General features: G+C 39.8%; 1 protein-coding gene across 1 annotated transcript; it reads left to right on the plus strand.

Moving 5' to 3' along the window:
• Positions 1-16,243: 16,243 nt before the first annotated feature.
• On the plus strand, positions 16,244-57,153 carry IPO5 (importin 5). The gene is made up of 26 exons (XM_062514860.1): positions 16,244-16,333; positions 21,380-21,460; positions 26,679-26,871; positions 27,365-27,467; positions 27,693-27,789; positions 28,805-28,909; positions 32,116-32,238; positions 32,325-32,445; positions 34,460-34,547; positions 37,675-37,781; positions 40,132-40,256; positions 40,346-40,435; positions 40,523-40,696; positions 40,905-41,123; positions 41,567-41,650; positions 42,369-42,501; positions 42,595-42,716; positions 43,235-43,331; positions 43,810-43,982; positions 44,414-44,525; positions 45,116-45,171; positions 48,326-48,448; positions 49,050-49,269; positions 52,539-52,767; positions 54,264-54,405; positions 57,006-57,153. Exons 1-26 carry the CDS (start codon positions 16,250-16,252, stop codon positions 57,090-57,092), a joined length of 3,288 nt encoding a protein of 1,095 aa, XP_062370844.1. The 5' UTR covers positions 16,244-16,249; the 3' UTR covers positions 57,093-57,153.
• The last annotated feature ends 14,936 nt before the right edge of the window (positions 57,154-72,089 follow it).

Below are 72,089 nucleotides of genomic sequence, written 5' to 3' on the forward strand. Positions count from 1 at the left end.
CATCTTTCTTCCTTTCTAGTAACTTACATCAAAAACTACTGTCCTGCAGGGAGAATCAGTCAGCATTTAATCTGGTTATTTCAATAGAGTTAACTTTACCAGACCACTTCACAAACTGATGTCCAAACAGGCTTCTCTGCAGCATTTCATACCAAGACAAGCACCAGACATGGGCTCTCTGTACTCTGCGTGGAGTCTGTGCATTGATTCCTGCAGCACTCCACTTGCAGGATCCATTGATTCCTGCCATCCCTCTGCAGATTTCTGAAATTTCTAGCACAGAGACAAAGGTATGTGACTTCAGTCAGCAAATTCTCCAAGTGCCTAGCCAAAGGTTCTGCCAAATCCCTCACACTCAGTTTCTCAGTCCACCAACTTTTCAATACCATTGGTAGAATCAGCAAACAGGGAGGAAAGCAGTACTCCTTCTCGCAGCTCCCATGCAATGTGACAAAGGATCTAGAACCATCCTACCTAAATGGCATAATTACACTGGAAATCCCATCATCCTAGGCTCTGACAACAGAAGGAAGAGAGGAACATCCTGAAATAATCCCAGAGCCAAGTGGACTGAACTGCCCTTGGGTGGCAGCTACTGCTCATCTTTAAATAGATAGGAAGCCTGCAGTAACTAAACACCAAAGAGATACCTTATGGGGATATCTGCCATGGTAAGTACAGAAAGGGATTAAAAAGGAAGGAAAACAACACGGGCATTTCAGGACTCAGATATTTGAGGGTTCTTGAGTACATTCAGGATAGGGCAGCAAAGCTGGTGAAAGGGCTGGAAGCCATGTCCTGTGAGGAGCAGCTGAGGCCTTTGGGCTTGTCTAGTTTGGAGAAAAGGAGGTTAAGGAGTGCTCTTTTCACCTTCCTTTGGAGGGGAAGTGGAGAGGGAGATGATGATCTCTTCACCCTGGGATACAGGAGTAGGATGTGTGGAAATCATTCAAAACTGTCAACAAAAGGTTTAGACTGGATATTAGGGAGCACTTCTCTACAGAGGGAGTGGTGAAACCCTGAAAGAGACTTCCTAGAGAGGTGGTTGATGCCCCAAGCCTGGCAGTGTTTATGAGACATTTGGACATACCCTTAAAAAACATGTTTTAACTTCTGGTCAGCCCTAAAGTGTCAGGTAGTTGGACTAGATGATCAACACAAGTCCCTTCCAACTAAAACTTTTCTATTCTTTTTCTACCATTACACCTGCCTGAATTGACTTGTACTTTGATTTTTCAGATAGCATTTTGATAGTTAAGATGGCTGATTTTCTTTTTGTAAAGAATTGGCCATCTCCAGTTCATTGATATTAAATTTGTATTAGTGTAAATGGATGGGTTTAATTACACTGTTTATCTAACCCCTGCTTGTTGTCCACTTAACTGGGAAGAAATAAGAAGTGGTAGTTATACTCTAAGTTTTTTAAAGTATAATGAAACAGCAAGCAACTCACACAAGCCAGTAAAACCATGCCCACTAAAACTTATCACAGAATCACAGAATATCAAGTTTGAAGAGACCTTCAAGGTCATCTAGTCCAATCATCAACCTAGCCCAAATATTAAGGAATGTTGCTGAATAGAGAGATTTACACATTATATCTGGCAAATAAAATTGATACTTCATTTGGCAAAAAAATCAACCACCAGACAATGCAAATAAAGTGAATTTGGCAGGTGATGTTCATATCCTCACCCCAGGAAATTAAAGCACTTGCCACACCATCAGTTACGCATCACCACCAACTCCCAAGAGACCCTCACACATATTTCATGCTGTTTAATCTCAAAGCAGCACATACAATGGTAATTGCTGAGTGTAATTTGTACATGTGGCATGGATATGTGCACAGATTACAGTGTTTTACTGTAGTGATTTCCACTGGTGCAAATTCATTTTTTGTGGTTCATTCTGTAGGAGGAAAAAAAAAAACAAAACAGTATAAAAAAACCAAAAAAACTTCTGTCATCAGAGAGGTTTCCTTAAAAATTCTGGCTGAGCTCAAAAGCTGTCTTTCCTGTAAAGAGTCTTTTTCATCAGGGAATAATTAACAGAGAAAATTATTTACCCATGTTTGTTCATAATTTAGAAGCCAAATTAAGTAACCCCATAACTGTCTCACTTCTTAAAGACCCTTTTATTGATTCATGCCCAAACTTATTTGTGCTGTTTCTCTCTTCTAGGAGGCTTAGTTAAGTGAGGAAGTGAACCTTGCTTAAGCATCCTGAGTATCCACTCAGCCCGGTGCTCCTGGGCAATCTTTCTCTGCTCCTTTAAGAGTGTCTCTGCTGTGCTGCCTGGCTGACACTTTCCATGAAGTGCCAGTGGTCTGATTCAGATGTGGCTCCATTTGCCTGGTACGAGGCTGCCTCACTGAAGGCTTATTTTTCTAGAATCTTGATGCTGCATCATTCTCCTCCTAGCAGGAAAGTTGTTCCTTCCTATCATGAAGCCCCCCTAACCCTAACATGTGCTGGCAGCTCTACCTGTGCAATGTACAGCATTCCCCACAGATAACATGGACCCTCTGTTGGCAAAGGCACCTTCAGAATGATGCACAATTTCTCTGTGTGAGTTCCCAACCCTGAAAGAGGCCAGTTGTCATCAGACCTGCCATGTACTACAAACAAGTGAGTAGACTGCTGACAATCACAGGCATGTGAGGAAACTGGTGACATTGCTGGAGGGAAGAGCAAGCCAGCAGTACGGACTCTGAGTGGCTTTGGCATGGTAATAAATCTTACACAGCATAAGAGTTCTAAAAACAGAGATGAACCAAGGCATAGCATGAAGCTGCTCCTGCTGCAAATGCTGCATGTGTGAGAGAGGCAATGCTGACAGCCCTCAGAGCCTGATTATTTGAATCCAGATGCTTGGTTGTCCCAGAGGCTGTGCACATTTCTTAAAATCAGCTAACCCTCAAGATAATCACAGCCAAGCATTTCCTTGCCTAAAACATCAAGATGTGCTCTTAGTTAAAGCAACCACACCTTGACTGCCATGTCTACGAAGTTACTTCCTGCTATCACAAATTAGACTGTGTTTTACCTGAGAAACTGAATTATTACCTGCCATGAGACTCTTCTAGTCTTTGATGTAGCAGGAAAATAAGTATCTCTTCACTGCACCCTCACACTTATCTAGATCTAAGCATTGAAAAAGTTCTTGAAACATACAATTCACAAGCAGATGCTTTCATCAGACAACTCACTTGCTCTGCAGCAGATAAGTCACTTTTGAGAGATGTGGGAATGCTGCTCAGTATAACTAAGGCAGAGCTGCTGGTTGCTTGAACAATGCTACCTACTATGTAAGATGCTGTTGCATCAGTGGGCTGGTTTCTTTCCTAACACTGAGGAGAAGCAGTTTCACTTCATAATCTGTTTTGGGGAAGGAGTGTTTCCTCCTGAGAAAGAGCTTTGGGATACCCTCCAGTTGCTATATTCTGTAATTGATAGACAACCAACTCATCATATTAACAGTTTTCCATTAAGACCAAGATTTGCCATACCGGGTCCAGCTTGAAATCTTTTTAACCTGGCACCCTCTCTGGAATTGAAAGCACATCCAGACATTTCATGGGAAATCAGAAAGTTGGAAGGAACTCTCAAGCTTGTGTTTTTAATGGTCCTAATGCCTCCAGTTTAATATCTCAGACGTTTTGTCATCTTCCATTCATAGATATCCCAGATGGGAATGTGGCAGGTGCTTAATATTAAAGGATGATGTGTCCAGGGATAGGACATGTGTCTTATTGCATTAGGAGCAAAGCATGCAGGCAAGATTGCAGAAGTGAGAACCTGTGTATTCACAGAGAGAACCCTAATGCAAGTTTTCAACTGCCACTTCTATCACTGAATATTGCCAGGAGTATTTAATTGCTGTATTTTTATTCTGGATCTTTGTTCGTATTTTCCAAAACAGAATTATATCCTCCCAAGGAAACACATTTATTTATGACTGTGGTGCCAAAGGAGACCAAATATAGCAAAAGTTGTGAAGATGGTTCTCTTCCTGTCCCTATTTCCAAACAACCTACTTTCCAAGCTAGGCATGGCTTGCCTAGGAAGACTTCTACAATTATAACACATCCAGGATCTGGAACTTGGGCTATAGCAGACAAAAACAGTGGCTGAAATATGCCCAGCATCCAAATAACAAGCACATAAAACACAGAGATAAAACATCACACATCCACTTTTTCCATAGATTTTCTCTTTATATTGCACTATATGCCTAAAGGAAAAATCTGGGGTGGAGTTTTTTGCTGATCCAGCATGTCATTGATTTCCTTTGAGAATTTTTAAGAACAACAGAATGCGTCTGTCTCTGTATATTTTTGAAGCAATTGTATCAGCAAGTTGAAAAAAATACATATCTGAGGAAAACAGAAAACAAGGGAAAACCCTGAAGGGTATTTTTCTACAAATTTATAATGTTTTCCTGCAGATTTGTTTTTATTCTGTTTTCTTACATTAATCTTAAAATACCTAACACATGTTAATCAATTTTTTTCCAACCATTTTATTAGACCATTGCCATGGCTAGACTTTAGAACAATAGAAATGCTGTGAAGAAACAAAAAATCAATGGGACCTTATTTACCAAAACTATCAGAATTTAAATACCTTATCCTACAAAAAGCTTTCATTAGATAAATGTGATCTTCTCTGAAAGGTCTTAATTCATCTATACTGAGATTCTGTCAATATCAAGCAAATATTGTTCTGTTAAGTCTAATCAGAGGTGTGGTGATTTCTAAACCTTTTGTTTAGATGGCTGTTACTGTTTGCCAGTATTTATTACCTGCAATAGAGCTCACTTGAAAGAGATAAACCATCCATCAATAGGACATGCCCCTTCAGCACTTGTTTTATCAACTGCTTCAAGTATCATTCTTTTTCATTAAGTGTTTCATCAAACATCTGTCTGTCTTTCATCTTTTTACAAAAAAACTGCCACAGCAAACTACCATTGACATGTCACCCCTTGCAATGATGATATTATGTTTTCTTTGGTTTACATCACACTTTTCAATTTCCCCCACAGAAAGAAGGCAAACAAAGGATAGTACGTTTTATTGAATCATACAAAAAAAAACCCAGACCAGCAGGCATTTTCAGACATCCAGCCCTTCAACACACTGGTTGAAAAAGAGTGAAGTCCTTTTATTATTTACACTTATTTACATATTATATTAAAATATGTAAATGTTAGAACAATAAAACAAGAATACTACTAAAAGTGTACTCCTGTTGCTGTAGAAACTGAGCTTGATTTTTTTTCTGCTACACCAGTGAGAAGTAATTGAATGCAAACCAATAATTTTGGCACCTTGACATTCTAGGATAATTAAGGTACAAGGTACAACAAAGATACTTGAAATACTTTTGTTTAAAAAATACATTAAAAATGTAGAGCTGGAGGTAGAGAAGCTGCTATAAAGGACAGAAACAACCATTAGAATCAGAGAATCAGTAAAGGCTTGAAAAGACCTCCAAGATCATCAAGACCAACTTTGGGCTGAATACCACTTAGTCAGCCAAACCAACACACTAAGTGACATTTCCAGGGATGAGGACTCCACCATCTGCCTGGGCAGGCCATTTCAATGCTTGACCACCCTTTTAGTGAAGAAAATCTATCTGATGCCCAACCTGATCCTCCCCTGGCACAGGCATATGAGGACATATCCTCTTGTCCTCTCACTGGGTGCCCAGGGAGAACAGACAGATTCCCGCCTGGCTACTCTCTCCTTTCAGGCAGTTGAAGAGGGGGATCAGGTCTCCCCTGAGCCTCCTTTTCTGCAGTCTAAACATCCCCAGCTCCATCAGCTGCTCCTCATAAGATTTCCTCTTGGGACCCCTCCCCAGCTCTATTGCCCATCTCTGGACACACTCCAGCACCTCAATGTCCTTGTAGTGAGGGCACAGAGCTGGACACAGTGCCCAAGGTGTGGCTGAGTACAGAGGGACAGTCACTGTCCTGGTCCTGCTGGCCACACCAGTTCTGATACAAACCAGGATGCCACTGGCCTTCCTAAGCACATGCTGGCTCCTGTTCAGAGGCTGCTGAGCAGCACACCCAGGTCCTTTCCCACCTGGCAGTTTTCCAGCCACTCTGTCCCTGCCTTTAGAAGTGCATGGGGGTGTTGCGACCCAAGTATAGAGCCCAGCACTTTGCCTTATTGAACCTCATACCTCTGACCTCAGCCCATCAATTTAGTCAGTCCAGATGCCTCTGCAGAATTCCCATCTTCCTGCAGATAGGCATTCCTGCCTGACTCGAACTCACTGAGGATATACTCCATCCCCTCATAAGTTCATCAATAAAGATATTAAGTATCTTTTTGGGCCCACACTGAACCCTGGGGATCTCCAGCAGTGACCACCTACCAGTTGGATCTAATTCCATTCACCACCACTCCCTGTTCCCAGCCATCCAGCCAGTTCTTAACCCAGTAAAAAGTGCTCCTGTCCAAGCCATGGGCTGCCAGCTTTTCCAGGAGTGTGCTGTGGGAGACAGTGTCAGAGGCTTTGCTGAATTCCAGGTAGGCAGTATCCACAGCCTTTCCCTCTTCTACTAGGCAGGTCACCATGGTCCTCTCACCATGAGAGGAGACCAGGTTGGTCAGGCAGGACCTGCCTTTCCTTAACCCATTCTGGCTGGGCCTGACCTCCAGTCGTCCTGTCCATGCTGTGTGATTGCACTCAAAACATCTGCTCCATTACCTTCCCCAGCACCAAGGTCAGGTTGACAGGTCTGTAGTTGCCCAAATCCACCTTCTGACCTTCCTGTAAATGAGTGTCACTTTGGCCAACCTCCAGTTATCTGGGGCCACCTCGGTTAACCAGGACTGATGACAAATGGGTGAGAGTGGCTTGGTGAGCTCTTCCAGCAGCTCCCTCAGCACCCTTGGACGGGTCCCACCAGCCCCACGGAGTTGTGAGTGTCCCAGTGGCACAGCAGGTCACTGACTGCTTCCTCCTGGATTGCAGGGGCTCTGTTCCTGCTCCCTGTCCCTGACTACCAGCTCAAGGGCTGGCTGTCCTGAAGAAAACCAGTCCTTCTGTTACAGACTGAGGCAAAGAAGCTATTAAGTACATCAGCCTTTTCCTCTTCCTTGGTTACAATGTTCCTCTCAGCATCCAATAAAGAAGGGAGATTTTCCTTGGCCCAATTAGAATACATTTGTTCTCAAATACCATACATGATCTAACAATACATTGTTCAAATTTTGATACAGAACGTAGAATCATAGAATGTTAAGGGGTTGAAATGGACTTTAAAAACCACCTAGTTCCAGCCTCCCCTGCCATGGGCAGGCACACCTCCCACTAGACCAGGATTCTCAAGGCTTTATCCAGCCTGCTCTGAATATCTCAAGGGTTGGGACATTCAAAACCTTCCTGGGCAGCCTGCTCCAGCATCTCACCATCTTGACAGTAAACAAATTCTTTCTAAAATAAAACCTAAATTTCCTCTCTTTCAATTTGCAGCCATTACTCCTTATCCTATCCCTCAATTCCTGACAAAGAGACCCTCTTGGACTTCCCTGCAGGTCCCCTTCAGAGACTGGAAGGCTGCTATGAGGTCTCCACACAACCTTCTCTTCTCCAGGCTGGACAGCCCCGACTCCCTCAGCCTGTTTTCAGTAGGGGAGATGCTCCAGTCCTCTTATCCACTCCATGGCCCTTCTCTGGACTTGCTCCACCAGTTCCATGTCCTTCCTGTGCTGGTGGTACCAGCACTGGATGCAGTGCTCCGGGAGGAGTCTCACAAGAGCAGAGCAGAGGGGGAGAATCACCTCCTTCCACCCACTGGCCACGCTGCTTTTGATGCAGCCCAGGATTTAATTGGCTTTCTGGGCTGTGGGCTCACAATCCTGTCTTATGGTGACCTTTTCATCAACCACCACCCCCAAGTCTTTCTCTGCAGGGCTGCTTTCAACCACCTCTCCACCTTATCTGTGGCATAGAAAAGAATCACAGGCTCCATTCAGTGAGAGCACAAAGATCAGAGATACCTGAATTACAGATAGCTTATGTAAGATTTATTTGATGAAAGACAGCTAGAGAAATGTAATGTTAAAGAGAAAAACAAAGCGCTTCCTAGAATTCTGAGATAAGTTTGGTATTCAGGGCAATTAAAACTAAATTAAGCTAGATTAAACTGAAACTCTTTGGAGCTCAATATGTCTTGCAGACTGTTCTCAGTCTCCATCCCTATTTAAAAAAAAAAAATCTTCTTTTAATTAAACAATTTGATCTTCATTCTTCTTAGGGAACAACTTGCGGTTTCCACAGGATAATGAAAAACAAGTGAGTGGAACCAATGCCACTTTATACTCTGTATCTAACAGACCCCAGGAGCTACAGTCAAGAATGCAATTTAATAGCTGGAAGATGTCACAATTATTTGAGATGAGAGAACTACATAACATATAAATAAGAAGGTAATTAAAGCATGATACAAACTCAGCTGGTATTCCAGCTACTGTTTAAATATTACTGAACTCTACAAACTGGACTAAAACTTGCCATATTTGTATAAAACTCTTTTAGTTTGATCTTATGCAGAGCCATTAGGCATTTCCAAGAATGGAACTAAAGGACAGTATTTTTGTTTTCTCACATTAAGAAATTTTTGCAAGCTTTTCTTTGAGACATGCCTGGTTGAAAGGCCTTGAAATTTGAACTGAGGACTATTTTGATGACAAAAAATGTCCCTGGAAAAAGTGATTTTAAGTTAGCACACTCTCAAAATATTGTTCAACCTTCAAAAAAAAAATAAAATCACAGTTCATACATGCTGAATAGAGAGTTGTTATTTACTTTTCCTAGAACATGTTGGCAAAATGCTAATTAAAGTGAGAATCCTGTGGGCCACTGCAGGATTATTCTGCAGGACCACATATGAGCAGGCTTTGCCCAGGTTAACAGCTGGAACCAATCTGTAGTACCTGAGAAGTACAGAAAAGTTCAAATACTCACTCACTGGAAAGCCAGGCCAGAGACCACACATTTGCAATGTTCTGTCGTAATCCTATATGATAGATGTTTTTATTAACGTTTTTATTTTTTTTAAATAATAGTGTTGAAAAAATGTTTAAATTTACAAAGCTAAGCACTTAGAATTTGGAAAATATTTACATTCCCTGTGCAAAGACATATTCAAATAAATCTTTTTCTATTACTGCAATTACTTACTTGTGACCTCATATCATCAGGGAAGTTCAAGGAAAATTTTCCAAAAACATATCCAAAGGATTTTTTTCCCCTTAATTTGGCCCATTTGTGAAGATATGTAATACTTCATCTTACTCTCAACAGTGTAATTTGTGTTTGTGGAATCTATCATGGTAATTGCTGATTATCGCTTCTAGCTTTTTCTTTTAAATGCATCCTCCCAGACTCCAAATTCTAGGTTGGAGCCTTTCCTGTGACAAGCACATTCAGTTTTCATCAAAGGGAATGGAAATGCCACATGCACAACTTGTAATCTGCACTTGTGCTTGCTACTTTGCTCTGATCACAAGAGGTGATGTTTGCATAGCAATGAGCATTTCCCCAAGGTGGGAAGCCGTGTTTCTATTGAGCAACCCTAAACTACACTGGTGGCTTTGCCACACTATTCTTTTACCAGATCAAACCTAATTTTCTACCTGAGTTGTCTTGTTATGACCTTCCTTTTACTTACCAAAAATCATGACTGGCTGAATTTAATGTCTCTTTTTTTTTTTTTCTCCTTGCATATGGATTATTTAGCAGTTCCTTTACAATGAGTCACATTTTCAGTGTTTTTTTTAGTCTCTTATTAAAATGGTCCCTATTAATATTTGCAATTAACCTTTTTTTAATCTAAAGATCTGAAAGTTTTTTTTCAGAAGGTGTGTTGAAACAGGTTAACAGAAGGTAAGCTTTTTTAGAGGTGTCACAAATGCAGTATATAATATGCAAAATTTTAGCAAATGACTTATGGGTTAAACCATAGAATAAATGAAATTTAAATTCAACTCATGTTTGGGCACATCAATCTTAGTAATTTGGAAACACACTTTGTTATAATTATGTGCTTCCAGACTATGCTTCCTTCCAATGGATTTGCCAATTATAAGCCAACTAATATGCCAAATCAATTGATTCTCTGTCTAATGCATAAACAATTGCAAATTTGATTCCTGCTGAAAGGGCTATTTTTCTACAAATAAAGCACGATGAATTGTTGAATTGTGACTTTTTGGCCATCTCTTTTCTCCCATATATATAGACATTGGAAGGAGAAAAGAAGTTATGCAACATTAAGGCAGAATCAGTTCTGGAGGGAGCAGGAACCTTGAATTCTGACAAGATGACACAGATATAGCAGTATGGCATTTCCACAGTGGTTTCCATGATTTTACATTATTTCTGAATAATACCTGATGAAATGTCAAACCAGCTGAGAGCAAAGAGGCTTTTACCATCTTAATACAGCAAGCAGATTTCAATTTTTTCAGTAGGAAAGCAAAATTTTTTGTGGGAGTTCAGCAGGTATTCCACAGCATCTTGTTCATTGCTTCAGAAAAAATACTACTTTACTATCATTCTGCATGCTCATAAAACATGTTATACTATAAAAAAGGTTATTGAGTAACTAATAGAAAGTTCTGAAAATGGTTGTGAATCTGCCTATTTCCTCTCAGCTTGGCAACAGGGTTGGAGCAGAGGGACTCGTCAAAGAAATAAATATGTAACCAGACCTGCCAACATTCACACATCTGAAACTACATTCTTTCATACTGAATCCATTTTAATGTTGTCAAGTTTTTCCCTTAAGGGATAAAGGATATTTACCATTAATATTATGAGACATTGACAAAAATGTCACTGCTATTTATTCCCTGTGGACACTGATTTGTGAGCGAGGAAATGGTATTTCACCTAATAGCCCACACAGTGGCAATGTACTCATTCTGGAGTAATTCTGTTCATATCTTGCTTTTAAAGGCAATACTCTCCTTCCATCTCAAGAAAAGCATCCTCCATAGACCTGCATCTGAAGCACTGACAGGATCACTCATGTGTTTTCCTGTTCCTTTCCAAGCAAACACAGGGAGAGTCAGAAAGCTTCTTTAATCTGCTCAAAGCCTCTGTTCAGACCGCCTTGTCAGATGGATGCTTTTGACAAACTGCCTTAATAAAACCAACAATACCACTGAAACCATCTACAAATCTTCAGTAATAATTGAATTCTATAACATTGAATTATATTCTAAGAAAGAAATTCTATGAATGGTCAATTTTTTGGTTTTGTTTTTTTGTACAAGCTAATCCCGTGTCTTTATATTAGTCTCTCAGAGAGCAGTTACGTCTCTCCCTACCACTTCTTGCTGTTACTGACTAAACCTAAATTATCTTTTCAATATAAACCCCACAGATTTTGCACTCCTCTTGGCCTCTGTGTTGTCAATACCTCAAATCATGCACTGGGTTTATAAGTGGGGTTTATAAGTGTCAGAAAGTTGCCTCCTAAATTAACAAAATCACAATATTGTACAGAACTGAAAAGCCTACATTCATGACATGTGCAAACTACTATTTTTTTAAGTGCATGTGCAGCTTTGTGAAGCTTGGCAGGCTGTAGAACTTGGCCTTTCTCAGGTTGCTCAGTAAATTATCTGCCTTGGCTTCTGGCACAGCAGGCATAGCCTTAGTGTTGCATTATCTGTAATGCACGCAAAAGCCTTGTCTCCTACTTCTTTCACTGTATCACTCTTTGGTAAAATGACCTGGGACAGAGCCCTGTTCAAGGAGTCACTTATCTCCACAGGTTATCTCAGCCCTTCATTATTCTGCGCTGTCCGGCAAGGTTAGAGTGAACTTTTTAATCAGGTATACTTGTTCAGAAAATATTCATAGACATATATACAACTCCCTCTGTGTTCTGCTTTCTGGGAGTAGCAAAATTTCATGTCAGCTCCTCAGTTTTAAGTCCTCCAAGGGATTTCTGACTTGAGAGTGAGAGTGATCTCACTTGAATGAGATCTGGCAGGAGGAATATATGGGATGCTTCTTTGCAGCTCTACAAGATGTTCAAAACTTCTTCACAACAAAAGTTTTACAAATCTGCGGTGTGTAGGACCTGTGGTATAACCTGCATGTGAAGCTTTCCTGCCTTGTCATTAAGCTTATTAACAATTTCAATGGCTTCAGAAAGTTCCCACCCAAGAATTCTGGATCTCATTAGTGGTTGATGGCTGTTCTCCAGACTCCCAGCATACTCGCCAGTTTAGTAGACCCCTCAGCCTACGGCTAGACACAAGCTCTGCCTTACCAACACAGAAAACCATTAAGAAGCCACAGGTCAGGGTTTCTTGGAGTAGAATTGAAAGAGCAGAATCTCTCACAGCATCCTTAATAGTTACAGGCATCCCATCCCCATGCTTTAGGCATGGGAACTGACCACACAAGAAATGGATGAACAAACGAACAATTTGTGAAAACTATAGTCCACTACTGATAGTCATTCCTGACAGGATTGTAATTCTTTGCCATACCCCACATTTAGGCCAGAGCAATTGTCAGACACTGCCTGCACTTTGCAGATGGCCTGCTCTGCCAAGATAGCTTCAGACAGCCCCTGCTAGAACACAGCTTCCCACTGACATCAACTTACTCCATTCTCTTGACTTCTGCTGGAAATCTGCCCTCATGCACTTTCTAACTCTTCTCTGGCCTCTGAGACTATCATGGTTGCACTTTTTTTGTGGTATCTAGAGTATATGGAATCCATATGGACCATCAACAGTTACTTTAAACTTATGGTAGATCTCCTCATATGACAAAGCTGACCTGTCCACAAATAAGTTTGAATTTATTTTAGTTTTCTGTATGTTCCTTTACCTTCATCTCATTCTTTGCTGCTGAATGTTGAAACACATACATATCAAACCCTTCACCTTTAAGTCAGCATCAGAAAACATTTTACAAGAATCTGAGACATCTTTCCTCATTTTGTTTGTCATTTCACATCTCCCATTACTCCATAGGAGACATTATAGCATTCCTCGAGTATATAAATACTATATATAAAAACTATAAATAGTTTTCTAGCTCTCCCTCTCTTTATAATCCATTTGTATGCAGAGTAGTAAAGTTTAACAAATACTAAGCTAAAGCTTCTGCTTTTTAAAAACTTGAGCATTCAATTTCAGAGTCTAAGTTTTAAAACATCAAAAAAATTTCATTGGATAAAATATATTTCAACACATGTGTCGGCCCTAAATGTTTCGATGAGGTCAAGGCAATTCTTCTGATTTCTTCTATCATACTTTCTCCTGTCTTTGTTGTTGTTGTTGTTGTTGTTTTAAACAGAATGCAGGAATCAGGCAATATCCAGCAATACCAATATTGTTGCTGGTTTGTGGCTGTATATATTTGAGCTCCCCTCAGGTACTTGTTCAAACCATCTTTACTGCTGATTCCTGTTTCTTTGGCATAGTTACTGGCTGTTTCCCACACTTCAAACTTGTCCCAAGCGAGAACAAGCAGCTGATGTGGCAGACTCTTATTGCATTGCATTAATGACAACTTTGTTTGTTTGGGACTCTTTCCAATATCTTAACTGCTTTTAACCTAGGTGAAGTTTTTAATCTGCTTTCCCCAAACTGTCAGGATTTGAAGTGGAACAGCATTAATCTGATGAGTTTGCCAGCAGGGTCTTCTGAACCCAGTATAGATGCTCCCTTCTATGCTTTGAATACCAGGGTAAAATATATTCAAATGTATTTCTAGAGCATTAAACTACTAGGTTTATTAATCATTACACACACAGAAACAGAAACACACACAAATACAGTCTTGCTTGGCTTGCTCTAATGAACTGCATTAGGTTGCTCCTGCTTTCCCCTTCCAAGCGAGCTCTAATGGAATCTGATGTTCCTCACTGGTACTCCAATGATAATCTGACAACTGTTTTTCAGGTCTTAAGCACATTTCATATGCCTCGCTCTTTCTCAAAGACAACTAGCAGGCTTTATACAACAACCCACTCCCTGCATCTACAGATGCAAAAACCAGCAGGAGTAAGAAAACACTTTTCCATATCCTGTGGTTTACATTCTCTTCCCAACCCCCATCAGATAACGCATTCTTTAGCTAACAATCCTATTACAGATTTATGGTGAAATCACCATTAAGACAAGCCAAGATGAAAGAAAATACATTTATTTGTTTATGCATGGAAAGCAGATAGCAATATTACTGAAGTTCATACAAACCTTTTACAGGCTATAAAAAGGCAGGAAAATCATGCCTGTTTCAAGAAGACATCCAAAAGGCTCTCCAGAACCTGTAACAAGCTGTACACACCTAATCCACATAGCTGTGTTCTGAGGACATTTACAGGAGTGCACTTCACACTAGAAAGTATGCTTGCTTTTATATTTCATCTTCATTCATGGCGCTTTTGAGTTTTCAGTCAGCTTAAAATAATTCTCTAGCCCTGCCTGCAATTCTTTCTTTCTTCCTTGATGCAGTCCAGATCCCTTCCCTTCCCTTCCCTTCCCTTCCCTTCCCTTCCCTTCCCTTCCCTTCCCTTCCCTTCCCTTCCCTTCCCTTCCCTTCCCTTCCCTTCCCTTCCCTTCCCTTCCCTTCCCTTCCCTTCCCTTCCCTTCCCTTCCCTTCCCTTCCCTTCCCTTCCCTTCCCTTCCCTTCCCTTCCCTCTATCTATTCTCCACCAGCTCACTGGCTGACTCCTCCTGCTTTTAAAGTACAGGCATTCCCTGGGCACATTAGAAGGAGATACTTGACCCGGCCAATCACTGTCCCATGGCTGCACCCCAAACACCTGGCTGGTGCACCCTGAGGTGCAGAGCCCCCCACCACTGAGCAGGGTAATGCTCAAAGCCTCTCGCTATGCACATTATGAACCTGTGATATCCCCTGTGTTCACGGGGGAATGCTAATTAAGTTTTATTCAATCTAATAAAGCCTCGAACTGTTGGAGAGATTGGCAGAGAAATACCTTCTGAAATTCAACAAGGGCAAATGCAAGGTCCTGCAGCAGGGGAAGAACAACCCCGAGGCTGGGGGTTATCTGCTAGGAAACAGCTCTGCAAAGAAGGACCTGGCGATGCTGGTGGACAATAAGCTGTCTATGAGCCATCAGCGCCCTTGCAGCCAGAAGTCCAACGGTATCCTAGGGTGCATTAGGAAGAGAATTCCCAGCAAACCGGGGGAAGTTATCCTGCCCCTCTGCTCAGCCCTGGTGAGGCCATATCTGGAGTGCTGTGTCCAGTGCTGGGCTCCTCAGTACAAGAGAAATATGGAGCTCCTGGAACGGGTCAAGCAGAGGGGGATGAGGTGACAGGAGCAACTCCCTTAAACGGAAAGGCTGAGGGAGCTGTGCCTGCTTGGTCCGGAGAAGAGATGGTTTAGAGGGGATCTCATCAATGTCTATCAGTATCTGAAAGGCGGGAGCCAAGATGTTGGAGCCAGGATCTGGTCGGTGGTGCTGAACAATGAACAGGAGACAAAGGGCAGAGACTGATGCACAGCAAGTTTCACCTGAGCATGATGGCGAACTTCTCTCTGTGCGAGTGACTGAGCACTGGAACAGACTGCCCAGAGAGGCTGTGGGTTATCCGTCACTCGAAGTACTCAAGAACTGTCTCCAGCACTGTGCCATGCGCTCTAGGGCGACCCTGCCTGAGCAGAGAGTTCGGACCAGATATCCCCGTGGTCCCCGCCAGGCTGACTCGTTCTGTGACTCACAGATTCCCCGTGGCGGGACAGCAGCAGGACGTCACCGAGCGCCCGCAGGCGACGCCCCGCGATCTCCCGCGCTTTCCGTCCCTCCCCTCCTCTGCCCTCCTCCTCCCTCCGGCCCGGCCCCAGCTCCGCGTCCCAGCGCGACCCCTCCCTGCCCGCACCGCCCGACCGCAGCTCCGACCAATCCCGCCGCAGCAGCCTGAGCCGTTCGCCAATCAGAGCGCTCCAATGCCCCTGCCTCCCGCCCCCGGCGCGGCGGCGCACCAATGACACGCGAGGAGACAAACACCATTGAGGGTCGGTTGAGCCGCCGCTCCCCGCTGCCCGCCTCGCCCCGAGCCGCCGAGACGTCAAAGGGAGGCAGGGCCAATCGGGGGCGAGGCTCCGTGCGCCTCGGCCAATGGGAGCGCGGCTGGCCTTTCGGCCCCGCCCCTTGCTCCCCCGCCGGCGGCGCGGCCGGCGCTCCCCCTTCCTCCCTCTCCTTCCCTCTCGCAGCAATGGCGGCGACGGAGCAGGAGCAGTTCTACGCCCTCCTCGGCAACCTGCTCAGCCCGGACAATGCGGTCCGCAAGCAGGCCGAGGTAACGGGGCCGCCGCGTCAGCGGCCTCCGAGACGGCCTGTCAGACCCGGCGGGCCTCGCTGGAGGGCGGGAGGGAGGAAGGAAGGGAGGGGGGCAGGGAGGCGGCGGGGCCGGCCGGGTCCCACGTGTGAGCAGCGGCACCAGCTGCCTCCGGCGGCCCGGGCCTCTCCCCGGTCGGGGCGGCGTGGCCGGGCGGTGGCGGCCGTTTTGCCTGGCGGGCGCAGGGCCCGCGCCAGCCCTCGGCCCGTGAGGGCGCGAAGGGTCCCGTTACTCCCCTCGGCGCCCGCCCCGGCGCGTCCGGCACCGCTCTCGCCTCTCGCTCGCCTCGAGACCGCCCGCCCTGTGCCCCGTGTGGAACCGTCCTCGGGGACCACTTGTCCCCGTTGCCCATGGCAGACTCCGCCCGAGCCTCCCGGGGTGACGGAGCGCGGCCCCGGCCCCGCCGCGCAGGGGGGCCACAAGCCGGTGGCGGCGGCGGCGTGTGGGGGGGGCCGGTTCGGGAGCGGAGGCGTTTCCCTAAGGAGGTCAGAGCGGGTGCCTGGCGCGATGGAAGCGCTCTTGTGTGCGCTCCCGAAGCGGCCCTCGCAGGGGCTCCGTGCCCCCGCCCCAGCTTGGCCGGCAGGAGCGGGACCGAGGTCCTTCTCTGTTGCCGCACAGTAGTTTGGTTTAATAACTTTATTGAATGACCCCGTGTGTATTCAAGTGTTTCGTCAGCTAAGAAGTATTTCACCCAAAAGAAGTGTTTTCAGTATGCTGGGTTTCTCTTGTTATCAGCAAAAAGTTTTCAGACGTGTTGTTTCAGCTGAAATTCTTTGTGGCGGCTAAGCCACGTTAATTCTTTCTCTCTGTCATGCTTAAGGCTCCATTGTCAAGCCTGGTGGGGAATCTCTCCCGTTGAATTAAATACCAGCGTCTAGGTTTAGCATGAATTCCCGCTGCATGGCTGCATCGGGTCTTTTATCGCTCTCATCACTCCAGCGGTCAGCAGAGTTCAACGCATTGTTTGGTGAAGAATAAAAAGCATTATTCCTGATACTGCAGTGAAAATTCCTCAAATGTGAATCCAGAGTGAGAAGGAGGGAAGACATACATTTTTAGAAAGCTGGTGAAGTTCGCTTTTGGTAACTACACTTTCTTGAGAGTCAGCAAGAATTATTCCCACATTCCTGAACATAGAGCTGCAATGGAGGCCATTCCCTGGGAACTGAATTGCTTTCTCAACTGCCTACATGTAACCTAAAATAATTTCTAAAAATTTTTGAACTTTATTGGAATTATAACAAAACAAGTTCATTGTGCAGCTTTGTCACAATGCCTATGAAATAAAACTCTATAAGAACTCTAAAGCTTAGATTCTTAAAACTGGAATATTTTGTCAGAAACTGGCTTGAAACTGAGTTGGAGTTCTTTTTAGTTTTCGTAGATACATGTGCACTATGGTCAATCAGAATAAGAAATTCTCACTGACATGATAGATACCAAGCTTTTCAAGTCTGTTAGTTTCTTATAAAAATACAAGGAGTAGTATCACTTTTTACTTATTCAACTGCACTGAATTTGGCATTAGTTTCTGAATATTTCCAAGGTGTGCTGAAAATACTTTTATGGTTTAGGATCATTCAGAGTGGAAGGGTCCTCAGGAGGTCTGTCATGCTCAGAGCAGTGTCAGCTATCAGGTCAGATCAGGTCACTTGGGGCTTTGTCCTGCTGACAAACGGGGAACTTCTAAGAGAACTTCTAAGGCTTCATAGGCTCTTTGAGTTACTAACTCCTGCTTGACTTGTGCTCATTAAGACAGAGAGAACTGGACCTCTTCCACTCTGAATCTCCTTTTTTCAATTTGTGCCTGTTGTCTCTCATTTTTTCACCATGCGTGGCTGTGAAGACCCCCCCTTAGTCTTCATGGTGGGTTAATGAACTTTTGCCTGGAAACATAAATCTGTCTCTCTACAGTGTAGCTAGACTGACTAAGTTGTTTATTTCTTGAAGTAAGATTTCTTTGGATAAAAGTATTACATAGCCTTTAAAATATTTGCATCCTAATATCACACAGGACTTGTACATGGTTTTAAACATTGTCATAGTCCAGTCAGTTCTTCAAAGTGTGCTTACTCGTAGAAGGTAATATTGAATACATAAAGGATTCAAATAACTGCAGGTAGATTGAATAGCAGGTTTTCATTTGTATCCAGTGGAAACCAATCAGAATGAGAAATGGATAGACAGAGAGCTAAGCAGACTCAGGTTCTTTAAAATAGGTCTTTGAAATGGGAATGAGGGGTGTTCAGTTGAAGATTGAGCTTGATGGAGATGTAGAGTAATATCCTATTTGGGAGGACTGTAGTAAAAGCTGTTAAAAAAAAAAGGGGATGAGGAAGAAAGCCTGATGACTGCAAACTCAGTGGACATGTGTGGATTTATATGTGTATAGTCTGCTCTTGTGAGACCTCACCAGAGTATTGTATGCACCTCTATGGCCCCTAACACAAGAAGGACATGGACCTGTGGGAGTGGGTCCAGAGGAGGGTCACAAAGATGGTCAGAGGGACTAAACAGCTCTCCTGTGAAAGACAGACTGAGACAGTTGGGGTTGTGCAGCCTGAGAAGAGAAAGCTGGAGACACCTTGAGCAGCCTTTGAGTACCTGAAAGGGACCTGGGAGAAAGGTGGAGAGAGGCTTTTACAAGGGCATGCAGTGATAGGACAAGGGGCAATGGCTTTGAACGTGAGAAGGGCAAGTTAAGATAGATATATGGAATTAGTTCTTTACTGTGAGGATGTTGAGGCACCAGAAAAGGCTGCCTAGAGAAGCTATAGTGCCCTATTCTTAGAGGTATTTAAGTCTAGGTTGACTGGGGCTTTGAGTAACATGGTCTAGTGGAAGGTATCCCTGCTCATGGCAGAGGGTTTGGAACTAGGTGGTCTTTAATGTCCCTTCCAACCCAAAACATTCTGTGATTATGTGTAGGAGCTAGCATGCTCATAACTTAACCTGACTAGTTTGCTGAAATCTGATTGGTTTATTTTACCATCCATCCTGGAATGTTGTCTGTTGACCATAAATGCCTGTCTTCCTCTTACTTGTGTGTCTGTCTTCTAATAGAGAAACTTTTATTTACTTTGTTTTGGTGAATTTATGCTCTTTTTTAAGGTGCATTTCTCAAGTTTGGGAGAACATGAGTAGTAAGTGTAGACAATAGATACTTTCTTGCATGTGTTATGAAAGTTGTTCATGGTGTGTGAGACATTTGTACTTCTCTATAAGATAACTGGGGAACTAATTGTAAACTTAAAGAATACAGTAAGATGTAGCCGGATCCAGATACATAGCTTGAGTGTGGACAAGACTGGTAGTAAGATGGGTAGGGCCAACAAAGAAGTCTCCCACTAGCTTGCAGGGAAGGTTCTGAGTTTGGCCATGTATTCCTTGTGCCCCTTAGCTTTAGCATCCTCTGAATTCAGTTTACTGAACTGACAGAGTTATACCATTGAACATCTGCTTAGGTTGCTGCCATTTTTAGAGAGTTAAACAAGCAACTCAAAATAGAATTTTATGGTTATCAGAAATGAGGGAAGCAGCTTTTACTGTGCTTCAGCTGTCTGTGAAAGCATAACTTCAAGTCCGTGCTATACCTGGGTTTAGGGAGCCGTTGTGTTTCTGTATTAGTTTTTGGATTTGTAGATAATAGTACAATATAAATATATACATTCATGGAAGAAGTTAACCTGAAAAGGCTTTCTATTCTGACCCTAAACCTCATTTAATTTTGCAATCTTGAAATGATTAGGTTAAATGCAGGGATTCATTGGGGATTCAGGGTCTCATTGACTGTGAGTGTATGCTGGCAACTAGAGAGAATATGAAATGAGGATTGACTTTGTGAAGAAGGCCTACTAGGAGGCAGATACAGAAAGGGAGGAAGATGATGTCTAATATTAAATGCAAAACTGCTTAATTGACAATTTCAGGTATCCTGTCAAGGTGTGTAAGAGTTTTAAGAGTACTGGAAGGAGCTACTGCAGTGTTGGAAATGGGAAGTTGGCAGGCAGAGAACTGATAGAAATGAACCTGAGCTTTGCAGAATAGGCTCATTCTTTGAGTTCATGATGGGATAGTGAATGTTTGGAAAGGGTGAAGTAATTCATCATCAAGATTGTCTGCAAAATGTAACTCTAGAGTTACTAAGTTTAGGACTATTTCTGAATGTTATGAGAGGTTGCTAGTTAGCTGGTGATTCTCCTGCTCCTACCTACATAGGTTTAGTATATTAAGAAAAAAAAAAGATTGATTTCAAAATGCTCTCATATACTATGTTTTGGATGGCAAAAGTTGTTTTGCTGTTTTTACCCTAGCTTTGGAGTAACAATGTAATTTAAATAGGAGACGTGTATAAAATGCCTGCCAGAAGCATGTTAGACAATGTAACTGAACTTCTCATTAAACTTTTCATTTTGTTGATAGGGTTTTCCTAAGAAGGACACTAAATAGCCTCTCTTTCTAACGTTTAGGCAGGAGTTTAAAAATAAGAAATTCTTATTCAGAATGTGTGGTTGAGACATGTGGCTGCTGTATAACATTGTAGAAATTTTAGAGTTTCAGAACCAGAACTGATCCAGTTTTTGGACTATGCAATTGTCTGTGATTATTAACCTGTTGGTCACAGCTTGGTCTCAGGCTTCCAGAGCTCTTAATTCTTTGCTATGATAAAAGTTATGATAGATTCCCAGTAGGACATGTTTGGTGTATGTTGTATTTCTGTGAGTTTATGTTCCATTTGTATTTTGTAACTAATCTCCTAAGTAGCCAGTCATTCATATGTAGATTGTTCCAATATGGCAGGTCTTTTTAGATGACTAAGATTTTACTCTTAATTTTAAAATAGGTCATACATTTTTGTTTTGGTAAGTTTAATTTTTTTTCTGCTATGTTATTTTTTAAAATTGGATGTATACTGATTTAGTTTTAAAAGAAAAGTCAGTTCAGATTAATGCTTAACACATGCTTTCTAATAAATGTTTACAATAAGCTACATCTCTTTTTATGCAGGAGACCTATGAGACTATTCCGGGCCCATCAAAGATCACTTACCTCCTGCAGGCAATCAGGAACAATGCTACTCCCGAGGAGGTATGGCTCAATAACCTTGGATTTGTGCAGATTTTCAAGGGGACTTAGAAAAGAGGGGAAGAAATCAATGCTGATCATTCTGGGATAAATGAGCAAGTTTGACATTAACTGAAGCATCTTAATTTACTGCACATTTATAGAGGGATAATTCATCTCATCTTGTTTGTTGCATGCTCAATTCACTACCTGAGACTTTTTGGTGCCGGATATTTAGTTTCAGGAATAGTTTTTCATAAGCATGGATCTTCATTGTTTTCTGTTGTGTGCTTTGTTTAATGAGTGCTATTTTCCATTAAACATGTAACTAATATGTGACTTACTGTCACAGTTCTTCAAGTTACAGTTGAGAAGTGATTTCTACTTGGGGTCTTGTGCCTAAACATATTAAAGTTGTGTGTTGTCTGAAACTTATAGTGTTTTTTAAGTCATCTAGCAATATTATGGAATGAGTGGAGAGTAGTCTAAATGTTATACACGTTTTTTAATCTGGGCATAAAGTAAGGCTGCCTTTTAGTTACTCCTTAGTTTTGTAAAGCTCACATCTTTAGCAACCAGTTAAAGTACTTACTGGCAAAACTATTATTCACTTGGATGTGCAGAGTGAAGAACTACTAAATTTTCAAGATATAAAAAATTTTAAAGTCACTTAATTTCTGAACAATATTGTAAGAGCATAAGTGTGCTGTTTCTCTATAGGTAACAATCTTTTCAGGCAGACTATTCAATTTAGAGTTAGTTGCCATTTGTGCTTCTTAATGCTAAGAAAGTATCAGTTTGCCCTTACTGATGCTTATTGATCTACAATATTGTGTTTTTCTGATAGACTCCTTCAGTGTTATACTAGCAATTGATTGCATGAAAGGTATCTAGTTTTCCTTTCTGCTCCTTTGAGCTGTTTCAAATGACAGAAAACTGTATAGCAGTGTTACTACAAAGTGTAAATAAATACTTGTTTCATGTGTTTGCTGATTTTATTCCCTTTACATCAGCTAAGTAAATAGTCCAATGTAAAACTTGGGAATCTTGCCAATGACTCAGATTCTAACTTGTAAAGTAAAAAAAAAACTTCTCACCTCTAGAAGTTACTCTTGTCAAAGTCATCAAGGGCAGAATAACTTGACATTTAACTCCACCAAAGGATTAATCAAAGAAAGGTTTAAATGTTAGCTCTTAACATAAGTAAGCGTTAGGTGCTGGACTTGAAAAATCCTGATTAATAAAACCTGCAACCTCTTCCCTGTAAATCCAACTACTTAGTAGCCTAATTAGAGCCTAAGTGAAGTAATCCCCATGCTCAGTCTAAACACTGCATATAAACATGCTGAGAAACATTCTGTGCATGTTTAATTTGGGGCTGGTATCAGCAGGTAGTTCCTGCATATGTTTTATAGAGATCCAAATGCTGAGCAGAATATTGCATGTAGATAGAGCTTTGGCCTGGTACGTGTCCTCTGAGCACACTGAATGTACCAGTACTACCAAACAGGATGCTCGAAGAAGCTTCAGAACTTTAAACATGCCTTGTCCAGGCTATTTGAAAGCTGGGTTCAGATCCCTCTTCATCTTGAAGCCTCTGTATTGCTTTACCTCCTTGCAGGAAAACAAGGCTGAAGAAATACTTCATCCTGTTTTCACAAGTTGGGTGTCTGTGTTGTAGAGGGTACAAGATTTGTAGGACTAGTCAGACAGCAGTTGGGAAAATCCTGCCTCTGCTGCCCAGTCCTTTTGGCATTTAAATGGAGAAACAGGGATGCAGGTTGTGCTTCCAGCAGTAACCCTTGCATTTGACATAGAAAACACCATTAAGCTAGATTTGGAATAACTCCTTTAAACTAAATGTATAACAGGTTTTCTTCAAACCGGATGCCTAAACTATGGAAATATTCACCTCTTTCCTCTGTTCTTATTTGATGCTTTCCCAATATCAAAGTAAAACTCTTCACAGAAGTGGAGGGAATCATCTGACTTGGCAGTCAGAACACTTCTGTGCCAGGTGATGTGCAAGTCTGTGCACCTCAGACTGAGCAGGAGCTTGTCCTTACTTCCTGTGCTTGTAGCCTCACTGTTATGAAGTTAACATTCTACTTCCTGTGCAACTGCATTTTAAAGGGCTGTTCAGAAAGGTGATATGTATCTACAGTTTATTTGATTAATTTTATTCCTAGGGCTTGTCTTAGGTATTTTAGGCTGTTACTTTGCAATTTTCATTTGCCACATAAATCTTTGAGAGGAGCAGAAGTTCTGCATTTTATCCTGCATCTCTTGTTTCTTGGTTAACTCTGGATTGACAGGTTTTGATTGTGTCCTAATTTACAGATGACTGGTAAAATAACAAATGCTCTGTAAAACTGTTTCTGCTGGACTCACAGCCTTCTTGGGGGACCCCGACCTCTCCCCTATCTCTGTCACTATTGACACATGAAGGGATGCATTTCTCAATTTGATGACTGCTGTTGTTCAGCCTTTGGGAAGGAAGGCAGCCCAAGGATGCACCACAGTTTTGCCTTTGAGTTGTCTGTGGACCTTGGGCACTCTGTGCTTTGAATTCCACATAGGACTGGATCTCTGAATGACACTGTGCAAGTCCAGCTTTGGACCATGTGCTAAATGTCCTTTACTTCCATCCCTGCATGTTTTCCTCCTTGAGGACTTGAAAGGAGCAGTAAAACAAAAGTAAAATTTAGTGTGACAATGCCACACAAGATAGTCAAACACTTTCTTATAAAATATGTAGGTTACATGAATATCAGTGTAGAGCATGGTGTCCCAAATTGCTGTTCATAATTCTGCTGCTGCCCTGCTCAGGAAATTGGTTTTCTTCCTGAAAACATTTTTAACACCCCGTAAATTCTACTAATCAGAAACAGTATGTTGAAATTTGGGTATTATGACAACTTTTTATATTAATAACTTTAACACTTCAGTAGTTTAGAAATGCAGAAGACCCAATGCTGGGAAAAAATGTGCTCTCTTTATGCTTCATTGGTAGATTGAATCCCTTCTTTGGGAATGTATGCTTTATATTGTTCCTCTCCTCATTAAAAGCTGTTGCCACTAAATTGCAGGATTTTTAAGTGCTTGTTTTTAGTACATATCTGGAAAGACTTAAACATAACAGAACTTTTGGGGCGTGTGAAGAAAACCTATATTCTTTCTTAGCCATGGAGGTGCCATTAATTCAGCCATGTTTGTCATTATTAAATTGACAATGATAGTTTTCATGTGTTAAGTGAATATCTGCTGAGGAAAATATGCCATTTTTTTATTATTAGAAGTCAGTTGCTCATTTGTCACTTCTTGAAATACTCAAAGTTACTTTAGGGATTTTGGGAATTGTTTTTTCCCTAAGCTAGTAACTGTAACCAGGAGAGAATTCATATAGTGCTGATCTTGTGTCCTTCTGTATGCCTTACTACTTGCGGTTTTACTTCACAATCAGTCTGCTTATCAGTCTTATAATATTTTAAATTCTTCAGGGTTGGAAATTCTTATCCTTGTTTTCATAAAAAGTAGTCTCCACCTCTGTTTCCTGTCTGTCCACCTGTTATTACTTCATGATAGAATATAATGTAATGCGAGTTTGGTCATCATCAGATATCAGGAAATATGCACTGAAACATGATGCCTTGAGTTAAGGAAGACATAACACAATATTGGTGCTCCAAGTATATTGTGGTACCATGAAAGTTTTTTGACACATTGTTAAAAAGATTCCCACAGTGAGGGAAGAATGTCCTTCCAAATTCACATTTGCCATATGACAGCCTATTGCTAGAGTATCTTATCTTGGCTTCTGATGGGAACTGCAGCACAGGTGGGCACTGTGCCTTCCTTACATCTGCTAGGGAAGAGCTAATCCTACATATCTGGTGGCCTTAGTCCACATTTGAGATGGTGAGAGGAGATAAAGAATTGTAAAGAGTTGGGTCCAGTTCTACTCCTTTCCTTCTGCTAGTACAGAGACACTTGGTGTGCACTACTCTTTAGCTGTTCAGAAGAGAGTTGGGTAGATTAGAAAAAGACCCAGTGAGTCTGAAGACTGGAGAACGTAGCAGTATCTTGGGTGATGTACTAGCAACACCTGATATTTACAGGATATGTTAGAAGTTAACACTTTGCAGCAGTTTGTGTTTCGCATCTATAGGTTATGCCATAGTAATATTATTTTTGCTGCTAATTTAACAGTTTTGAATTGAAAAGGCTTATAAATGAAAACGTTTGTTATTCAAGTGCGCATTAAATAAGAATATCTTTAAAAATTGAGTTTGGATTATATTTTGTGAGAAGCTAGCACAGATAAGGTTTTGTTACATGTATTAAACTTTAGAAGTTTGGATGGTGATTTTTAATTACTGTGTGTCCTTAAACACTAATTGGTGAATATTTTATTAAGTTATTCAGAGAGCTTCATGTGTCTTTTTGCCTTTAGTGCATGTGTTGCTCTACTAATTTTGAATTATTAAGCTATGGTTTTTTGCTTCTAGTTGTTGTACAATTGTAAATAAATGTGGATATGTAAATGATGCTGTTGTAAAATAGGTATGCACATACAGGTAACAAGATTGTATATTGAATATTGAGGTTCCTATGCTTAAGTTCAAGTTTAAAGAAAAAAGTTTAATCATAGGCATGCAAAATGCTGAAAGCTTTGTTTTGACTTGGATTTGGGTTTTCTTTTTGCATATGTGGCTTTTTTACTGTTCAAGGAGGAGTTTTATTTGCCAAATTCTAACTGTAGGTTCCTGCATTTTTAGCTTGAAGTTTAGTAGTTTGAGAATGTGAAGGAGGGTTTACAGGTTAAGTATCTGACAGAATTGCCCCAATAATTCACTTCTTAATCCAGAAAAACATGTCTGGATTATAAGTCATTTAAAAACGAAGGAATTCATGCTTTAAAGATCTTTCAATAATACAGCTAAGTTCTTAACTTGACACAAAATATGTCTGAGGTTCAGCTGTAGAAAAAACCTGAGTACCTATAAGTACTGTGATTATTTCTTTGAAGGGCTGTAATTGTCAGAAACATGGTTGTGAACTGGTGTTTCTTTATTATGTTTTTTTGGTTTTTTTTTTACTATCATAATTGTCATCTGTTGCATGAGTAGTATTCCATTCACCAAGGAAGTCTACACTTTGGAAGTGTCACTTGGAAGCATCATTCCCTTGTAGGATGATTATAATATCAAGCACTTTAACACACAGACTTCTCCTTCAACAGGCTCGGCAGATGGCAGCTGTCCTTCTGCGCCGCCTGTTGTCATCTGCATTTGAAGAAGTCTATCCAGCTCTGTCACCTGAGGATCAGACATCAGTCAAGAGTGAATTGCTGCTCTTTATCCAGTTAGAAGTGCAGTCCACTATGAGAAAGAAAATATGTGACATAGTTGCTGAATTGGCCAGGAATTTAATAGGTACTTTATTTATATAAGTTGATACTGTAGTAAAATGTTTATGTATTGATAGTAGTTGTATTTGTATCTCTTGTTCTCTAATCCTTCTTAGGTGTTTGCACATGATGTGCTGTTTGCATGGCTTATAATGGAACCTAATATTTGTTCACAGTATCCTTGACCAGATAAAAATAAGATTCTTGAACTCTGCTTTTTATATTGCTCCAGTTTAGGTGAGATTGTAATAAGGTTTATAAGTCCAGTTTTGTGTAAACTGTCATGAATTATGCTGAACATTGCATCAGTTTCTTTTTGTGAGTGCTGCTATAGAGCAGTAAACAGAGATCATCTTCTGTTCTGGAGTGGTTTAAGATTAAACATTTCACAATATTTTACGTTGTGACTTAGGCACATCTTCGGATCAGGGAGTCAGCAATGGCTGGTTTTCCTGCATGACTGATACCTCATCATTCCGAAGTTTGCTTATCTCAAAACTTTATTGTGTTTAATGTAGATGAAGATGGCAACAATCAGTGGCCAGAAGTTCTGAAATTCTTATTTGACTCTGTTAGCTCTCAGAATGTGGGACTGCGTGAGGCTGCTTTGCATATCTTCTGGTAAGCTACATTTTTGTAGGACAGCCAAATCAAGTTTAAAAATAAAAGCTGCCACAGTGTAATTAACTAGCTGTTGTATTTGTTTCATTTATTTTCTTGTATTGTGGCTTACTTAACTCAAACACATACATTTGCAATCTGTAACTTAAATAACGGATATGTTTGAAACAGTAGTTTAACCTTAACTTGTGTGAATTCTTATTAATGTTTTGATCTTATCCTTAGGAATTTTCCTGGGATTTTTGGGAATCAACAGCAACACTATTTGGACGTCATTAAGAGAATGCTGGTTCAGTGTATGCAAGATCAGGAGCATCCCTCAGTAAGACCTTTATGTTCTTTTGGGGTTTTAGTAGGTCCTGAGCATAGAAACTCAGTGCAGTAGTCTCAAACATAAAGGTTAAATCATAGACTTCAACCAGAGAATTGCACTACCTGAAACTGATGTACATACGGAGTTTTCACTCTTCCTGCTGCAAAACCAAAGGCTCAGACCCTTTTGTACTCCTAAAGTTGACTGGCTCCTCCTATCTGTGTTGTTTAGGCCCAAATTCTTCCCTAGTTATGCTTGGAGAAACCCAGTGGCAGTGGCCCCAAGCAAGATAGAGTTTTAGCCAGCAGCACTGAGGTGTGAGAAACCCCTTAAATTCTCTTTCTGGTCTTTGTGTTTAACAATATAAGTCTGTTGTGTCTCTGCGTACAGTATCTGTACATGGTATGTTTCAGAATTCTGAGTATACAACAGCTCCTTGAACTGTTTATGCATGTTTTGCTCTAAGGGTGTGTTAGCAAGCCCTGCTTTTCTGGAAGGCTTCAGATTAATTGATTTGTGCAGAGAATTGTATTTTGAAAATGTTTCTCTTGTTGTGGAAAATGCTGGGCAAGGATGGGAAACCCTGCTGTGATATATGGGTTCAGTTTGCTGTTCCCCCATGGATTACTTTTTCTGACCTTTGAAAGTCAACTGAATAACATTTTCTAAAGTACCACAAGTCATGCCTTTAAAGAAGCATGTCTTAAACACTTAGATCACACTTCTTTAGAAATGAGACTGACACTTGCATGCACATTTGAAGTTTTGTTGGAAGTTGAAAACAATAGGGTTTTTTCCTCTTTTCTTTCATTAAATGAAAACCACCAAAACAAAAAGCCAAACTAGGGACTACTTGCCACCTCATATGATAAACTTTTTGTATTGTAGACAACGTAGATGCTGAAGGTCTTCATTATCACTTTACCTGAATTTGAAGTAAAATTTAAAATCCTGTGTTAAAAATGAACAGAGGCATGTTTCAGTACTAGTTTCTCACATTTATTTCTCCAATCATGTCTTTTAGGTCAAGACTTTGTCTGCCAGAGCTGCAGCTGCATTTGTTCTTGCTAATGAGCTCAATGCTCCCCTTCTTAAACATTTTGCAGACTTGCTACCCGGAATCTTGCAGGTAAGAAACCAAACAAGTGACCCTTAATGTGCTATTACCATGTGTATTGACTATATTCAAATGTAAATTATTGGTCTGCAAATTCGTGAATTTTTGCTGAGACCTGAATTAACCGAGCCTTTTAGCCAGACAGCAGCTGCCAGCAAGATGAAGTGGAGACTATCAAGGAATTTTGCAAGCAGAGGATAATTGATAGGGTTTTGAGGAAAATAACTGTGCTGATCAACTTACACAGTGTTACAGAGCTAAATGAGTTAAAATTCTTTGTAAGGTATATAGGTCAAAATAATACGCTTTTTAAAGGAACCATGATACTGAAACATAGTTTAAATATAGGCTACCCTAAGATTTGAAGGAATCTCTAATTGGGGTATTCATGGACTTGTGATATCCTGTATCTCTTCACTTTAGAGGAAAGCATAGAGTTATTCTGAACACAGATTCTCAGGCTGAGAACAAGGGAAATGTTCTTTATTGTTTCATAAATTAGGAAATTGCAAATAAAATGCCATTTTAAGCTTCATATAATTTTTGAGGCTGGTTTAGATCTCTTGGATGGATGAATTTGAGCAAATGTTGAAATTCTAGTGTAAGGTTATTTACTTTTGTAAAGAAGCCTATTGTAAACTAAACCAGAGATAGAAATGGTTTGAGCTCTGAAGGATAACAATTTCACAGCACACTTACATTTCTGTATCAAGAAACAGTGGAAGCAACTAAGTTTGATATGATAACACAGGAAGTGAACTTCTGGTGATTTTAAATTAGGCTTAATTTACATTAAAGACAGACTTCTCACTACAGTCAGAACAGCAGGTTCCTGTTGACAGTGTGAGCTGTAAACTGCATGTGCTTTGTGGCAAGCTGAAGAAAAAATTTGCCAAATGTATTGGCATCTGCTACTGATGGAATTCTGCTTGATCCTAAGTGCAAACCAGAGGAATTTATTCAAGTCATCTGAACTTGAAAATGGGCTATAATGTGTATAAGTGTTTTGATACTGATGTCTCTGTTTGGTGGTTAGTCCCTGTCTGTGCCTTTGCCAGTAACAGTTTCGGTGTTTAGAAGTTGTAACTGTCTGAAAGGACCTTGGCTACACAGTACTGTGTAAGTGGGGGTGAGGCAGGGTTTTTGAGGTGGTCATACCTTTTGTCTGGATACCTTTAAGTGTGGCACTTAAATAGTGGGTTTTGGGCTAATAGACCTCTCTGTGCTGTAACTTTCAATGCCACTGTTGCACTACCTAGACACTGTAGCAACATATGCAGTTGGCTCACATTTTCAAGCTTTCTTTTGCAAATACAGCACAGAGCTGTGTTATGAAATCTGTCTTTTTAAAGTACTTACCGCAAGAAGAACTAGATTTTCTGGCTGTGGTAACACAAGATGGATATGAAGATCCGAGTTTATAAATAGGAATGTGTTAGAATAGTGGTGACTGACCTTTGGAGACAGTTGGATGCTTTTTTTGTTGCTGTTGAAATTAATTTTGTTGAAATACTGATGCGGTAAAAAAGCTAAAAATAAAATTCTGACTTGGCATATCAGTCCTTTCAGTACAAGATCTAAAATGGTTATGCTGGAAGTTGAACTTTTAAAACTGGCAGTTGAAACTTTTGCCCAAAGCTTTCTCTTGCAAAGGGAGGTAAAAGCAGATAGAACCTCACTGACTTCCTTGGACATTGTTTGATACTACAGAAAAGTGTCAGTCTTGTAGGACTCACTTTTCACTTTAAGCTGTTTTCTTTAGAAAACCAGTCTTGCTTGAAAAAATTGTTAGAGTTGCAATGGGTATAAAATACAGTTTTGCAGAGAACTCCAGTAAATGTTACATTGTCATTTGAGAGAGCCAAAGGATGTTGTAGCTATTAGACCAAAAGGCTTTAACCATGACAAATTTATTTCTTTCCCCGTATTTTTTCCAGAACATTTCTAGTACTAAAAAGTGCTGTTTCTGTTTTGAAAGTGTGGATTATAAAGTGCCATTACCAAAAATGTTGAATTCTAGACTTAAATATTAAAAATCACTTAATTCAAAAAAATGCTTCAACATCAGGAAGACATAAAATACTTTGCTAATGAAAATTCCTTTCAAAACCTCAGAAGTGAAAGTAAAGACTTTTTTCTTTGGAGTTTTGTTTACTTCTAGATGCTAACACCATTGAGTAACAGTGTTCTATTTTGGCACTAAAATATCATCCTGATCAGTTAAAAGTAAGTTTTAAATTACTTCTCAGAATGTGGATATGGGTTAGGAAAGATAGATACAAAAAGCTTGATTTCTTTTTCTCTTTTCCACGTCTGTGACTGAAGGCTTAAAGGTCTGCTTTAATTTGGTGGCTCTCGAGGGATGTCTGGAAAAAAACTCTTTAATCTTGTGGTTCCTGGTGTTTATAAGCATAAGCTATTCAAAACTTTTCTCATGTAACAGGCAAAAGAGGAGTTAGGCTAATTTACCTTCTTTTGGGCAGAGTTACTTTCTTTTAAATGGATTTTGAGGTTGTTGTCAGAACTCAGTGGTTTTGCATGTTGCAGCCTCTGATGTGTGACCTTAATTCTTTCTGGTTGTCTGCAGTGTTAGATTTGAACACTGTGAGCCATGGCTTAGTTGTAGGAAACTTGTAGTTTTGGATGCTGCATAGTATCCTTTTATGGATTTATGTACACAGGTCACCATAGCAGGGTCTGACTCTGGCATCCTGCTGAAAGTTTGAGTGAAGGCTTCTAATTAATTGTATTCCATTAGTTCTCAAGTTACAGCTTGAGCTGTTACAGCTTGGTGCCTCTAGAGAGGGACCCCTACCCCAATTCATGTCTCTCAATTGTACATGTGCCACTGATGGCCCAGTCCCCAGCTGCTTACTTCTGGTTGGTGGTCTCTTGATTTCTTACTGGTTTTCACTGTTGCAGGACTGATCTGATGAAGTTACTTCATTCTCTTGGAATTGTCTGCTTGCTTTTTATATTTTTCATTCTGCTTGTATCTGCTGGAATCAGCTAGTACATTGTTAGAAGCATTGGTGTTAAGAAAAAATTTACTCTGGTCAGTTCTTGTGGCCTCAGGCTTTGGCTACTTAGCTACTGATACTAAATGAGACTGTTCAGAGAAACAAGAATACAATTAATGCAATTCCTGCTGCAACTCTGGTCCTATTCATCATGTTGTTTGTTTTTTTTATCTAATCTCCATCTTTTTTTTTTTATAGGCTCTAAATGATTCCTGCTACCAAAATGATGATTCTGTTCTGAAATCCCTTGTAGAAATTGCAGATTCTGTTCCTAAGTATTTACGACCGCATTTAGAAGCTACTTTGCAACTAACTCTGAAGGTAAAGCTAGGAATGTTTTATTAAGAATCATTTTTCCACCCCAAAACTTCTGTTCTAACCACTTACTCTAATGTTTTGGGTTGTAGCTGTGTGCAGATGCCAGTCTCAGTAACATGCAGCGTCAGTTGGCACTTGAAGTAATTGTGGCCTTGTCAGAAACTGCTGCTGCTATGCTGAGGAAGCATACAAATATTATTGCACAAGCCAGTGAGTATTTTTCTCATTTTCTTTGTTGAAAAGGTTGTCCTTTACAGTATTAAATTTAGTTTGCTGCCGGTCAGTGGCAAAACCACATCTAACTCAGAGTTTGCTGGTGCTCGTAACTTAAAGAAAACTCAATTCTGTGTCACCTAATGGAGTAACCCCGTTCTTATTATGACTCTTCATGAATTAATCAGTGCCTATGCAGCACCAAAAATTTGAATAAAAATGCAGTGGACTCTTATTAGATGTTTCCAAGGAAAACACTACTTGCATGCTTTTCTGCTGGCTTTGGAATATTTTACTGTAACGAAAAAAAAAAAGGCATTTAGTTCTGAAGTTCTAAGTTTGGAGTTTGGTATGTAGGCCAGATATTCTGTGGTGCTGGCAAGTCAAGACTGAAGGAATTCAGCATGCATGTTGAGCATCAGTGGTGAGTTAAAGATGTAAATTAAAGCATCAGATGCTGGTATAAATACATAGAAATAATCTAATTAGTTTATTTAACATGTGGATGGTAAAGTCTTTGAAGAGGCACTTTTTAAATCATGCACTATTATTTGAAATGGTAAAAATAAATGTCTTCTGGGCAGCCCTGGCATCAACGATGTTTGGACTGGTGTTTCTTTGCCTTTTAAACCCTTTATTTGACTAGATCAGGGCACTGACAGAGCAGTGTAGCCTGCTTTTCCCTCCCTGCCACATTTGTGTTTGTCTAAATTCTTGCACTTTTTTCCGAAACTTGCATAAAAGGCAACTTTTGCAGTCTGCTCAGCTCAAAAACACTACAATTTTGCTGTTGCTTAGCCTGAAAAAAGTTGTGTGGATGTCACTAAAATCATAAAACTTCTGTTGGAAAATGTTGTAAACTGGAGCTGCTTGGCTGAAGTGTTTAAAATATTGATGAGAAGTTTTGTTTGCTAGAAGAATAGTTTTTTAAAGAAGAGATCCTTTAGAATATATTTTTAAATCTATGAATTTTCAAACCACTCTATTTTCACTCCTTCTTGTTGCTTGTTGGAATTATTAATGCCTGACACTTGCTGATCCCACATCATTATAAACTTCTTATTTGTTCGGAAGAGAAGTACCTCTTAAGAATGTATTCCTATTATTTTGGGTTGCTAGTTTAGGAATGAAATATTTCTATTAAGATAAAGCATCGTATGGGAATGAAGTGCCTTTTATTCACAATTTATAGTAAAATTAGTCTTATTATTAATATATCATTGAGGAGAACAGAATTTATTTTGCAGAACTGGTAAAGCAGTTGTATTCAGGGAATGATAAAAAGGTAGGGAAGAAGGATTGCTTTTGTTTTGGCTTTGTGTCTTTGTTTAAATGGCTTTCTTGTTTCATTCAACTGGGAAGTTGCTAAATCACTTGATACAGTTAGAACGGGGACTTAGTCAAAATTGTCATCTTGTGTTGGTTTTACTGAGCACAGTGCTGGTTAAGGAGTGTGTGTCCTGTGTGCCAGTTAGCTGCTCAGGAATCCACTTGGATTCAGACCTCCCTTCTTAAGCTCACAGGATTGCAGAGAGATAAGAATTGCTCTGATAAGAATCTGTCTTAACTGTGCTTAACTTGTTTGTAAGCATCTATATGTTGGCAGTAATTTTGAGGCTTGTTGGGACAATGTTGAAATTTCTATGCACGCTCTACATTTTTTAAAAAAACTCTTTGTGAAACTACACTTACTGGCAGCCACATTCATGCAAAACATAAAGAAGAAACAAGATATTGTAGGTTCTAGATATAATGATGGCCAGAGCACATTAGATGAGAGTTTGTTCTCAGCCTTGTTTGTTAGTAACAACAAACATTGACATGACTTTTTGGAGTCACAGAGCATTTTGGATTATTGGCTGATGCAGTTTGACAGACCTGGCCATCTGCTACTGGAAGAAAAACTGGTTTTCTTCACAATTCTTGAAAGGAGAAAACTCGAAATACATACTTGTTAATTGAGGATCTATTTTAAGAGATCAGACTGAGTTTAAAACTTTTTTTTTTCCAGTTCCTCAGATGTTAGCAATGATGGTTGACTTGGAAGAAGATGAAGATTGGGCAAATGCAGATGAGCTTGCAGATGATGATTTTGACAGGTAATTATGAAACCAGTTGTTTCAATTTGTTATCAAGGCTGTGGCTAAAGGCACACTTAAAGTGCAGCATGCAAATGACTGTAGTGCATTGCTTTTTCTTTATTCAAATAACTTGTAATTTTGTTCCTTCAGTCATGAGCAGTTTATATGTAGGTTACTTAGGTAGTGATCAGCAAGGAAGTAAATTATTTCAGTAATAATAATGTAATGAGACAAGTTGCATGTCCCTGTGTTTGCTCTTTTCTAGTGTTGTAACTTTTCAAAGCCTTTAGCTTTTGGCCTTTTTGTCATTTATACTACTCAGTTCAGAAGTCAGCGCCTCCTAATCCTCTAAATTGAGGGCTAATCCTGAAGTTAGCTGGAAGCCAAGTTGAAGCATATACCTGTTTAATCATCCTCAACCAATGTCTTTGTATTTTTCTGCATCTGTGCCCTTGAAAATGCATTGTTTTGGAAAAAAGATGCCTTTGGAAGGATGCCATCATGCATGGCAGAATTTGTTGTTGGATTTCACCTCATGCAGAAATACTACAATTTTGCTATTATTTTACATCCCTTGGTATGGCTAGCAGTAGCTTATCTTGTTTGTGTTAGGCAAGAAAGATTTAAAGATGTCCAGTAGTTTGGATTTGCTTATTCCTATATGCTTTGTAGCTTGCTCCAACTTTTTACTAAAATAGCAGTTTGTGTTCAGCATCCTGTTACATTTGTTCTTGTCCAGCTACTGTTAGGGTTAGGTGGAAGAAAGCAGAAATAGGTGTAGGAGGTAACTATCTCCACATTTCTGTAAAGACATGGATGTTCATTTACCAGTCTAGACACTTCTTTGAGATACCTGGCTCATCTGGACTGAGATGTAATTAGTGTTTTGAGACAATTTATCTCAGAACACTTCGAAATCTTCACAGGAAAATAGACAGTAGAAGAGATATTCCTTTACCCTGAGCTGTAAAGTAATTTCTAATAGATAGCAGGCATGTAAGAACACCTGTAGAACTGATGCATAGGAAATTATGCAATAATCAGTTTAATCTTTGCCTTACTTGAAATAATATTTTTAGTTCCCTTCGATTATGAAATTGAAAGTGAGCTGTCCTTTCTTCTCTCCCTCACATAGTAAGTAGACTATACCCTTTTAACCTGTTTCCTCAGTGTCGAAATTCTGCTATGCAGGTGTCAGACACCACCACTGCATTCAGGTTTGTTAAGTATGTGAATCTTGTTCAGTCAATAAAATTTTAAGGGGGAATAGAATATTCAAGTTCATATTCTTATCAATCCTTTCAGGGTGTGGAAATTTATTCAGATGGCTTGCTTTAGGCAGCTTAGTAAGTATGCTGAATCATGCACTTGAGGCATGCCATTTTCTCTTTATTGTCAGCAGAGTAACTTTGTTCTTCTAAATACAGCTTAGCTGCCTATGGATTTTGTCATGAAAATTTTCCTTTTTGTTAGAAGTCACGAGTAGAGTGAGCATAGATCAGAAAACAAGTTACACTCAACAACCCTAGCCTGAAGGAGCTCCTGTGGTCCTCGAAGTAATAGGAGAGCTTGAGGCTTAGACACTAACCTCGGGACAGGAGCTGGTCTCTGGTGATTGCGTGTGAGAGGGCAGTTTTTCTTTTAGCAGGGTCACTCCTAGTGCTGCTATGTGCTCCCCACCACTGAAGCTCACCTTTGTGGAGAGCTCAGTGGCTGATGTGTGTGCTAACATCTCCTGGTGCTTGAGACTTTGTAGCTCATAAAAACACTGAAATTTTTGTGCAGTCCCAGGAACAGGCTAATGACCATCAGGCTGCGCCCTAGTTAGAGTGTGTTCAGATCTGATGAAGGGGGATATGAGTCAGCCCATGCAAAAGCAGCAGGGAATACTTTAGCATTTCCAGTTTTTTGTTGCTCCAACTTCATAAAGGAGTGGAATTCTGAAGGAGGAAAAGATTAATATGACTTCCTATTTTCTTGGGAAAGGTCTTGTGAACATTAGAGGGAGATGTGTGGTCTTTTTTCTGAGATAAACTATCTTTATTTCTTGAAACTGAATGTGTGAATTACTGGTGGGAAGAAAGTTTAAGGAATGGAATTTGAGATGAAAGCTGCTGCTAACTTCAGTGAGTTTGCTCCAGTTTTAACCTTGTGTGCCCATGCTCTATTGTCCTGTTGGTGATGTGTTTGTTTATTTGAACATGGCTAATCTGAGGAACAAATACAATGCTGTTAACATCTTTTCACAATCACCTTTGGTCACAACATGTGAGTTTCTAGATTATTTATGGTTTGTTTTTGAGACTTGGGGATTCAAGCATAATAATTTGAAGACATGTTTCCGACCCAGCTGACTGAAACTTTAAAGAAGGGTGAGATTGATCCCTTTCTGAAGTCTTACTCAGCTTTTTCATCATCATGGGTGTCTAGGATGGACTGTATTAACCTTGAGTTACTATACTCACAACCATACCCAGACTGTAACAGTGGTTATCTGTGTCCTGGAAACTTTCTTGCTTTTTTGTGTAGGGAATAATTCCGTTGGGGGAACAAATCACTTTGCTTAGATAATGTTGGGCTATTCTAAGTTCTGTAACTCACCAAGTCACAAATTCCTCACTTGGACTGGATGTTTTCTGCCTGAGTCATTGACAAGAGACCATGCTACTGAGTGCAGCCGTACAAGAATGGTCTTTTGTGTCCCAAAGTTTGAATTCTGCTGGTTCACCTGACTCATAGCAAGTGTGAACTGGTTTATGTTCTTGTGACAAAAAGGCAATGGCAAATTGCTTCATTCATTGCAAATTCAGTTTAAGCTTTCTAGTTACACAGAACGTAACTGCTGTGAAATTCAGTCTGTACCTTTGGACTTAGTAAGACTAGTAAGCTAGTAAGACCAAGTTTCTTTGGTAGTAGACTTAATCAGTGGCCTGCAGATAACAAATATTCCAGTGCATAGTAAATAACTATTTTATGACTGGTGTGTGTGTGTTTTTAGATTTGTGTATGGTTTATTTACTTAAAGAGGCTCATGTTTTCAGATGGCAAAAGTTTGAAGACTAGAACTGCAGGGAAGAGCATTCTATTGGACTGCTTGTTTTATTGTAGATATCAAACCACTGATATTTGTGTAATCAATATTTAGCAATGCAGTGGCGGGTGAGAGTGCGCTGGACAGGATGGCATGTGGCCTTGGAGGGAAACTTGTTTTGCCTATGATTAAAGAACATATTATGCAAATGCTTCAGAATCGTAAGTAACTGCATTTTCTTTTATTATTTTTTAACAATGCTATCCTTTCCAAGAACTTCAATATCTCTTTAAGTCTTCATCTTTAGCTACTTGATATGTTATTATACATTTCCACTTTTGATGTCAGCAGCAAAAACTGTAAATGCTGTGAATTTCTTCTCTTAGACTGATTTATTAAACTTACATAGAATGCATTACAACATTTGTTCTGGTACATGGACAGCTGAGCAGAGATGTCATAAAAAATAATTTTTTGTAAACACTGGGAATTACATAAAAATAAGGGAAGACTTGGTGTTTTTCTATTTCAAAATATTCTCTGTAAATTCCTAAAAAGACCCTCACAGTACCTTAAATTTGTCTAATGTGCCATCTCTTTTCTGTAGCTCAGTGTTCTTGCTTCTTCAGAAGTGCTGAATTTAAGTGAAATTTTAATATGTTACAGTTCATAGAGGAAATCTCGTTGTTTATTCCCCCTGGATTTTGATGGGCAGTGGTCATTGGTAGGCTGTCTGTCTATTTGGTATGCTGATTTTAATACCTGTTTCACTAGGTGTTTCTATGTATTCTTACTGGTTGTTTAGTATGCTTCTTTTCCTCTTAAAATACCTGTAATGCCTGCTCAGCCAATGATTCAAAAAAAATACTGAGCATTGCTTTCACATGCTTTCACTGGACCTCTGGTTTGAACCTTTGGAGTAGAAGAAAACACAGAAGTTCTGGGTGCTATTTCTGCCTTCATGGTTTAAAACCCAGTCCAGAAAAGGCTGTTAGTATTTTGGATATGGAACAGAGAGCTACTCAAGGTAGCACCTGCTGTGTGTGAGCACTTGGGAAGTCTGTTTGGAATTAAAGGGTTTTTTTAATAAAGAAAGTTTTATTAATGAAATGAACTAACCTGACCCAGTGTTGGTAGCTTCTAGGCTAGGAACTAGCTAATTTTGTAGTACATTCAGATAAGTGTGGAGTCTAGTCACTGGAAGACCTGACTCCTGTGAAGGGGAGGTCATGCAGTTCACACCTGATGCTTGTTTTCTTGTGGGTCAGAGCTGTCCATAACCACTAATACTCTTTGGAGAAGGGGAATGCAGAAGATATTGTTTGGATTGGAAGCTCTCACTGGTACAGGCTTGGGAGGAAAGATGAAGACACTTAGATTAAAACATTGACAGTACCCTCAGAAGTTTAGCTGTCCCTTCTCCTATCCCCTCTTTCTTACGAATGTTTATTGAAATAATAATTTAAGACTTTGGAGCTTCAATTGGATCACCAGATGGTCCAAAGAAGATTGTGTTTTGTTTTGTAGATTCATTTATTTCAAGTTTGGAATACGTGCTAACAGTAATGCAGTGTCAGGAGGTGTAGACTTAACTAGGAACATCTAATGAACTGAAATAGAACAAAATAAACTGCTGCTTTTCTGTTGTACCTTCTGTCAAGATGATACTTCATCACATCCTGGTCAGACAGAAGCTTGAGTGTCAGGATTCTACTGCTCTGAACTGTGATGTTCTTCATTCCAGGAATGTAATATCTTACTAGCAATAATGACATATTGCACTGTTTTGGGAGATAAGTTTTCTAACATGCCTTTCCCACAGATCATTTGGTAAACCTGTCTATTCCTTCGGGTTTTTTTCTCTTCTGTAATCCAAATGATTTCTAGCACAGAGAAAGCCTTAAAAAAAAAAAAAAAAGAAAGAAAAGAAATTTGAGTTTCTCACATGTTGCTAAAAAAAAAGGGGCATGAAAGATGCATTTCAACAATACCCACTACCCTGAGAATAAACTAATACGGCTTGGATATGGGGAAAGTTTACATTCTAAGTGGAATGTTACTGTTCATACAGCCTTGAGAAGACTGCTGAAAAGTTTAGCACCAGTCATTTATTTGTTTTAAATTCAGGTATTGTTTGAGTCATTGGACCTTTTTCTTGTGGAAGCTATGGATTCTTCTGATGATACTAAACCAGAAAAAAGATGGGGGAGACGGAAACAAAAATACTAAAAATACTGTCCTGATGTTTGCTTGGTCAGCTCATTTAATTAAAATGCAGTTTCCGGGTATTAGTACCATGTATGTACTTGTATCAGCAGTTAAGAATCCTTCTTTCTAGGTCTGGATTTGGCCTGGATTAGACACTCAATTTTTTATGCATCTCTGAAGTGTGTATGAGGAAAATGGAAAAGTATTTAACAAATCAAGTAGATGCATTAACTTCCCTTCCATCTCCTGTTCTTCACTCTGCCTCATACTGTGTCCCTCAGCCCGTGCAAAGAAAAGGTGATTCACTTTGTGTTTCTTGGTAGTTTTTGAAATGAATAACACTTCATTTTCACTCTTCTGTAGCTGACTGGAAATACAGGCATGCTGGCTTGATGGCACTCTCTGCCATCGGAGAAGGTTGCCACCAGCAGATGGAGGGGATTTTAAATGAAATAGTTAATTTCGTTTTGCTATTCCTTCAGGATCCTGTGAGTATAGTTCTAGCAATTATTTCAAAATGTTTTCATTTCTGCTGTCACAAGTGCTTGTTAACTGTTGGAGGGAAATACTTTTTCAGCATCCCAGAGTAAGATACGCCGCTTGTAATGCTGTTGGACAAATGGCAACTGACTTTGCACCTGGGTTTCAAAAGAAATTTCATGAGAAGGCAAGTAGTAGAGTAGTAGGGACAAAAGTGGTAGAATTATGTCCCCTTCAGAAACTTGTTTTCTGAAAAGGAGTATTTATTTTTCAGGTGATAGGAGCTCTTCTACAAACCATGGAGGATCAAGGCAGCCAGCGTGTTCAAGCCCATGCAGCTGCAGCACTCATAAACTTCACTGAAGATTGTCCCAAGTCACTGCTTATTCCATATTTGGATAATCTAGTGAAGCATCTTCATTCCATTATGGTGATAAAATTACAAGAGGTATAATACACTGAATAAATTGTCTGATGGATGGTAACCTTTCACATAGGCAGAATAAGTATAGCTGAATTAAGACCTCAGATATGAACCAGTATACATATCTACTGATGTTGGTCTAAACTGATGAGAATTGGCATATGTGCAAGAACAGATCTTTACACTTGGCATGCTTTTAAGTATATAACACTTTATTCTTCCTCTTTCCAAGTTGATACAGAAAGGCACTAAGCTGGTTTTGGAGCAAGTTGTGACTTCAATTGCATCAGTTGCAGATACAGTAGAGGAGAAGTTTGTTCCCTACTATGATTTATTTATGCCCTCCTTAAAACACATTGTTGAAAATGCTGTTCAGAAGGAATTAAGACTTTTACGAGGAAAGACTATTGAATGCATCAGTCTAATTGGTCTTGCTGTTGGCAAAGAAAAGGTAAGCTTAGACTTTATATAATGGTCTAAATATATTTTAACTGACTTTGTTTTTTGTGGTATTAGCACTGAATTAATATAATCACTTGTTAAACGTACAGCTATATTGTTGCTGATTTCTGTGCTTGTCTTTGTTGCAGTTTCTGAGGTGACTGTGTTGCTGCTTAGGTTCAGAATTTGCGATGGAATCTTATTATAGCTTAAGTAATTCTTGTCACACTGAAAAATATTGAAAGCAAGAATTTTTTTTCTTCCTTTGAGGTTTTTTTTGCCTTAGGAGAAATGATATGGCAACTCATTTAGGCAGTATCAGGGGCAAAATGTATGCAGTTCAAAGGCAACTTAGTATAGTCTTATATGTGGATGCCTGAAAAAGTTTAATTTAAGTCTCTAAGAAATAGCATCTTAATTTGCTTTTAAAACATAGTTGTTTCCTTTATCTAGTTTATGCAGGATGCATCAGATGTAATGCAGTTATTACTGAAGACACAGACAGACTTCAGTGATCTAGAAGATGATGATCCACAGGTATGTTAAAATTATGTCTTTATAGCTCGTAAGTGTTAAAAATGTTCCTTGTATACATAATGTTTCTGTTCCCTCCCTGGCCCTTCAGGCTAATTTTCCAGCCTGTCTTACAAAACTTGACATTGAGATGGCCCTAGAATCTTTCACAGAAGTGTGGTTAGGAAATGAGACTTCCAGGACCTATATTTGCAGAAGAAATTTGATCTTGCTGTCACCTTCTTATAAATAGATCAACAAGACTTGTAATGCAGCTGTTCTAATGAGCAGAGAGCTATTTTAACTTGTACATTTGAAAACAAATACTCCTCTGAAAACATAGTACTGCACCCTTTTTTAATTGTTGCTCTATTTTACCATTTTCAGGAATGTGGCTTGACAGTATTGTTTAAATCTGGGAAATACTTCAGAAAAAAAAAATAATTTTTAGAACAGACACTTGCCATGCCATAATGAATCTTAATACTGTCACATTTTTACATGTATAGCTACTTTCAATCAGAGGTGTTGTCAAGGTGTTGTTAGACTTGGGATGTCTTTTGAAGATGCATTTTTATGTGGATTGAATATTAGATTACTGTTCTTTGAAATAAGCTTTATGGACTACTGACAAATTCTTTTCAGAAGTCCTATTGTGTAATGTATTTCCTTTATGTTTTTCTTTTAGGTATGTATTACAATAAAATGTGGGACATGAAATTTTTTGCCTTCTCTTTTCTAGATTTCTTACATGATCTCTGCATGGGCCAGAATGTGTAAAATTCTTGGAAAAGAATTTCAGCAATACCTTCCTGTTGTCATGGGACCTTTAATGAAGACTGCATCCATTAAACCTGAAGTAGCTCTTTTAGACAGTAGGTTTAAGATGATGTTTTGCTTGAAAAGTATACTGAAATAAATTATTTTGTAGCACTTTTAGATTATTTTTCCTCCCCTCTATACAACAGCACAAGATATGGAGAATATGAGTGATGATGATGGTTGGGAATTTGTAAGCATAGGCGATCAGCAGAGTTTTGGAATTAAAACTGCAGGCCTTGAAGAAAAATCAACTGCATGCCAGATGCTGGTGAGTAATACAATGGTTTTGATGATCTATGTGTTTCTGGTCAATCGAGTCTGAAGCCAAAATATGTAACCAAAATGCTCTTTTTTTGTCTCATGTGAAAGAGATTTTTGGGTGATAGTGCTTAGTTTGGATTACAGGCACTTAGTTGTGCGTGGTTCATTTTATTTAAAATGGTTTATTTAGTTAGGAGCTTAAAATTTTTAAAATTCACGATTATTTTCCTTTGTTAGCAAAACATAAGGAATTTGATATGTTAAAAAGTAGTTCCTTTTTGCAAATATTGCTGTTTTGAAATTTGGTTTGAAAAATACATGCATGCCCTAAGAATGAGAATTCATGCTGCTATCATGGTTTCTCAAATTACCACAGTTGAGGGGGAAGGCAAATGGATTACTGTGTGTTTTTTAAAATAAGTTTAAAAACCCTTGCACTTTTAACAATCTCCCTCTCACCTTTACATATTTGAAAAATATAAGTGTTTTCCTGTAAAAGAGGCATATCTGTGCTCTATTTTTCAGGTTTGCTATGCAAAAGAGCTGAAAGAAGGATTTGTGGAATACACAGAGCAAGTTGTAAAGCTGATGGTTCCCTTGTTGAAGTTCTATTTCCATGATGATATCCTGTTAACAAATTCCACTGTGAATACAGAAACTTAGAATCAAAATTGTGTTTGCTGTTTTCCTAAATTAATTGAAAGTGTTACTGTTAAAATAGTCTGTGACTTTATAGCAGAAATGGTTTCCTAGAATGCTGGCTTACACACCCTATTTTAGGGAATGTATTCCTATTTTTCCCCCTAGTTTCCCTCTAAATAAGTAATAGTCCAAAATGTTATGTTTGTGTAACAAAGCAGAGGAGAACTTGAACAGCTTTTCTGTCATGGCCTGATACCTTCTGGAAGGGTTGAAGCCACTTCTAAACAGCAGAGAGTGTAATTTTCCTATGATTTAATCTATATCTAATTAAGAAATCAAATGCATGGATTGTAATGAAACTACTTGGGTAGAAAACTAAGAACTTTGTTCTAGTGGTGGGGTCCTAAATTCTAAGCACTTTGTTGGTGTTGATTGCTGTATTTCCTTAATAATGACACGTGTCCGGGTGGCAGCTGCGGAGTCAATGCCCCTCCTTCTTGAATGTGCCAGGGTTCGTGGGCCGGAGTACCTCACACAGATGTGGCACTTCATGTGTGATGCTCTCATCAAAGCCATTGGGACGGAGCCAGAGTCTGATGTCCTCTCAGAAATCATGCATTCTTTTGCAAAGGTAACATTATAGATTTCATGGTGTATGTACTGTTTGCTTTTTGAAATAAGAAGGGACATGTTTGGAGTTCCTTTAAATGGCTCGAATAAATGCAAGGCTTACTCTACAGGAGATTTGTTGTGACTATAAATGTTGTTAAAGCTGATGGGAAAAGTTGTATTTTGTTTTGCAAGACTACCGAAGTATTAACCTAAAATCGCTGCCAAATGTCTTCATTTTAACCACGAGCAAGTGAAATTATGGGTATGAATTAGTACATAGTACAGTTGTACTATGCCTTGTATAATTTGAGCATTGATTACAGTATGACTGTTCTAATATTATTCCTGCTTGTGATCCAGAGCATGTATTAATATTTGTGTGCTTAGATTTCTCTTAGACTGCTCATGTTAAATTCTAAAGCTGAAAAACTGGTTGTTTTATTTCACAAGTGCATTGAGGTAATGGGAGATGGATGCCTTAACAACGAACACTTTGAAGAGCTTGGAGGAATACTGAAAGAAAAACTAGAAGAGCACTTTAAAAATCAAGAATTAAGACAGGGTAAGTTAACACTAATCCTGTTAAGATACGATGTGGCTGTTCTTTAAAGCAGAATTTCTAATTATTTCTGAACACAGAAAAAAACTTGACATTTCATTGATTTGTATGTTTATGTAAAGTAATTGGACTGTGAACTCTGTGAAACAGCGTCCAGGAGTTGTATTTGTAAACTCTTGGAGCGTGAAGATGGCATCATTTCCAGCAATACTATAAAATCAAAAATCAATGGACAGGTTTATTGGAAAGACAGTGCACATCAATGGTGTTAAAATTTCTGTGGATTTTTTTAATCTAAAGTCTTTGCAGTTTTCTCAAAGCAATAGTAGTTTTTCATTTCTAAGCACTTTTCTTGTCTTTGTGGACAAGCTGGTGTGTTTGTGTGCATTTTTACACATTCATAAACTGAGCTGTCCTGTACTTCTTCCCTTTTTGTGAAATTTTTTGGAAGCTTCTTAAAAATGAAGAATTCCTGTTGCATCTTCAGTTACTGTTTCCTGTTTTCTAAATTTAGTTCTGCTTAATTTTTTCCTTTCACAGGCTTCTTATGCACTTATAGAAAGGTAGTGATATAATTTTTTTTTTTAATTTAGTGAAAAGACAAGATGAAGACTATGATGAACAAGTAGAAGAGTCATTGCAAGATGAAGTAAGTTAGTTTGAAGAGTTTTTCTGCTCATCAAGCCCCAGGATGAAAATATTGCCCAAATATGCTTCCTACTTATTTAGGGCATAGTGCATCCTCAGAATTATTTCTTCACAGAAGAATCTTGTTACCACTGTCCTTCAAAACTTTCAGTAAGAAATGGGTCACTCTACATTTGTGAATTAAGACAATATGAAAGGTTTCCCTGTCTGATACACTGAAGCAAGAAGTTCAGGACATGAGCTCTTCATCTGCTCAAACAATTCTTGGATGACATTAACACTGGTACAGATTTGACAACAGACTATTTAATTACTGAATAAGCTGAATGGGAAGGGACCCACAAGGATCATCTACTCCATCTCCTCCCCCTGCACAGGGCATCCCAAGAATCACACCCTGTGCCTGAGAGCACTGTCCAAACACTTCTTGGGCTCTCTCAGGCTGGTGCTGTGACCACTTCCCTGGAGAGCCTGTTCCAGTGCCCAGTCACCCTCTGGGGGAAGAACCTTTTTCTAATACCCAACCAAAACGTTTGCTGACACAACTTGAGGCCATTCATATTGGTCCTGTCACTGGTCACCACAGAGAAGATATCAGTGCCTGCACCTCCTCTTCCCCCAGTGAGGAAGTCGTGACTGCAATGAGGTTGTCCCTTGGGTCTAGCCTTGCTGACTTGGTTTTTCTTTGAGCCTTGCAAGCTGCGTGGCTCTTAACCTAGGGCCTCAAGACCTCTGATCCAAGACATCTGGGGTGTCATGTCAGGAGCCTGTCTCAGAAAGAATAGCCCAAAAACAGTATCAGAAAAGAGGAACAGGATAAACAGATGCCATCATGTGTTTGCTTATGAGAGAATACCAAAGTGACTACTTAAGTACTTACACTCTAGGGTACCAAAGTGAGTTAACAGTTTAAAGTGGAGATGATTGTAGAAGAGATACAATAATTTTATTAAATCATTATTAATAGAGAGAGAGGGTAATAATGTCTGACTGCTGCTTATAACATGAGACAAAGAATCCTCAGTGACTTTAAGAACTAAGAATTTTTTTTTTTGCTGCACAGTGCAGGTATGAAGCTTGATCACATGTTTGACCTGAATGCAGACTCCAGAAGTCATACACCCATCTGCAAATACTGTCTTAAATAACAGTGTGGTTCTTGAGTTGCTTTTTAGGCTTTTTAGAATTAGGCCAGCATTTAAGAGGATAGATTTTTGTGGCCTCCAAGACCCATTTATTTGCTATGTGTCACTCTGTACTGAGAGAAAATGCAAGCAGGCAGCAGTTTCAGAAAAGCTGAGTCCCTACCCAACAGAGTTGCAAGGTATTTTTTTAAAATGTTCTAATGTTTGCTGGTTTTTCTGTAAAGTCTGTAGAAGAACTTATCTGCATTACCCTGTGAAAGGAGGGGTGGGATGAGGACATTACTTGCCATAATGAGTAACATTTGGATATATGCCTTTGATCTCAGTATGTTTATGTAGCCCTTATCTCAAGACAGCAGAGATACAAGAAGCATAGAAGTCATGAAAGTTATTCAAACAGTAGTTTCAGATCCAGCCCTCACTTCAGCAGTAACTAAACTGCTGATTTGGTAGAGAGCACAAGGCATACACAAAGCAGGAGTTATACTCTCTTCCCCAAGCATCTGTTATCAGCTGTTGGCCAATGGGCAGTACCAGGCTAGGTGGACCTTGTGTGCTGCAGCAGTTCTCTACGTCTTAATGTCATTGTGTGCATGTTCCAGGGTTCCTGCTTGAGTTGGGCCTTGATGATGCAGGATGGCTTGCTCGGAAGGGTTTAAATATGCAGTTGTGGGAAGCTGCCTGTTGCACAAGAAATAGTTATAGTTTGTTACCAGAAGGTGAGAAAGGTGTAGGTCACTAGGGACCAGAAACTAGCTGTACTGTTTTCCCTGCCTGTTAAACTGGTTAAAGGGACTGTACTGAGTACAACAGAAGTTGCTGTAAAACAAAGACTTTTCCAGCATAAGTGTGTCCAGGGAATAATCCTCACCTCATATCTCAAGCAGATATAATTTGAATAGATAGCTCTGAGGTAAGGTTCTTTATTTGACCAGTTTGATGCATCAATTGGGCAAGGTGAAAAATTAATATGAACAACAAGAGGAGGAGAATAATACTTGTATTTTTTGCCACAATCTTTTTCACAAAGGCAGTTAGCCATTTACTTTTTCATAAAAGCTTCTTGTGGTACCTCTGAGGTACAGAAGAGGAAGAAGGCCTTTTGCCTTCTGTAAAGGGAACCAGTTGAACCAGTAAGGGAGCCATTGAAGCAGTAAATTTGCACAAGACAGTTTTGTCTTGATCTGATTTTTCTGTCCCTGAAACAAACCTGCAAGTCTTAGGCAACTGAGTTCTAGCAATTGACTTTATATTTTTAATAAGGGTGAAAAGGAGGACTCCTGGAACTACCAGTCAGTCTCACTCTGTGCCCACTACAATCATTGAACACATTTTCCTGGCAGCTGCGGAAGACAGGGAGGTGATTAGAGACAGCTTATATAGCTTTCAAAATGCAAATCGTGCCTGATTAGTTTAGTGGGTTCTGTGATGGAGTGAATGTATTGATAGATGAAGGAAGAACAACTGATGTAATCCATCTTGACATCTTTCTTGACCCTTTAGGAGGGTCCCACACAACATCCTTGTCACTAATTTAAAGAGATCCATATTTGATTAATTCAGCAGGTAAGGAATTGACTGCATGGCCATGTTAAAAATGTCCCATTCAGTGCCTCAATAGCCACATGATAGTAACTAGTGATGTCCCTTGAGACCCTGGAATATGTTCCCTAGAGAAGGATTTGGATACCCCATTCCTGGGAATGATCAGGGCCAGGGTGGATGGAGCTCTGAGCAACCTGGTCTAGTGGGAAGTATTCCTGCCCATGGCAGGGAGTTTGGAACTAAATGCCTTTAAGGTGCCTTCCACCCCAAATCATTTTGTTATTCCATCATTTTGCAATTAGACAAAAAATTAAAAATTAGTGAACTTAATAAAATTGGTTTTACAAAAAAAAATAATCATAAACCAACTTTATTCTGTTAGTTTAGATGTCTTAGCACTTCATGTGAGTTCCACACTGTTAAAGATTGTTAGTTTTCATGTGAACTGTATCCTTTTCCTTTCAGGATGACAGTGACATTTATATTTTGACTAAAGTATCGGACATTTTGCACTCAATATTCAGTAGTTACAAGGAGAAGGTACTGCCATGGTTTGAAAGGTTACTCCCACTAATTGTCAACCTAATTGTAAGTACCTTGTTTTCCTTTAATTTAAATTTAGTTATATTTTCTGATGTGTTAATATGCCTGCCATGCTGAAGTCTTAGAAAACTTGGTAGATAGAATATTGCAATTACTGATTTACAAAATGGAATTATTCTAGACCAAGGATAGAGTTGTTACCCTATTCTTTTTGAGCAGGGTTGCTGCTGTGCTACTTAAAATCTATGTTGCAAGATCCAGGATCATTGACACACACAACTGTTTTGAGAAATTCAATTTCCTTGAGACTGTCCAGTATCTCAAAAATGGATTTCAAGAGGAGGGACAAAAAAGTGTTGCAAAGTCATGGGGAAAAATTGAGAGTGATATATGTAATGGAGTGTGAAATAGAGGTGCAAAGATGGACACCTGGGTTTTGTTTTGTTCATGGTATTGCTGGAATGATCACTACCACAAATTACATGGTTTTAGGATTGAATTTAATCCGTGAAGATTTTAACAGAAGTCTTAGGCCACCTGTGCTTGTTGTTGATATAGTCGTTGTGTTCCTGTGCTTGTTGTTGAGATAATCGTTGTCTGTACAGTAATTTCAAGGTGTCTCAGCTGCTGGGTGTTTGTTCCGCAGTGTCCACATCGGCCGTGGGCAGACCGGCAGTGGGGGCTGTGCATTTTTGACGATGTGGTGGAGCACTGCAGCCCCGCCTCGTTCAAGTACGCCGAGTACTTCCTGAGGCCCATGCTGGAGTCGGTGTGTGACAGCAGCCCCGAGGTGCGGCAGGCGGCTGCCTACGGAGTGGGAGTGATGGCACAGTTCGGCGGGGACAGCTACCGGCCCGTCTGCCCAGGTACGGACCCACTGCCGACCAAACTAAATCTGGGGTTGGGGGAAGGAGTAACGATGGCTCACCTTCTGGCTGGTGAGTCTCTACCCCTTGGCAGTGACACAGATTGCCAGTATTACCTGTGGTGATGGATTGATAAAGTACCCGAGTTCCTCAGGCTTTTATTGTTGTTCTGCTTAGTATATTTCTGTTGTATCACTGACTGATTACCAAATTTGGTTTATATATTCTTTTTTTAAAATATGATCTGGCATGCAAATGCGAATTTCATAAGAAACAACTTTTTGATACACAGCTGTCTCATAGATGCTTTTTTACTAATATTGATGTGGCTACATATTAATGCAAAAGCTTTTGTATGTCTGGAAAAACTACGCAAGAGACCTATATTAAGAAATAGCCTAGAATATGATTTGTAGGCTCTCTGCTTTCTGATTATATAAAAAAGAGCCAATTTCTGTAAAGAAGTGAAATGAATGTGATAGTTCTTATCAGAAACACTGTCTTCTTTCTTTCTGAATGTTTCAAATTTATTTGAAACTTCAGATTCTTCCTAAATTTAAAGAAATTATTGTCTGCTTGCACTCTTCTTGCCAGTCACCGAAGTTAATTTTGCACTCTTAAGGAGCATCCCTTATTAAAGGTTTTTTCCATTTTTTAAAGGAAACAATTAGTCATCTAAGTATGTATTTAAAATATGTATTTTGTATGAATATTAAATGAAAGCTGAATTAGATGATGTAGGAAAATAAGAATCTTCTGATAGGGATTAACACAAATCTTGCCTACATCAGTCAGAGTTGTAATTTTCATTGTTAATGTAAATGTAACTGTTAGAAGATAACAATCAGGATAAGGATTTTTTGAAAGGGAAGAAAAAATAGTATGGGAAGCCTTGCAATGAATCATTAAGAGCATGAAAATTCAGAATTGTCTAGACAGTTCTGATTTTAAAACTTTTTGAGCTTTTTGGCATCTGTTGTAGTCTATAATTTTATTTTTCATTAATTGCACTTTATCTTACCCCACATAAACTTTGTAACATCTTTGATCCTTCGCTTTGTATTTGGACAAATAACATTTGATTATGCCCAGACACTTGGCTTTTCCTTAAGTTGAATTTTAGATAAAATAAGCTTTCAGCTTTACAGCATATAGTTTAGTAGCTGACACCTCAGAAGTATTCTAAATCCTTTTGTGCATACATGAAAGAACTTTGTGATTTATTTTAATAGATGAAGATATGCTGTGATTAGAAACAAAGTAAATCCATGTCATGAGACATTATGTACCCCACAGGTTTTGCTGTATCTCTGAAAAACATCATGTCTGTGAGCTTTTATTTCTAACATTTTCTTTACTGGTTGATATATAGCACTGGAGTATTGTTCTTTTGCAAGTTTGAAGAGTATGTAAATACTCTTCAGAAAAAATCAGAGGTATCGATATGAGCATTTTTGGCAGTCAGTTAAAAAATGTCCAGGAATATAGCAAGAACTTATAAATGACATGTGAGCTACACTGATGAAACAAACATTACTAAAACCAGATTTTGTAAAGAGCAAAGGAATAAGATGGAAGAAAAACCTACAGCAAATCAAGTCACTGTCTAAATGCAGATACGAGGTTAAAATTGATGCAACTGGCAAGGTTGCTTCTATTATGATGGTGGAAGAATATAATTAGCTGTTTCCTGTGAAAATTGCATCAATCAACTGCATGGATTTATTCCTAAATCATATCAGTGACCTCAAAACAGGATGGTGCCAGCTGTCAGAGCAGTCAGTCCTTGGAAAAAAGCTTAACATTATAGAAGATGGGTCTTCTAAAGTCAAAAGGCTTTTTTAAGGTTTATCTAACACAATATCTATGTGAGAATGGATCTGTTTTAGAGACAAGATGAAAACTTGTCTGGTAGGCTGTAGGGAGAAAATTGTGCTGGTTCATTTTGAAGCCCTCCTAATTTTACAGTTGCAAGGACACACACACCTACAGAGTCATCCATTAGTATTAGAGAGTGAGATACAGATGAGATGAGATTTAGCTTCAGCAGCCTTGAAAACCTGAGGTATAAAATGCAGACTCACTGTTGTCTTGGACATTGTAGACCTCTCTGAAACAAACTCTGCTTTGGAGAATAGTCCAGCATCATTATCCTTCATTCAATACATAAGTTAGTAGGTCTGATGTTTCTGTAGTTCTGTAATGTTTAACAGTTTTTCCATAACTGCTTCTTTCTTCAAAAATCTAATGCAGTGGACTTAATATAGAAACTGTAATTGTGTATTCTTGAACTGCAAAGCTTCTACTTATCAAAATTCAGAAGTGTGAGATCTCACTCTTCCTCAGTAATCAGAGTTATTTTGAAGTGTGCTTTCTGTACAATTCCACAACCTGCTTACTGTGCTGATAGAGAATTTCACAGCTTTAGCATTTTATTTTTAGCAGAAGAGCACAAGGACAATTGTTCCTGCTTGTCTGTAGTGTGCTTGGAATTCTACATGTAGCTGAAAATGTGACATTAATGTGCATTTAGAAGAGTGTGCATGTGGTTACCCACATGACTATTAAAAAAATATAATTGCTAGTAACCTAGGAGGAACACTGGCATTTTTCCTCCTTGAAAGACATTTCCTTTCCTTGATTTTTATGGTCTAAACTTGATGCCAAGTTGATTCACAGATGAGATTGCTCCTGTGACCTTTTCCTAGGGCACCTTTTAGTGGTGTATGTGTACAGCCATACATATTTTTATATGTATTTTATTTTTTTTTATATACAGACATATCCACAACAGGCATAAACTGAGGATGAGCACTATAGTTCACATTGAATGAATGAGTGACATTCACAGTGAGTGTCACTGTAGCAGTGTTTTTCCTCCTGTGTTTATAGAGCATATTCAATTAAAGAGATAATGCTTGCTATCTACAGTGTCTTATGCATTTTAGATTGCATAACTCCAGTTGAGAGACATGAGAATATTATTTTCTTCTGAACTTCTAAAGCAAATTCAAACTTTTGCAGAAGCTGTTTTCTTCTCTTTCCTTGCAGAGCTTTATTTGTCTGTTTGCTGTTTGGTTTTCACATGGTAATTATTGGGCAGAGAAGAACCTAGAAGTAGTGGAATATTGGAATGACTAGATTTTAGTGCTTGGAACACAAAAAATCTGTTTTCAATACATTCAGTTGTCTCATATAGAATTTGTGATATTAATAAAGTATAGCTTGATTGCGCATTGAACTTTATTCTTGTTTTTTAAACAATTTAGAGGCACTTCCATTGCTGGTGAGAGTCATTCAGTCACCAGATGCCAAAGCCAAAGAGAATGTCAATGCAACAGAAAACTGCATTTCAGCAATAGGAAAGATAATGAAGTTCAAGCCTGACTGTATAAATGTTGAAGAAGTCCTTCCACACTGGTTATCATGGCTTCCACTTCATGAAGACAAAGAAGAAGCTGTTCATACTTTCAATTATCTGTGTGACTTACTTGAGAGGTAAGGCAAAGTCTTCACACTAATGCAGAAAGTAAGCCTCTTTGCATGCTCTTTCCTTGCACTCTTCTTCCAAAACTGAGAAGCTATGAGGTTAATCTACATATGGTTCAGAGAAGATAATTTGAAATGTCAGAACCGAGCCTTCCCTGATGTTACTGCTGCTGTTTTTTTAAACAGCTGCTGTTCCTGTCCTAAATAGTGTCTGGCTTGGGAAAAAAAAATCCCAGCTGTTTTATATGTCCATAATGGGAAAGGATCTGCAGAAAACTTGTACAGAAAATTTCAGAAGTTTCTCATACTCTGCTTACATATCAGGACCAGTAACTGATCAGGTCTTTTCTCTTAAAAGCAGCATAGGTGCTCTTGCAGCCTTCTTTTAAGTAGTTTTGCACCTTTTTGCTTTCCAACAAAGTGAAGTATGAAGTAGAGAAATAATATGCAGAAAATCATTGTACAGGGTTATCTCCCTTAATAATTATTTCAGTAATTATTGAAAGCATCTTATCCCACTGTTTATTCTTTGGATTTGTGCTCCCTGCTGTAGGTAAATGGAGGGGAAAAAGTAAACAGTTATTCTAGTGTGGTGCACTTCATAAACGACTGAAAGAATGTAGCCTCTGAGGTGTTATGTAGTAAACACATTCTGGCTGGCACTGTGTTTATATCTTAGGAGAAAGTTATAAAGGAAGTAACTTAGATTTCTTACAGTCATTTCTGTTCTATGAATGCCTTGTATCTCTGGGTGCATTACAAAGGCAAAGTCTCAAAATGGCGACTGAGGTCCCTAGACTGATTATAGAGCAATTGTGTAGAGACACCATAATAAAGCTGCCAGCTGTGCATGTAAACAGGAGCATAGAAATGGAGAATTGCAGTACCAGCACACTTCTGTCCTCTGTGCAGGTGGCTTAGCCTGGCTACCTGCTTCCCTGAAGCTCTGCCAGTCCTACATTCACAGCCTCTGCATTCCAGCACTGGTAGGTGGCAGGGCTGGAAGTAGATCATGTGTTCTACACAAATTCCTGATTGCTAATACTCCTCCACTCCAGCACTTGGCTGGGAAAGAGAGAGCAGAGCTGCTTGCTTGCTGTGTCATGGAGAGTGCTGGCAGAGAGCTGACATTACTGACGCTCCTGACACCAGTAACACAGCATCCTGGGAGGCACAGAGAGAGGAGTAAGTCCTTTTAGGCAGGGTATTTCTGTCACACTATTTAAAGTTCCATCTGCATGGAACTCAGCCATTCTGTAAAGTTCAGACCTTCTTCCTGATAAAGTTTAGGCTGAGTGAAGAATCAGCTGGTTAAATATTAACAGAAGGGGGAACATGCTGTCAGCAGGCAACAAAGCTGTGCATACTTATTCAGCTGTGTGAAACTTAAACCTAAATAAGCAGCTTTAGGATAAGATCATTCAAAATCACTTCACTTGCGTGTAAAGTGTTTACATTATTTTTAGATAAACCTTGATTCCTTTGCAATGTATCTTTTGTAACAGCAATAACCCAATTGTCCTTGGTCCCAACAATTCCAACCTTCCCAGAATACTTGGTATAATTGCGGATGGTGAAATCCATGAAGCTATCAAACATGAAGATCCATGTACCAAGCGGCTGGCTAATGTTGTTCGCCAAGTGCAGGTAAATAAATGCTTGCTTAACTATAGAGGGAACATTTAGAATCTGTTTGCAGAAGGAACTAAACTGTTAAACCAGTTTTGAGAGCCCTATCTCCTTAGAGAATAATGGTTCAACCAGTGATCTTGGAGATCCTTGGATGTTCCTTGAATGATTAATGATAAAACTGGGTGACGTTTGTACTTGGATAAAATAACTGTAACTGTCATGCAGCCAGATGGTTAATGTGTGAACCAGTGTTAGTTTTTTTTGTGATTTTTTTTTTTCCTGAGTGAGAAATTAGAATGTGGAGAGAAATCTGCATGTCCTTTTATCAGTGAACTGTACTGCAGCATTAGATCCAACATGCGGTTCTTGTAAGGGTCACCAGCATCCTGTGGTGACTTTCTAGTACAGCAGCAGCTTGGGTTCTTTGTTAGAGAATGAGTGCAAACCACAAGTTATTTTACTACCCCCCTTTTCAATCCAGTGCAAATATAGGTTCGATATTTTCCCTGCCTTTGGGTAACTGCCCAGAGGTTCACTTCCTTTATGCCAGAATGAGTAATTTAATGATGATGGGGATGTCCAGGTACTTAAACAGCACTTCTCTACAGTGCTATAAGTGATAGTGCTCATAGTGCAGATCTGCTCCAGGGCCAAATGTTCTTGGGTGGATGTAGTACTAATGAGAGAAAGGAACGTGCCTGGTAAGAATCTTGTTCATAAAAAAGCATGGAGGATTTAGAGCAGCAGATCTTCAATTATTGGCCTTTATTCCTGACCTGCTTTGGTAAAATTCAGGTTCAAGAATTTTAGGGACACTTGATATTAAAAAGGATTCACTTATATGAGTGTATCAGCCTGAGAGATCCATTTTGCTGGGTAGAAAAAGTTGTTAAAATTCTGAAGGCATAAAGAGAAGGAAATTGAGCCAAGTTTCAAAGAGAAAGTAGTGTGAGTACTCTAGATTCTGTCTGACAGATACGAATCCTTCCTGTTAGTACTTAAAGTCTGGGAATGGACCTTTGTATTAGGGTTTACCTAATGCATTTGTTCACTTAACCTCAAATCATCCAGGTTTATTTTTTTAACAATACAGTGGCACACACATGTATAGATTAGTTGTGGACAGCGACGTCTGGTTTTGGCCAGGATTGATAAGAACATTAATATGAGAAAAGATCTTCAGCGGTGGCTGAATGATTTACCTTCAGATTGAGGAGAAAAAAAAAATCTTAAAGTAATATATTTTAAAAAATACAATTTTAGCACAGTGTTACCAATCGTATTTCTCTTCACACATAATATTTTTACTTTAGTAGAGCTGTAAGACTTTTATACGCTTACTGACTGTAAGAGTTTTATACTATGATAGGAGTTTTCAAGGTTGTGTAGTTGCTAACAAGCGCCTGCTTCCCAGATTCCAGGAGACTTTTTTCTTTTTTTAAATTATCTGAGTAAGCTGTTTTATTGCCAGTGTCTGACATGAGCAACATGGTCATTATTGGAATTGAATGTAAGCTTCTTGGCCTAGGTATTTTCAGGCCAGAAATATTTCAGTGTAAAGCATCAGTTTAATTGTGCATCAGAAATGCTGGAGGAGTGCATTTAATTCTGCAGTATTTCATCATACATTAAGAGTCTAAAATGCCTCATGGTATAAAAGTAAACCCACAAACTTACATTTGAGAGCATTTATTTTTAAATTTTTTAATCCATTTTTATATTTTTTAAGCTTTTTAAATTTTGATAAAAGAGCATTATAATTGAACTGAATGTAGAATGTTCCAAATACAAATTAAACTTTTTAAAAAATTTTATTTGAATTATACTGTTTTTGCAAAAGCCAGTCTAAAGACCTAAAGTCACTCACCTGGAATTTTTTTCCCTGTCATTGTCCTAAAGAAAGCAGGGTGCCTATTGCTTCCAGTTTCTATTGATAAGTGAATAAATACTTTTTCCTCAATCTTGATTAATATTCAGCACTTTCTGGTGCCATTAGAATAGTCCTTACTCATGGTGACTTTAAAAGCTAATGTCTCAGCTGAGGTCTGTGGTAGCACAGGTAAAGGGTTCACATTTACCCAGGCAGATGCTGTGCAGTTCTCTCTGGGAAGCAACTGACCTTTCCTTTCACTAAGAGCTATGCCCTGTGTTGGCAATAGAATTTTGCACACCTAACATGTAGCACATCATGCTATAATCCCAGTGCTCACCTCGAAGCTCTGAGTGTGTTACTGCTGCACCAGTGCCCAAAGCACTCATGTGGAAGAGGCATGGTTCAGTTTTGCCTGAACATTGGTCTTTTAACTTCAGTGCGAATGGTTTAGGCTGTGGTTAACATTGGAGTGTCATTTGTCAACCCATGTAGTTGTTACAGAGAGTTCCCAGGAGTTCCCAATCAATTACTCTGCTGCTGTTCAGCCTTTTGGAGCATCTCAAGTTGAAGTTGAGTTGAGTACATCTCAAGCACTCTGTATCTCTGAAGATTTCAGTCTCCTTGGCATGTATATTACAGAAATAAGCTGAGTGAATGTTGAGCTTGGTAAACATAGCAAAGTTTAGGATGTGCCTTGGACACTTTCAGCCTGCATAAAAACCGCTTCTCATTTTTTTTCTAGACATCTGGAGGACTGTGGACAGAATGCATATCACAGCTCAATGCAGATCAACAGGCAGCCATACAGGAGCTCCTGAACTCTGCTTGAAGGGCCTTAATTATCATCTGCAAGAAAACTAACTCCAAATAAACGTTTACCCTATTGTTTAGGTTTCTTTTGTTTCTTTTCTGAGTAAAACCAGAACTGTAGTGCGTGTAGGCATTTCTTCTGCAACCTACAGGCAGTGGCAGCAGGAGGAAGCATTCTTTCAGAACGGAGTTTAAATCGGTTTCTATCCCACAATATGAAAGAAGTTTCCTGTAAACCCTACAATAGCACTGAAGAGTATTTTTCTAACGGTATCAGCCATCCATATGATGGTGAAAGGGAAACAAGTTGAATTTTCTCATTAGACATAAGACCTTCAGCAGTAGATGTACGTTATAACAGATAAACGTTTCTCTACATCTAGTGTTAATTGTATTAATTGGAGTGTGAGTCTTTGTAGGGTAGAAACTGTCCTTCTGCCCAACAAGGTAGTAGATCAAAAGATGAAAAACTGAAGACAAACATCGAGCATGAGGACCTCATTGATCGCACTTTTCGATTCCCAAAAAACAACTGTACAGTGACTCGATGAGGAAAGCTGTTCAGCTTCCAGCCCTTGAATGTGAAGTCTCTTTGGCATGTCTGACAGTATCTCATTCACTCCTCAATAAATGACATTGAAACACAAGAAGCTTGTGTAGAAGTTCAGTGATGTGTGGTTCTTTTAATTTACTCTTGTGAGAAGATGAAAACAACAAACTATACAAGTCACAATTTTATATTTGAAACTTTGTATATTGTTGGCTATTACAGATTTTATGGTTTTTTGTTTCTTGACTTTTTAAGAAATTTTTCACCTGAGTGTGTAGAGTGGAAACTTAATGGCATTCGTGTGACGGTAAATATACATATCTTGACTTGAAAATGTTTTTCATGTTCAGATGCAATTGCATTTCTTAACTTATAAAATTTAGTGTTGTTCCAGCTGCAGATGTGCAATGTGATCTGGTAGGCAGCAAACCTGTTGTAGTAGCCTGTGTTTCATTTAAAACAATTATGCAGTTGATGAGCCTGACCTGAAAGAATCAGAAAACCTTCTCAGGTCTTTCCGGTACTTTGAGAGCAATACATCATCTACCAGCAAACACGGGCACAAGAGTATCTGATTTCTAAAAAAGGTGAGTGAGTTTTTTCCACTCTGTTACTTCAAAGCTGTTTATATATGCATTGATCTTTAAAAACTTAAGAACTCACTGTAGTGTTCTTCAACTTTATCTCAATTGTCTCTTGAAACAGATCTTTTCACAAAGAGGGTGCAAGTTCTCTTCCTTTATAATAAGAAAAGGTAGAACTTTTCATATGATAAATGCCTCTCATACTAAAGAATAAACTTAGTTTGCCTTTGAAAGTGTTTCAGAAAAGAAAATAAAAAATTAGGTGTACCAAAACCAGCCCAGGACCATTATACCCAAAGGTCTGTGAGACAAACTGCCTTAACCATAGAACTTGACAATGTAGTCTGTTTAGAGGCAGCTGAAACAGTGCAACAAAGTACTGTTCCAGTTTTCATTTTGTTCAGAAGTGGTAATCTCTTATTTACAGAAATTCAAGCATTCATGCATCTGGGAGATTAATGCTAAGGATTGGATACCAATACTGTGAGAGAGCTAGTAAGTCATGTCAGTTACCTCAAGCACTGGTCCTAACAATAACAATTTTGCTATATTCTATCCATCATCTTCCTTCTTCGTGGGGTTTGTTTTTTCAGGTATTTGTTATTTCAATTTCCCTTCAGCCTAAAACATGTAATTTTTTCCCTGCAGCAGACTTTTTGTACTTTTTCTCAGATCTTAAAGCTTAGATGTTTTTCCCTTTCTTTGGACTGTGTGGTGAGAATCATCGCACATTTGGCATGTCCCAGAACAGCGTCAGCTTTGGCTCTCTGTAACATAAGCAGCGTTTGAATTGCTCTCCTAGTGAGATGTAATTCCAGATGTAATTCTCTTGCCTTCCTTTCAGTTGAAGTAACTGAGAACAAATAGAAGCAGAAGATGGGGTTGCTCCATGTGCCAGAACCAGCATAGATCAACTTGGTGCACTTGTTCTCACGTTTTTAATTTTTATCAAAGCAAAGGGCACCAAGTGTATCACTATTAGTCTGACAGGTGGGTTGTTTCCAGATACTACCTGGACATCTATTCTTGCCTGTCCCCACTGAACTTGTCAGGGTTAATCCAAAAGCTTCTCAATGGCATGTTCTTGATTTGCACAAGCTTTAAAAACTCTGCTCCCTTTCCACCTATTTAAAAGCTGTCTGGATCACTAATCTTGGCTTTTCTGGTTCCTTAATACAGAATTTTTAAACAGTCAACTGTTCCTTTTCTTCATTGCACTTAAGTACTGTTGCCCAAAGTAAGTATAGTAGTACAACAGTGGCTTTATCTGCAGCTATCTGAAAATTAGGTGTCATCTTTATGAAGGAGCCTAAGTAATTTTAAACTCTGGTACTGATATGGGAAAGGTAGTTTTGATTCAACCATTTTTCCAGGTATAACTCAATTGTTGCTTTAACAAACTGCTCAGCTATTGTGTGGGTTGAGAGGTGTGCCTAGAGTAGCGTAAAGAGCACTGCAAACAATAGCAGAGTTTTGCTTTGCCCAAAAAAAGAGGTACCAAATCCACCCTAGACATCCACACAAAAGAGCTAAAAGTTGCACTCAGTAACAAAGTGCAACTAGAGAACACCATGCAGGTGTTCCAGTACTGGAGTCCATTAGCCTGTTTAATAAGCCTATGATAGTAACTAGCATTCATGAGCACTGCTTTCAAAAGTAGCTCATCTCCTGAAGTGTGGGTGAGTTTCCCATCTAAACTCTCACCCCTTCTTATTGTTCTGAAGGTGAAGCTACTTGCTTTGTGCTTGCAGTTCTATGTTGGTCATAACAGATAATAATGCTGATGAATGTCAAATCTACTTACCTGGCTTTCTCTACGAAGTCCCCCAGAGAATTCCATCCAAAATCTATGTAAGAAAGTGACTTGTAGCCTTCACGCTTTCAACCTGGGCTTGTATACTGCTGAGGCATTCTGTCATTGCTTTTTCCCCGCAGAGGCTTCAAAGTGTTGCTGAGTGCAAGGGCTGGTATTCCCCAGCATAGAACAGTTGTTGTTATGCCAAATGTTGTCCTCTGCACATCTAGATCTGTCAGTCTCATGTAAGGAGTACATGCGTGAGAGCAAGACGTGTTGCACAGTTGGAATTTTTGATGAAATAAAGAATTAAGGAAGGTGAATTTCCTATCGACTCTGTCTATGTTTGTCTGTATTGGCTATGCAGCTGCCTCAGGCTCTTGAACTGGACCTTTGTTTTTGCCTTAGTAGTGTCTGTAGGGGTGCACACATACAGAGTCTTCAAAATACTATGAGGGTGCTATAAGTCCTTGCCACTGCATGTTTTCTCAATTTTGAAGTATTTTGTTGGGCATCTTTGTGGAGGAGCCTTAGCCTTTGCTATTCAATCATTTGGTTTGCTCTTCCTTTGCTAACTTAGACAATGCTACTTCCTTTTATGGGGCTCGATGGTACCTTAAATTCTAAGAAATCCATTTGTTGTCTTCCAAGAAGCAATAAACAGGATCTAAGTGTCTGTCTAAGTACAGGTCCTTTCCCTTGGTTATCATGAAGATGTTTGTGTTGCTTCAAGGATGAACATCTCTCAGGACAGCTTAACCCCTGTTGAGACTTGGAGGTATGGGCTCAATATTGAATAGAAGTCATGGAATTTCTTCAGGAAAAGGCTTATACAGCATCTTCTCTGATGCAAAAGAGAAGTGAGGAATGGAGGCATACTCAAAACATGAAAGCTGTTTCCTATCTTTGAATATGAAATTCTAACCTTAGCCGCAGTACAGTTATTCCAGTAGAAATCTGGCTTTGTCTCTTGAGTTTTCAACCACTTTTGTGTATCAGAGTATTTGTTTTTCAAAAGTAATATCTTGTTCCTCACAGCCCATGAGGCCTAAATGTTTGGTCTTTACATTTGTCACAAGTTCACAGATTGTGCTCACTGAATTGACTCTGATCTTAATTCCCTAGTAGAGCAGCCACATCACCTCTCAGCTCTTCTGAGCCTATTTAGGAAATCAGCATGGAAGTGGAAGCCTGGGATATCTCCTGATGAGCAAACAAATGATGCTCAGTGCAATTATTCACGATTCACTGATTCCAGACCCACCTTCCCCAACCCAGATCAGCCACCCTTCCAGGTAACCCCCTAAGTTTATACACTGGGCGTGGCATTCTCTGGTGTGGAATATCCCTTTGGTTAGTTTGGGTCACCTGTCCCAGCTATGGTCCCTCCCAGTTTCTTTTGTGTACCTCGTCATTGGAAGAGCAGGAGACAAAGAGGGGGGGAAAGTGTTTGACTTAAGATAAACACAACTTGGAAAAACCAAACCATCAGTGTATTATCAACAACATTCTCATTCCAAATCCAAAACAGAGCACTGTAACAGCTACTGAGAAGAAATTTACCTAGCTACCTAAAAAATTTTCAGCTAGCTATCCTAGCTGTAACCAGGCCATCCCGCAAGGCTGGAGTTAGTGTGAAATTCATTTCTTTGGTTAGGAGATAAGGAATTGCAGTTCCTGCTGTGGAGAGACCCATTTCTACAACCTCTGCAACAGATCATTTCCCATCATTGTGGTTCAGACCACTGATAAACTTTCTGTTTTCGGGAAGGTAGGACCTAGGAAGTGCAAATCAGTTTTGATTTTCATGATTTTGCTTTTTCACTCTAAAGGCTACCCATGACCTCAGTTCAGGTGCAGGGAATTTTTGTAGGTGCTAAACCAAGAAATCAAACTATCTTTTGAGTTTAGTATTGTTACCACTCTAAGCTTAAGAATAATTTGCGCTGATGTAATACTAGATGCAGACAGTGTAGTGGAATTTCACCTACTTAAGGAGGTTTGTTGGTTTTTTTCAGGGTTTTCTTTTTGTGTTTTGTTGGGTTTTTTTTGTTTGTTTTTGTTTTGTGTGTGTGTTTTTCTGTGTGGTTTTTTTTTTTGGGGGGGGGCAGGGTGGGGGGTTGTCTGTTCTTACTAGCAGAAGAGGTTCAAAGCTCCCCTGAGGCACCAGATGAGCCATACTCATTGATGGAATAAAATCTTCCAGAAGAGTGGGAAAGGGTACCTGTTGGCAGAATTTCCTCAAGGGACCACTGCCCAGGAGTATATAGTGAAGAATTCCCAACTTAATAGTGACTGATGAGAATTACAAATTTCACTTCAGTCAGTTTTTCTCTGAAGGTTGTTACTTGTCTCTCATTTTGCCAGCACCATTATCACTGCCTGCTACCTACTGCAGGCAGCCAGAATCTTCTGATGGTGGGTAAGAAGCAAAAAAGAAAGGGAATATTTCTTCAACTTACCGTTTCTGCACTAAATGTGTGGCTGCTTTTTTTCCTATGAAGCAACAGAAAGTTTTATTTTAAATATATCTGAAGTAAAATTTTTCATGTAATATGTGCTGGTGACAAAATGCTGTTCCTTAATAACTGCACAGGCCTATCTTCTGTCTAGGCTTTGCTGTAAATTAATTAAAAGGTTTAATATTCAATTCATATACTGTCTAAAAAACAAATGCTATTCTTTCAACCAAGAAAAAAGAGCTTGGAATAAAATTCACGTTTTGGATTCAGATCAGTGAGAAATAATGTAACACAATATTGAATCAGGGAAGCTAACCTTGCCTATGTTACTTGAACTAAACTGCAACATCACCATTTTTAAATACCTGAGAATAAAGTGTCAAGATGCATATTTTACTGTGAAGTTTTGTCTGTTCAGAGTTGGTATCCCTGGAAAACAAACAAAAAAAACAAATGCCCCCAAACTGCCATTTTTTTGTCAGTAGTTAGTGCAAAGAAGTGTGTGGGTGCAGTGGTTCTATTTCAGCCATTCTGTGTTCCAGCTAAAGCTGCTTTCGGCCAGTAGATGGAGATGAAAGAAAACAAAGAGAAAGTGAAGTTTTAAATCAGTACAGGTTTAGCCAGGTCTTCTCCCTATCCCTGTTTCTCCCGTCATTAAAGAGTGTGAATAAAGTATATGCCCATAGATAAATGCCTTCTTGTAAAATGAGACAGCCATAGCAACTTTCTCCTTGCAGCTACAAAGCCCAGTGCTGTTTGGAACCTGCCACCTCTCCTCATCCTCACTGATAAGGAGGAAATGAGTTTCAATTGGGATGCCTGTCAGCCTCTGGGAGCAAGTGAAAAGGAACAGCAGCTCTGTAGATGAACTCCTGAGGTTCTGTGTTAACATCAACAAGTGTGGATGCCTGTCCTTAAAACGAGGAAAAGCTTAAAGACACAGCTGGAAGTGACATTGTGGTGAGAAAACACATTTCAAATGCAAAGCTAGAAAGGGTTCACTGGTAAAGAAGTTATATTAAATTTCAAGAGAGGATCTTCATCTGCCCTTGTTGCTATTAAAATAGTGTCCCATAGTATTTATTATCATTGGGGGAAGACAAAAACACAAACAAAAGACGTCCCCAACCTCAACCTCCAAGCCCTTGGACTAGGACTCCTCTCATCATTCTTATCCCTGATCACCAAACTGAGTTCAGAGTTCAGGACAGACAGAAGCAGGGGAGTAGATGAATCAGGAACACTTCACTGTTTCTCATAACACGAGACTGCCCAAATAAAGTATTAAATAGGATGTTTGAAAGCATCATTTTTTTTTCATACACTAATTTCTAATGGACCTGTCTGGAAGTCAATAGATTATTAAAACCAATTATTCGAGGGTGTGTGAATGGTTAATAAGCAAGGTGCCCCTGAGGAAACTCCTGCTCAATAAGTCCATAAATCATTGGCTGTCAGAAGCTGGGAGAGTAGGCTAGCAAAAGGATTACTCTGCTTTTGTCCCATTCATTGTTTTCTTTCCCTAAAGCTCCATTACTCCATCTTCTGTTAGGCACCCAGTTCTCTGATCAGGCTTCACACAGCCCTTTGCACACATCCTTCTCTATAGCACTCCTCACTTTCCCCTGATTTTTTTTTTATACAGGTCAAAACTCACATCTTTGCACGGGGCTTTGGGAGCTATAAATAATTGTTCACCCAGGTCATACAGGATTGACTAGAGCAGGAATCACTTTGCATAAAACACATCTCAGTGCTAATATTCGTGGAGACACTTGCTCTGGGGCCTGAGAAGGAAAAAAAAAGCATTTTATTACCTCCATGCTGTTACATGGATTCTAAAAAAAGATAAAAGAGAAATCTGTAATTAAGTACAAACATAATAAAATCTCTATCCTTTATTCTCTGCACCGTTTTGAAGGAGATAATGGATTGTTTTTGTGTATTCAAATATGGCAGATATGAAATACTAAATATTTGTGGTTTACACAAAGGATCAAAGTGCAGTGAAAAGTCAGGCATGTGGTGAGACTCTTTGGCTTTCCCTAGTAGAAGATTAAACTATTTTAATATTTGGGCAGTTTTATGTGAACTGCAGCTCCTTTGTTACTGATCTTCCTCTTTAGGATGAGAGATGACAGCAGGAAATAGGGATTAAGATTTCCTCTCCAGTGCCAGAGGGAGATATGGCACAGAACAGATGTGATACCCAATGCTGTTATCAACTGCAAAGAAAATGTGGAGGGAACAAACAAAATAGGCAGGGCTGAAGCAATTGGAAATATCAAAGAAAAGACTGCATTTCAGAATTTAAAAGCATAAGATCATAGGCAGCTTTTTTTCTTTTTTTAAATAAAGAACCAGTTAAATCTAGTATGGACTATTATTACAAGTCCTGGTGCTTTAATAGAGTTCCTGGGAACTATTCTGGTTTAGCCTGTCCCATTTCAGCAGAGTGAATTCAATCCAATTCTATATTAAGCTTATGTCCATTTTAAAATCTAGTAATAAAGAAGATACTTGTTTTTTCTTTTGGTTCACTTGCAAATACCACATGGTCACTAGAGAAAACTAAGATATATTTGAAGGACAATTATATCCTAAAGATTACTGACAAATCAAAAGTGATTGCTTTCTGTATTTCATTGTTAGAGTAAACTGTGAATCTCATGTTTAAAATATTTATAGAGTGGGAAACTGCACAATAAATTGGGATAGTATGGAACACCAAAATGCTGAGGGGGATGAGACATACATGGCATGCAGACCACTAACTGAGAAAACAGAAAACCACACTAGTACTAATGCACATAAGGGAATTTATCTTAAGCAGGGTGGGAAAATTACCTAATTGGAAATAGTGGTAATGAATTTTGACTGATTATATTAGGTGAAAAAAACCAGGCATGGGATAAAAATCATACCCTCCATGCCTCCGACCTGGATCTCAGAAAATGAAGATGCTGTAAACAAAAACTTTTCTATGTCTGTCTTCAGCATCAGAATCTAGGAAACAGGACAGCACTCATCACTCACACTTAAAAACTACTGAGACACAGAACAGGTGAAAGAGCATCTTGGACAGTGACAGAACCAGCACTGGGAGGAATATGACCAACAGTTCTGGGCATCTTTGTCAGGAAGCTGATGGGAGCTGATGGGAGAAAAAGTGTGTGCTCAATATACCTGACCTTTCAGGAAACATTTCCTTCCTGATTTGAAAGGAATCTGTAGTAGAAAATAGACCATGTCATTGTAGATTATTTTTCTCATCAGTAAAATGGAAATGATGCCTCATATTTTTTCATCTAAGGTCTACTTTCTAGAGCAGGTGTTTTGTTTACATTTATTGAAATTTAATTTCTGATAAAAAATTTTTAAAAATATAATAAGGAAAAAATGTTTGTCAAGTCTCTAATGCTTTGATTTTATTATACGCAGATTATGCAGATCTTGCTAAGCTTTCTGCAGTGAAATGTTATTTCTGCAAGTTATTTAATGCTTTTCACTTTCAGAACAGGAAGTTTCACAGAACCCTTTTGAAGAAGGAATTTCATTAATTATGTTAAGCCCAGACAGAAAATTAAGGGTCTTGTTTCTCTTCATTCTGTTATGTTTTTCAGATGGGATGCATAAAAATTACCACCCTGAGAGAACTGGGCTTCAGGTCTGACATTTAGGAATGGGCTGATTTTAGAGGCTGCATTCTGAATCATATGCTGAATTGATGTTTGCTTTGACAGGTTTTACAGTTGCTCCCCAGAGCCAGATTTAGATGTTCTAAACATTAAAACAGGAGAATATGACAATGGAGAAGACAATAACTAAGCCACCTGTTGTAACTACCCGTTGTAAAAATAAAATGTCTGTCAGCCAGCGTGAAATCAGAAAGGACCCACGGGGGATCCTGAATGCAACAGAGCACCAGATAAGGTTCCCCTACCACTACTTTGAAGTGGGGATTATCCCAGAGGGATCTATTCAAACACAATGATGTATTCCAGATGTATTCCCCTGCAGAAGGTCACAGCAAAAATATTGGCGGGTAGTGTTGAGGGGAGCAAGAGATTTATTTTTTTCATGGGAACCTTTTAGTCTGATAATGCTAAAATGCATGTTCTAGATGTTCTTTAATGTTCTATATTGTTCTCATTTTCATATTCACAAGGAGACTCTTTTCAGCTGTGTTAGTCATGGTATAAATTCTAAGGGGCTGCAGAAATGGGGTGGTTTTTTGGTTTAAAACCATACTTACTTTTATCAGTCCAGGTACCTAAAAGGTTCTTCTTCATCATACAGCTAAATGGTTTCAAAATAATTTAACAAATTTAGTTGCACTTTCTTCCTAGAAAAGTATCACATTTTTTTGTTTATCTTTTGTTTGTTTCATTGATTCTTTAAACAGATAAACAATTTGCTCTGTCCAAAATTACAAAAACAATGGAAGAGAATGAACCATGGTGCTGTGAGTTCTACCCTAGACTCTGAATTCTAAAGACACATTTCTATTTAAATCAACACATGTAATTTTCTTTTCCACAGTAGCACAGAAAGATTAATGTGGCTGGTTTGTGTGAAATCTTTTCAGCTCTATTAATATTTTCTCTTTCCCTTATCACTTCTCTCTCTTCACCACGACAGAGTTTCTGATGGAAATACTGGTATAGAATATGCATTTTGTCCTGATATTCAGTGTTCTTCTTCCCTTCTTTGGGAGAAAAGGTGAAAGCGGATTGTAGGAGAGGAAGTCCAAATATGAACAGCAAAATTAATTTTTTTTTAATTTAAGAAGAATCTGTATTTTTCCTTGGCATTTTTTTTCTTAAGTGTTAGGATTTTTTTTATTTTATAAATTATTATTTTATTGCTAATTATAATAAGTTATTATTTTTTCATTTACACTGCAGTAGTTGACAGTTCTGTCCATTAATGAACACTTTGGAAGTGTCAGTGTCATTTAAAAACAAACATTTTTTTTCTAACTTGGATTTGTGGGTAAGAAAAAGCAAGCATCTAAGAAGTATGAGCCGATGCAATCTGTGTAGTTGTGAGGAGTATAAATTGTTCATGAGTTTCAAATGAACTTTCTAGCTCTGAAGCTTCAGGGATGCTTCCTCTATGAACTGCTGCACTGTTGATGATCTGAGTACACATATGCAGCTCATAAGTAGCACTCATTGATATGAGAGAGGCAAACTGGACAACACAAGGTAAAAACATGACATGTAACTGAGTTGATGTTAGCTGGTGTGCTGAGGCTGGGGAGGGGAGCCTGTTCCAACTGCTTGACATGCAAAATTCTCTTTATTTAAATCCTTAAGGACTTGGGAAACTTGCAAACACCATTGAAAGGCTCTGTCTTAAGTCATGATACTATACCCTTTGAGCAGGCAGTAAACAAAATCTGTTAATTAGCTGGCTCTAAGTGTTTGAATGGCTTCTTTTCAATGTTTGAGTATTTCTTTCACATGGAAATCCTGAAATTTGAGCCTAGAAATTCACTGCTTTGCCAAACTGGCTAAATACTTGGGTTTTTTCACAAAAGTTAAGACATGGTCTGCTGCTAATATTATACACTATTATGAAAACTGTAAAAAGACTACTGCCTCTAGCTATAAGTTGAACTTTGCCTTCCAATGTGGAAACAAGAAGACACATTGCTTCAATACTAGTAATCTTAACAGAATAGCCAGGGATAATCTTTACAACTGACGACTCAAATAATACTTTGAGAAGATGTGGACAAAAATATATTGCAAATGAAAGCCTTTGAAATGTAGATGGAATCCCGAATGTGTACATTTATTACAAAATGTGTAATGAAAACAATGGTGGAAGATGGGTAGTTCTGTCACTTTCTTGCACTGAAATTAGAAAAAACTGATGAGTTACACAAGTTAACATAGAGGCATATAAGAGCCTAAAAGTGAGCAATCAAATGCCACAGGCTTGCAAGACTGAGCCCCAAACCACATTTGTACAACAACACATTGATAAATCTAGCAAGGAAGTACTCGCTGAAAACGTCTTTGAAACAAAATTTCAAGCTCCAGGGAAAACATCTGTGGAATGTTTTATGAAAAGGAATTGCTAGATTTGTGAAATACACAGATTTCAGTTTGGGCAGCATCTTAGGTTCTCACCTTAAAGAAACATAGCAAAACACAAACTCAACACATATTGTAAAGTAGTTCACAAAAGAGGTGTCGATTTTAAGGCCAGAAGGACCACTGAAGAATCCAGTATGACCTTAGTGTAAACCAGACCAAAGAACTTAATCCAAATACTTGATGTTTGAGTCCAGTAATTTAGTTCGACAAAGCACATAGGCAGGCAAACAAGTTCCCACATGGGAGGTGAAAATGGAAACTTCAGGTACTCTGCCATAACTGCCTGCATACACACCTTCTAAAACCTCACAACATACAGGAGAAAGTGTCAATGAAAAAACAACTGCAAATCACCCCAGGATATGGAAAAGTGAAGGCTTTCCAGTGATCTGTATTTGTATTCTGTTGTAGCCGTTGGTATTTCTCTCCTAACAAGAAAAGGCAGAAGGTGCAGAGAAGAAGTCTCTCAAGACGACAGAAGTCTTTTAACACACTTCTCTCCTTCCCTTCCTTTTCCTTGGGTTCTCCTTTGTCTGGTAAAGCAGAAATTAATAATCTGAAATCCAGTTCCAGCTCTTCTCTTCTTTGTGACTGGATGTAGACAAAGCTTGTCTGTTTTCTTTCAGAAACATGAACTAATTAGAACCATTTTTCTAATTTCAGTGACTTTCCAAAAACAAAAGCCTTTTATCTCAAATTTTCCTGTTTATTTGATGTACCAACAAATTCCACATCTTATTCAACAAGGAAGAAATGTAACCCAGTGTGCCACGGGAAAGTAACAGCAGTAGTGAGTGCTTTTCTCAGCTATCACATAAGAGTGCAAGATGCTGCCATTTGCAATTTACAAGACAAATACGTTTTAGAGAAAAATTGCTGTCTTTTCAGATGTCAGTCCCTAGTGGTCATTGACAGCCTTCGGGAGATCCAACAACCGAAGGGTTAACTAAAGAAACACAGGCATACTTGCCCATGGCTCCTAGAGGAATGCCTGACACCTTACCAACTTGAAGGTACGTCATTCAAGGCAGGATTTCACTGCTGCTTTTTGGAGCTTGGTAAGAAGTGGTCAGTACCTGCAAGGCAACCTGTTACTTTTGTTCAGTGCCGAGAAATGCCACTCAAACTTGGAAGGCACTGAAGATGACATCATACATTCGAATTAGATTACAACAACTCTTTTGTTAGGTGTGAATGAGGCATGAGTGATCTGGAAGTGTAGATAAAAAGCACCAGGAAATTTTAAATGTTAAGTGCTGCCACTCTTGAATAAGAATTAAAGCTGCTGATAAAGTAAGTGTTTGTGAAAAGGCAGTAATTTTATTATTTCAATGTTTTTAACCACAGTTCCAGTGGTCAGGCAATTGGACTTACTGGTCCTCATAGGTCCCTTCCAACTAAAATACTCTCTCCTCTTACTCCATTTCTATTCTATTTGCATTCTATTGACAGAATAAAATGTCTTTCTTCTGGATTTTCTACGGACCATGCGTTTTGCATGGAAGAAGTTTTGCGGGAAATAATAATTTATTTATCAGGCAAAGGCGGTTCCCAGCTTTTAACTGAGTAATGTATGTATTTTTGATTAAGGTTTCAGAGTTGACTAGAGAAATTAAGATCTCTTGATCTCAGGAGGTTCGATGGCACATGCACCGAGGTATTTGTGAGGTTTGTGCATAGAGAAGCACAATTGCTGTTGACAGAAGAGGAATTTGTCATTTGGAGATTAAGCAAGGACAAGGCTTGGACGAAAAAAATTAGAGAGTTTGCATATATTTTTTTTTCTTCTGTGATTAAAAACTAGATGTAGCAGCATGGCTCCTCAAATAGCTTTTAAATGCTAGTTGCTTGGAGGGCTACTTTACAAATACATACCTAGTATACTTCTTACTCCTGGGTCGTTGAGAGAACTTCAAAGACCTGAAGGGTCTTCCTTGCATCACTCATTCGTGTGCACCGCCCAGTCTTCTTCCTGGGAAAACATCGGAAAGACCGGAGAAGGCTCAAAGAGATGCACGCTGTAACCCTTCAGGTATGCAAATGCAAGGGGGTGATTTAAGAGCTGCTTATGTCTGTTGTATGCAGACAGCTCCGCTGGCCCTAGGTGTGACAGCCTTTGTGCTGTGACTCCAGATTTCCGAGGGAATGCAGTCTCTGGAGGAGGCACACACCCAGCCCTGCCCTCTGCCTGCTCGGCTCCTTTCTGCTGATGTACTGAAGAGAGACAGAACCTGAAGCCCAGATTGATGCTACTGGTTAAACTTTACTGATCTGTGTTTGTCCAACGAGGACGAAAATAGAGTTTATGACAAACTAGTAACCGTAAATGTGAATACAGTTCACACCCAGTCCTTCGGTTTCTCTGGCACCTCAGGCAAGCAGCTGGGACTAAGGTGGGTGTGGAGGGACGCTTCCCTGCGCACGAAGCACCGCTCCGCTCTCGGCTGGCTCCTGCAGCAGAAGAGCTGGGGTACCCAGTAGGGCACAGCCTCCCAGGGGACCAGGGCAGGGTCCTGGTTCCTCCTGCAGCACCCGCCTACTTTCACAGCCTCACGACTGTCGGCGAGCAATTCCCTCTTCGCGGAAGGGCGGCAGGGCACGGCCCTCCCTGCGGGGTGTCCCGCTGGGCGCCCACGCCCGATGGTCCCCAAAATCCACAGGAAGGGACAGGGACCCGCGGGGCCTCTCGCTCCCCCTGCCTCGGGGCTGCAGACAGGTTTAACCCTTCCCTTACACCCAGGCGCTGCTCGACCTTTTGGTGCCCAGAGGAGGAGGAGGTAGAGGAGAATGGGGATACCTGGAGCCCCCCTGGCAGCGCAGCGGCGCAGGGCGGTGGTCGCCGCGCCGCAGCCCCTCTCCGGCTCGGGCTGCCCGGGTGCCACGGCCGGGCCGGGCGCCCCGCTCGCCGCGCTGATCCCAGCGGCCGCCGCCGCCCGCGAACGCTGGAGGGGGCTCTCGGCCGCCTCCTCCCGCCGGCGGCTCCCCCTCCGGGAGGGGGCAGGGTTAGGGGAGGGAGGTGCAGCCGCGGCAGAGCGGTGGCCAGCGGCGTCCAGTTCCCGCTCCCCCGGTCCGCGGGCGGCAGCAGGACCGGCCCCTCCGCCGCCGCCTGCCTCCCTTCTCCTTCGCACCGGCCCGGTGGGCTCCCAAGGCTGCCAAGCCGGACATGGCGACCCTGCTCCTGCGAGCCCCTCGCTGTCCCCCTCTCCCTGCAGCCGACGCTCCTGCCGCCGCCTCCTCCTCCTCCTCCTCCTCCTTTCAGCGGAGCTTTTAATGGCTCGGACCTCCGGCGGCCAAGCGCGACTGCCCCTGCACCAGCCGCAGCGAGGAGAGCCGGCGGGAGCCCGCGCCGCCCCAGCCCCGCGCACGGTAAGGGCGGCACGGCGAACAATGGGGCCGGGCGGGAGCGGCGGCGGGTGGCGCCCGCCCCGCCGGGCAGCGCGGCCGGGGCTGCGGGGCGGGCGGCGGGACCCGCCCGCGGGGCCGCCGGGGCGGGAGGCAGCCGGCGGCCCCGAGCG

Source organism: Cinclus cinclus, chromosome 2 (genome assembly GCF_963662255.1).
Source record: "Cinclus cinclus chromosome 2, bCinCin1.1, whole genome shotgun sequence".
NCBI lineage: Eukaryota > Metazoa > Chordata > Aves > Passeriformes > Cinclidae > Cinclus > Cinclus cinclus.

Bases quoted from the DNA above. Each gene is read 5' to 3' on its own strand.
- IPO5 (XM_062514860.1), top strand. From the start codon at position 16,250: ATGGCGGCGACGGAGCAGGAGCAGTTCTACGCCCTCCTCGGCAACCTG. The intron at 26,872-27,364 runs GTACTTTATTTA...TGTTTAATGTAG, and splicing joins ATTGGCCAGGAATTTAATAG to ATGAAGATGGCAACAATCAG. The intron at 52,768-54,263 runs GTAAGGCAAAGT...CTTTTGTAACAG, and splicing joins CTGTGTGACTTACTTGAGAG to CAATAACCCAATTGTCCTTG.